We start from the raw sequence: 53,723 nt of genomic DNA, 5'->3' as shown, positions 1-53,723 counted from the left end.
GTCAGACTCTGAATAATTTCCTCTTACCAAAAAAGGGCATTGATGTGAATTTGGGGGGAGGGACATACGTCCATCTGGGTGACGGTTGCAGAATTAGCCACATTAGCTCACATTATGTGTTCCTAAACCATCTGTTGGTACAGTTGATCGAAGAGCAAACACCACCACACGAATGACCACAGTCCAGCTCCAGATGACGGAGTTAGCATGCTAATAATGCTAATCCTGACTAATACCCTCTGAGGAGAAGTAAGGGCCAGAGGATAGCTGTCACTCAAGAGACCACGCCCCTAATTATTCAAAAGCTTTAACCTCCAATTTAATAAAAACTAGCCTGGTACAAAAGAATTCATCCCCCTCGGTGTTGTCATGGAGATATGACCTAAACATATAGACTAGAATGTTTTTTTGTCCGACCTCTCCGACCTCTCTCACCCCATTTCCTGTCTGTCCTATCGAATAAAAAATTCTTGAAAACTGCCAAAAAAATAATCTTAAAACAAACAATAATCCACTGGTTTATCAGAGCACTGTCATCGAACCGCAATGGCAGCCTATGAAAAGGTTCTGGGTTGTAATCTTTCATTTTTGTTTCACAGCCAGGAAAGATACAAACACGAACCATTCTGTCTCTCTGCACTTCAAGATGCAGGCGAGTCGTCTTTACCCGTGCCTGCACTCACTGTGTGTCTTCGGGCAAAATCTACGTTAATCGTTCATACACGAAACAAATTGGAATGGAATTTTTGGGTTAAATGTGCGAAGTGAGTTGTAGGCCTATGTTGGTTTGTGCAGGGGCCTCATGCTTGGACTCTGCAGGGGGCCCTGGATAACTGAGTAACGCCACTGCTCATGACAGTTGACAGCTACATGTGTTCCTTTGGCAAGCACACCACATCCAGGGGTTTATGTCTTCAATGAAGTCTACTCTTGAAGTGTTTTGTGTCTGTTTTTAAAGCTGCATGAGCCAAAAGGCAGCCCGCTCACAGAACCCCCCACATAACGCCACTGGAGCTCGGAGAAGAGCGTGTGTATCAAAGGTTAGTCACAGTTGGGAGTGGTCCGCCTCCTGTCGAAGCTGAGTGAAGTCTTGAACTTTCCCCCGGCTGCGGGGGAGTCTCTTTGTGCACGGGTTTGATTAGAAAGCCCCTTGTTTGGTAACTCCGGTGATCTCACGCGTGAGGAGGGGGCTGAGCCTGCTCCAGAAAAGACAGAAAGTGAAAGTAAATGTGTCAGAAGGAGTATGGGTGCAGCCCTGGGTCAGCGCAGACGATCAACGGCAGCACCGCAGCACGGTAGGCCCGAGAACACTCTCTCTTCTGACTCAAGTGTCTTTATTCCGCGGGGACAGATAGCGCGTGTGTGAGTGTTGGACCCCGGGTCTGGAGAGGTGCAAGTCACTGTTAGAACGGGGACCACCAGCTGCGCGAGGAGTTTTGCACGCGTGTGTGCAGTAGCTTATAGACGTTCACCAAAACCGTGAGATGTGCGTGCGGTGAGATCAGAGCGCGTGGTGAGATCTACACCGGGCGGCCACTTTTTTAGGCACGCCTGGTGCTTAATAAAGAGTCAGTGTGGTCTTGTGCTGCTGTTCCCTCTCTGTAGAAAGTAGGTGGTGTTGTGTGTTCACAGATGCTCTCCTGCATTCCTCTGTTGGAACCAGTGGATATTTGAGTTCCTGTTGCCTTTCTATCAGCTCCAACCAGTCTGGCAATTCTCCTCTGACCTCTGGCTAAAACAAGGCATTTGTGCCCACACAACTGCCGCTCACACACAACGAGCATCGTTTTGGGAAAAGACGCTCCTGCCAACTCTTACAGGTCTACGTGCCTAAATACAGACATGTGATTGGCTGATTAGAAATTTGCGTTAAGGAGCAGTTGGACAGGTGTACCTAATAAAGTGTCCGGTGAGTAGTTTCGTATACACACACACACACACACACACATATATGTATATATATATATTGTTAAATAAAATTATGATTTACTAAAACAACAGTTCAGTAAAATGATGATTTACTAATATAACAGTTAAAATGATGATTTACTAATATAACAGTTCAAATGATGATTTACTAATATAACAGTTAAAATGATGATTTACTAATATAACAGTTAAAATGATGATTTACTAATATAACAGTTCAGTAAAATGATGATTTACTAATATAACAGTTCAAATGATGATTTACTAATATAACAGTTCAGTAAAATGATGATTTACTAATATAACAGTTAAAATGATGGTTTACTAATATAACAGTTAAAATGATGATTTACTAATATAACAGTTAAAATGATGATTTACTAATATAACAGTTCAAATGATGATTTACTAATATAACAGTTAAAATGATGATTTACTAATATAACAGTTCAGTAAAATGATGATTTACTAATATAACAGTTCAGTAAAATGATGATTGTATTATTCATTTATTTCAGACTTGTAATCCAAAGATGAGAAAAAAAAACAAAAAAAACAACACATTGAGAAGAGAAAAAAGAAGAATTAACAATTTACACATACAGTCTGAAAAGGGGATGGAAGGAAGCAACGCTTATAAATTTCCAACCCCTCACCCAGCACCACCCAACCCAAAATAACATATTATAACCATACAATATATCTTAGTGACACAAAGATATACATGACAAACAAAACAGACATATAGACAGACAAACAGACAGACAGGCCCAAACTTTTCCTGCTTCTACACCCCCTCTTCCCTCCAGAACATATAGGCAACAGAGCAAGTGCCAGACAGGCAATTAGCAGATAGACAGGCATTCAGACAGACAGGTGTTTAGACAAACAGACAGACCCTCAGACTGAGAGACAGGCAGGCATCTATACAGACGGCCGCGTGTGTGTGCGTGTGCGTGCCTGCGTGGCTGTGGAGCCCCAGCTTGAGGAGTGCGCAAAAAAATAAAAAATAAATAAAAACTGCTTCAGTCCAGCAACTCCTTCTGGTACTCACACATTATATTTCTTTTGAATATTATTTTAAACTGAATGAGATTTCCACAACTTTTCGCTTCCTCTGCCAGTTTGTTCCACACAATGACTCCCCTCACCGAGACACACATAGATTTAAGGGCTGTCCTTACATGTGGTTGGTACAACTGATTACATCCTCTCAAATTATATGTGTGATGAGCATCTCTATCTCTAAATAGGTTTTGAATGTTACCCGGCAGCATATGATTGACTAATATAACAGTTAAAATGATGATTTACTAATATAACAGTTAAATGATGATTTACTAATATAACAGTTAAAATGATGATTTACTAATATAACAGTTCAGTTAAATGATGATTTACTAATATAACAGTTAAAATGATGATTTACTAATATAACAGTTAAATGATGATTTACTAATATAACAGTTAAAATTATGATTTATTAATATAACAGTTAAAATGATGATTTACTAATATAACAGTTAAAATGATGATTTACTAATATAACAGTTAAAATGATGATTTACTAATATAACAGTTAAATGATGATTTACTAAAATAACAGTTCAGTAAAATGATGATTTACTAATATAACAGTTAAATGATGATTTACTAATATAACAGTTCAGTAAATGATGATTTACTAATATAACAGTTAAAATGATGATTTACTAATATAACAGTTAAAATGATGATTTACTAATATAACAGTTCAGTAAAATGATGATTTACTAATATAACAGTTAAAATGATGATTTACTAATATAACAGTTCAGTAAATGATGATTTATTAATATAACAGTTAAAATGATGATTTACTAATAAAACAGTTCAGTAAAATGATGATTTACTAATATAACAGTTCAGTAAAATGATGATTTACTAATATAACAGTTAAAATGACGATTTACTAATATAACAGTTCAAATGATGATTTACTAATATAACAGTTAAAATGATGATTTACTAATATAACAGTTAAAATGATGATTTACTAATATAACAGTTAAATGATGATTCACTAATATAACAGTTAAATGATGATTTACTAATATAACAGTTCAGTAAATGATGATTTACTAATATAACAGTTCAGTAAAATGATGATTTACTAATATAACAGTTAAAATGATGATTTACTAATATAACAGTTAAAATGATGATTTACTAATATAACAGTTCAGTAAATGATGATTTACTAATATAACAGTTAAAATGATGATTTACTAATATAACAGTTCAGTAAAATGATGATTTACTAATATAACAGTTAAAATGATGATTTACTAATATAACAGTTCAGTAAATGATGATTTACTAATATAACAGTTAAAATGATGATTTACTAATATAACAGTTCAGTAAAATGATGATTTACTAATATAACAGTTCAGTAAAATGATGATTTACTAATATAACAGTTAAAATGATGATTTACTAATATAACAGTTCAGTAAAATGATGATTTACTAATATAACAGTTAAAATTATGATTTACTAATATAACAGTTAAAATGATGATTTACTAATATAACAGTTCAGTTAAATGATGATTTACTAATATAACAGTTAAAATGATGATTTATTAATAGAACAGTTAAAATGATGATTTACTAATAGAACAGTTAAAATGATGATTTACTAATATAACAGTTAAAATTATGATTTACTAATATAACTGTTAAAATGATGATTTACTAATATAACAGTTCAGTAAAATGTTGATTCACTAATATAACAGTTAAAATGACGATTTACTAATATAACAGTTCAAATGATGATTTACTAATATAACAGTTAAAATGATGATTTACTAATATAACAGTTAAAATGATGATTTACTAATAAAACAGTTAAAATTATGATTTACTAATATAACAGTTAAAATAATGATTTACTAATATAACAGTTAAAATGATGATTTACTAATATAACAGTTCAGTAAAATGATGATTTACTAATATAACAGTTCAGTAAAATGATGATTTACTGATATAACAGTTCAGTAAAATGATGATTTACTGATATAACAGTTAAAATGATGATTTACTAATATAACAGTTAAAATGATGATTTACTAATATAACAGTTAAAATGATGATTTACTAATAAAACAGTTAAAATGATGATTCACTAATATAACAGTTAAAATGATGATTTACTAATATAACAGTTAAAATGATGATTTACTAATATAACAGTTAAAATGACGATTCACTAATATAACAGTTCAAATGATGATTTACTAATATAACAGTTAAAATGATGATTTACTAATATAACAGTTCAGTAAAATGATGATTTACTAATATAACAGTTAAATGATGATTTACTAATATAACAGTTCAGTAAATGATGATTTACTAATATAACAGTTCAGTAAAATGATGATTTACTAATATAACAGTTAAAATGATGATTTACTAATATAACAGTTAAAATGATGATTTACTAATATAACAGTTCAGTAAATGATGATTTACTAATATAACAGTTAAAATGATGATTTACTAATATAACAGTTCAGTAAAATGATGATTTACTAATATAACAGTTAAAATGATGATTTACTAATATAACAGTTCAGTAAATGATGATTTACTAATATAACAGTTAAAATGATGATTTACTAATATAACAGTTCAGTAAAATGATGATTTACTAATATAACAGTTCAGTAAAATGATGATTTACTAATATAACAGTTAAAATGATGATTTACTAATATAACAGTTCAGTAAAATGATGATTTACTAATATAACAGTTAAAATTATGATTTACTAATATAACAGTTAAAATGATGATTTACTAATATAACAGTTCAGTTAAATGATGATTTACTAATATAACAGTTAAAATGATGATTTATTAATAGAACAGTTAAAATGATGATTTACTAATAGAACAGTTAAAATGATGATTTACTAATATAACAGTTAAAATTATGATTTACTAATATAACTGTTAAAATGATGATTTACTAATATAACAGTTCAGTAAAATGTTGATTCACTAATATAACAGTTAAAATGACGATTTACTAATATAACAGTTCAAATGATGATTTACTAATATAACAGTTAAAATGATGATTTACTAATATAACAGTTAAAATGATGATTTACTAATAAAACAGTTAAAATTATGATTTACTAATATAACAGTTAAAATAATGATTTACTAATATAACAGTTAAAATGATGATTTACTAATATAACAGTTCAGTAAAATGATGATTTACTAATATAACAGTTCAGTAAAATGATGATTTACTGATATAACAGTTCAGTAAAATGATGATTTACTGATATAACAGTTAAAATGATGATTTACTAATATAACAGTTAAAATGATGATTTACTAATATAACAGTTAAAATGATGATTTACTAATATAACAGTTCAGTAAAATGATGATTTACTAATATAACAGTTCAGTAAATGATGATTTACTAATATAACAGTATAGTAAAATGATGATTTACTAATATAACAGTTAAAATGATGATTTACTAATATAACAGTTAAAATGATGATTTACTAATAAAACAGTTAAAATGATGATTCACTAATATAACAGTTAAAATTTTGATTTACTAATATAACAGTTAAAATGATGATTTACTAATATAACAGCTCAGTCAAATCATGATATACTAATATAACAGTTCAGTAAACATTGATACTCCGTTGGCTGACTCTTTGAAGTTGTGATTCATGGTGGCACAATCAGTGCCAAATTCCCCACCAAATAGGCCTGTGTAGACCCTGATACTACCCCCTAACCCTGACCCTAACCATAACCTCTTACGGTTAACCCTAACCCAACCCCCTAAACCTAAACCCCTAACTCCTCCCTGAGCGGGAAACAAAGGACCCGGGGAACATAGGGATGACCCCTTGATATTAAAACAAGGTGCTGCTGTCTGTATGTGTATCTTCACTCACTAGCTAACTAACTAACAGGAAGCCAGGGAAGTCCATTAACTTTGTATAATAATGGAAGATATGACAAGATAGATGATAAGTAGATCTAAGTCAGAGAATAAGGTCAACATGATGTGACTTCATTGCCTACGGTAGGCTGACAGATGTCCTGAAAACTCCAGGACAGGAGGAATTAAATGATCCATTCATCCATCGTCTCTAACCATTTGTCCCTATTGGGGTCGTGGGGGGCTGTAGCTGATCCCAGCTGACATTGGCCCTGAGGCGGGGTACACCCTGGACAGGCACTAGTCCATCACAGGGAAGGAATTAAAAGATAGTTGAATGAAATTAAAGCTCAAGTAAATGATCCTGGTCTGGTCTCAGTCTGCAGTCTGAGGGTTTACAACCACTGATTTACGTGTATTTAAAATGAAAATATATATGACTAACTATAAGCTATAACCTACAGGTTTCAGCACCAGGAGCTGTCCATAGTATGCCCTACAGCATTTAACAGCCTGGTGCATTTTGTACAGTTATATAACTTATAGAAGGCCAGTTATGGTCAGTGGGTCACTAGGTGCAGACCACTACGGTAAAAAGACAGACCAGTAGGAACTTTCTCCCTGAGCAACATTAAAACTACAAATGACCCACACTTCACTGTGATAAGGGGTTTGTGTGTGTTATGTTGTGAGCTGGGTTGAGACGTGGCTTGGCTTGCCAGGTGCTCCCATGTGGCAGCATCACTGCACAACACAGAGACAGCAGCTTCCATCAAGTAGAAACTCATAATGTAATAACTGAATTAGGCCGGTTTTAAATGTACTACTGAATCAGATACATATCAGATTTTTTTAAATGCAACGGCAATCTGAACAGTCAAGTCGACATTTAAAGTGACTTTGACGTCATTCTGACCCATGCTGCACAGGTCAGAATGATTTGGAATTTGGAAATTTGGAAATTAATGACAAGAAAAGGTGATTGAAAAAAAAAGTGGGCCACAGGCGGGAACCAGGAACAGAATCAAATAGTGCCATCATTAAAATATGAATTTTATCTCTCCTCTTCTTCCTTCCTCGTAACACCCACTCACACATTTGTCAGCTGCCACCACACAGTGTTTTTAGCATTAAGCCATAAAGTCCTACAATACCAGCTGCCGTTGCCACTTCTTCACAGCAATATCTGTAGACAGGCCACATTTAAAGACGTGATGTGAACGGACAGACCAAAAAATCAGATTTGAGCAATAAATCAAAATTGTGCATTGAGACTTGCAGTGTGAACGGAGCCTTTGTCTTGGTAAAGTATAGGAACCCTTGTAGTTTTACATGACACCAGTGGGGTCCTTAATTCTAATCAACTGGACTTTCCAAACTGAGGTGTAAAATTCAGGAGAACAAAATATGGAGTGACCTGGACAAATGATAAGTTTTATATATCATGCTGAATTTATTACGCTCAGTTACTCTTAGCATGTGAGATCATTTTTACATATTTAACTTGGGGAATTGTTGGGTCTATGTTTATCATAAATAAGTCATAGAGTGTGGTCTTTACCTAGTTTGTAAAGTGTCCTGAGATAACTTTTGTTATGACTTGGCACTATAAATAAAATTGAATTGAATTGAATTGAATTGAACTTAACTTCTTAAGTTAAATCGTTCATACTTTTTCTGTTGTGATAAGTATTCAGTGTTCCTAAACCATTAACTTTCCTTTTATAATGCATTACCTTAAGTAATGTAACATTGATCTGATCTTTTTTCTTAGACACCGTATGCAAGCTCTTTTCAGAAATAGCATCTACTGGTAAGTCACATCTTTTTTTTTTTAGCCCAGTTCAGATCAAAGATTTGCGACGAGACGAGTTGAAACTTGCAACTACTACAATGTGCAGGTGTGCAACGTTTAGAAACCTTCCCGTTCACACCAGTAGCAACTTAATTTCTAACCTCCAACTTTTCAGGGTTTTTTTGTAGCTGGATATAATTTGTCGCATTCTAAAAAATAAATGAGGACAGAGACAGTGAGATACTTCCTACAGCTGTTTTTCTAGTAGAGATGAAACGGTGAAAAGGAGGTTTTGTTTCCCTGATTAACTGCTTTGTTCTTGATTGCTCGCTTGACCCTCTCTCTCTCTCGGTCTCTGTCTCTCTCTCCATCCGTAAAGGCCATTTCAACCTATGAAAAGTTCATATATATAAACATATCTATGATTTCAACCAGCGACTTGACCAGCGGACTTTGCCAAGACTTAATTGGCTGTTGCAACAGGTGACGTGTCTGAAAAGTAAAGCGGAAGTGGAAGTGGAAGTGGCTTGAACCTGCATTCTCTTTTTTCATTTCAGAAATCCCTTCTAATATGAAAACAGACTGCTCATCAGTTGTGGAAGCACAAGAACATATTTCTATTATTTAATTTGCTTTTTGGAAGTGTTCGACAGCATGGAGCATTGTAGCAAGCAGTTTCAGTTTTAAAGTTGTAAGTTAGGCTGAGATGTGAGAGTTTATCAGTTCTCAAAGGTATTTTAGCAATCAGGGCCAATATTCACTAAACATATTAAGGCTTAAAGTAACTCCTAAGTCGCTGATGAAGAAGTAATGTTGTGTTCAGACCAGCCATGCTTTTTGTGAATTGAGCGGCGTGATACATTCTAAGTCAATCCAAAGACAAACATAGATGTTACATTATGTCTTGATTATTACAGTCATGCAAAGCTTTTACATTATAAGTTGCCACATACGTCCAAACAGTACATGAAATCAGGGAGCTGTAAAGGGCTCCAAATAAATTGACACAGTGATAAAGAGGTGGAATGTGAGTTTCACTTCCTGGTGTGTGCAGTTGTTTTTGGCAACGAAATTAAAGGGGAAGTGCAGTTCATTAGTGATAAAGACGATGCTGTTTGTTCATTATTGATAAATTAAGACATTGTTTGTTTAAGCTACTATGTTTAGTCTTTATTGTCTCAAAGAATGCGTGATTATGAAACCAATCGCTGTGTTTTGTGTCCTCTCTCTCTCTGTGTTTTATTCTGTCTACACTGTCCAGGTATAGAGAGAATAAGTTTATAATTCTAAGAACCAAAAGCTCAAAGAGTCTCTGTATATTTGGCTGTTCGTGTGGAGGGGCCTGATGTTGTGTCTTATATTTAAAATACATTTCAGTTGAATTATATTCATAGGGTCAAATCATAACATGAATCTCAATATCTTTTCTCTGCTCTTTACTTCTTCTTCTCTAGTGTGAGTGTAGTCTGGATGGTCACGGTGGCAGCATGACATGGAGATACGTGGCCCACCTGGTGGTAAGTGTCCCCTACGCAGCATTCCCTGTGAACTCAGCTGCTCCTAGCTCTGAGTAAAACGTTTCTTATTATTATGTTTATTTGACATGCTTTCTCTTTATTATTAAAAAATGGTAACATTTTTATCTGCTAGGTGTTCCTGAGCACGATCAACCTATCAAAGGAGGGCTGTTACGACTATTTCAAGATACAGACCATGGTATATGTTCATCCTTTTTTATTCACTGCTTTTGTTTTTGCAAGAAACCAGCAAAATTAAAAAGTCAAGGCAGTGGAAAATATCTTCGTCTGAGCTTTTGTTTTCAGAGGTTTGTTGGTATTGTATGTTGCTGCAAACCGCAGGAAGTTTGACATTTAAAGTATAGTATAGTATAGAGTTGATGTCTAAACCATGTAGTTTAGTTGTCTAAACCTAACCATGTAGTTTTGTTGTTTCTAAACCTAACCATGTAGTTTAGTTGTCTAAACCTAACCATGTAGTTTTGTTGTCTAAACCTAACCATGTAGTTTAGTTGTTTCTAAACCTAACCAAGAATTTTTGTTGTCTAAACCTAACCATGTAGTTTTGTTGTTTCTAAACCTGACCAAGAAGTTTTGTTGTCTAAACCTAACCATGTAGTTTTGTTTTCTAAACCTAACCATGTAGTTTAGTTGTTTCTAAACCTAACCATGTAGTTGTTGTCTAAACCTAACCATGTAGTTTAGTTGTCTAAACCTAACCATGTAGTTTAGTTGTTTCTAAATCTAACCATGTAGTTTTGTTGTTTCTAAACCTAACCATGTAGTTTAGTTGTCTAAACCTAACCATGTAGTTTAGTTGTTTCTAAACCTAACCATGTAGTTTAGTTGTCTAAACCTAACCATGTAGTTTAGTTGTTTCTAAATCTAACCATGTAGTTTTGTTGTCTAAACCTAATCATGTAGTTAAGTTGTCTAAACCTAACCATGTAGTTTAGTTGTCTAAACCTAACCATGTAGTTTAGTTGTCTAAACCTAACCATGTAGTTTAGTCGTCTAAACCTAACCATGTAGTTTAGTTGTCTAAACCTAACCATGTAGTTCAGTTGTCTAAACCTAACCATGTAGTTCAGTTGTCTAAACCTAACCATGTAGTTTAGTTGTCTAAACCTAACCATGTAGTTCAGTTGTCTAAACCTAACCATGTAGTTTAGTCGTCTAAACCTAACCAAACATTACCCAAAGAAGAGTATTTGGTGTATTTCTTTGGGGACTAACTTCAGCCAGATATTTGGCGCTTCAGTGAATATTTAGCTGCAGGGTATGTGGGATCAGCTCATAATCAACTATGTTAGCGATGGTAATTGTGATTTTGTGAAATGGTTCTGGTCCTCAGTCTGGGTAGGATTCTCATCATCAGACTCTTACACAGCTGGACTGACAGAACATCTCCCCAGAGTCACAACAGCTTATTACACAAGTGATCAAGAATATTATTTTCAGATTAATGGTGATTAAAATAGAATTAGTGGAATAAAGGCCAGCATCTAGAAATATCCATGATATCATATATGCTGTTTAAAAGATGTATGTGGTATGTGGGATCAGCTCCAAATCAACTATGTAAGCGATGGTAATTGTGACCATTACACTATGTGTCTCATTGATGTGTTTTTAATAGTTTAATAGCTCTACAGCACAGATGCATGAGAGCTGGCTTTGGGTACACAGACAATACTTGTATTTATTCATTGTTGGTTTTGGTGGTTTCATGGGATTAGTCACAAATCAGTACAGTAATAAGTTCAAATCAGAACTTGGAAACCCTTTATGGAAACCTGGCAGAGGGTGTTTTGTTAATGTTTCTACAGCATTTTAATATGATTGAAAACATAACAATTCTAAAAATGATTATCATTAACTAATCATAAACAATTGATGATGTCTTTGTGTCCATCTGCTATTCTTATTTCATATTTAATTGAAGTGTAGTGTGCAAATTATTGTTGGAGGGAGCCTGAGACCAAGATGTTCATTGACCACTGCTTCTGTAGTTGCTGTGTTTTTATAATAAGTAACTTCAAACTTCTCTGTTCCACTTTCAAGCCAGAATTTCTGACAGACAATGTTCCCCTCGTAAGAACTAAGGATCCCAAGGTAACTTACTGAAACTGGGAAAATAATTAGTTGAGATTCTATGTTAATGCATATTGTTTAATAGGGACTGGGTTGGATTGTATTAGATGAAGTGAACATCTGTGCTCTACCCCAATGCAGCACATAATGGAATGTACTATAGAGAGAGAGTGCCTACAGAACAAAGGAGGTATTTGTGACTGGTTACAGTGCTTTGACAGAGTGAGTAATAATCAATACCATTTTTTTCTTATTTTTTCAAGTTGGTGTTATGTTTGTTGCATAGACTGTATGAAAAATGGACGGGGACAGGGGATTGTTGTTGTTTCATTGAGACTTTTGGGAAGGATGGTGAAGTTCCATGCATTCCAAACTAATAATTGATGGTATCTGATAAACCTGTTGTTTCTTTTGCACCACAGGAAGAGAAAGTAAATGCGACAAGTGAAAAATGTGAAGGGGAAATTTTTGAGGAGGTCTCTTTCTATCACTTCATGTGCATGGCGGCCAAAGCTTTGAACCACACTCCTAAAGGTAGCCCACACAGCGGTACTACTCTAACAATCCGTGCTGGCTGCTCTGCCTGCCATTGAGCCCTTTTTGTGGTAACCCTCTCAAACTTACACAAAATGAATGGCCAATTCTGAATTCTAATTAATAATTATGATTGCAGTAAAATACCAGAATACTAAGATAGTTTTTAAGCTTTTGAAAGTCATAATCTGCTTTTCTTTCTTTCTTGCATCACAGGCTGTGAATATGGTGAGTATACCTGCATGATGAGTGGTGGTGTGGGTGGCTGGTGGTATGTGTATGTCTCTGCCTGCTGTTGCCTGTGTGGACATGCAAGTGCTGACACCAGAGTGCACGTCCATACTTTTTCTGTTGTGATAAGTATTCAGTGTTCCTAAACCATTAACTTTCCTTTTATAATGCATTACCTTAAGTAATGTAACATTGATCTGATCTTTTTTCTTAGACACCGTATGCAAGCTCTTTTCAGAAATAGCATCTACTGGTAAGTCACATCTTTTTTTTTTTTTTAGCCCAGTTCAGATCAAAGATTTGCGACGAGACGAGTTGAAACTTGCAACTACTACAATGTGCAGGTGTGCAACGTTCACACCAGTGAGACGAGGGGAGACGGTGTATCATCTCCATAGCAACTTAATTTCTAACCTCCAACTTTTCAGGCTTTTTTTTGTAGCTGGATATAATTTGTAGCATTCTAAAAAATAAATGAGGACAGAGAAAGTGAGATACTTCCTACAGCTTTCTGTCTCTGTCTCTCTCTCCATCCATAAAGGCCATTTCAACCTATGAACAGTTCATATATATAAACATATCTATGATTTCAACCAGCGACTTGACCAGCAGACTTTGTTAAGACTTAATTGGCTGTTGCAACAGGTGACGTGTGTTACTTTCTTAAAGCAGCTGCTGGAGACATGACGAGTCTCAAGAGACGACATCAGCCATTTTGAGTCCAGAGGGTCATTCACGCCGCTGCACCTTTCACCTGCAACGTTCTAAAGCGGTTTCGTCGTGGTACGACTCTTTGGTCTGAACTGGGCTTTAGAGAGATTAAGAAGAAGTAAATGTTGATACATACATTATTCTCTGAATAATAAAGGACTGATACTGATGTTAGAGGGGAAAGTTCACAGATTACCTAAATTGCGGCCATGAACGTTTTTGAGCTGGAATGAAAATAGACCTTTTCTATATGTATTTTGCACCAACATGACACTTTCTTAAACAGATAAGTATTAAAGAATATTTTACATTACAATACATACAATGGATTACATTGTCAACAATGAAAAAGAATGAATAAATAAATAAACTTTATATATTTAATACTAGTCAATTGCTGAGCATTTAAATAAAAAAGAAATTCGAACAAAATAAGAGCTATATAAACATTATAGTCAGTATCAGTCAATTACTGACAATTTAAATATATATATATATATATATATATATATATATATATACAGTATATATAATAGGTTGACTGATATCAAGATATTGGTCTGACTCTAATGTTGATGCTGTGCTTTTGAAATGGCAGTAATCATTTGTACTGTTGGATAACTGCAGTTCTCCATCTCCCCATACAGTTAATCATTCCAAATATACAGAGAGTGTATTCACTCAGAGAACCATGGTTCCACGTTACCTTTGGTTATTATAGCTTCTGCCGTTTTGGAGTGCTCCTGACCACCTTTTTTTTCATGTTCAACTTCATGTTTTTTTTCAAATATTTTTACCCCATATTCTTTGTTTTTAAGTGTTTAAGTCAATATTTATTCATTTAATGTGAAACTTTCTCTAATTAAATTTAAAACTGTATGTGAATAATAAGAGAATCTTAAACCCCTTTCAGACACCTTTTATTTCTCTAAGTGAAGTTGGGTGATTTTTGTATCGCATGTGTTGAACTGCACTCAGATATTTACCAGCTCATGTTTTGGTCTCCAGCTCTGACTAAAATTAGCGCTGCAAAAATGTGATGATTCGATTTTAAGTAAAATCAATATGAAATGTCCAAGAACTGATGGCCTGACCTCCAACAAAGGTAAAGCATGCAGTATATAGAAACAGATTCACCATATTTCAGATCCCTCTACCTTTAAATACTAAGGCTGCCACTACAGCTATGAGTTGGGATGCTGTGTTAAATAGAAATAAAATGTGATAATTTATTTAACATTGAAAATAGCACAAAGACCACATATCAAATGCTGAAACTGAGAAATGTCATTGTTTTTTGAAAACTGTATGTTGAATTCAATGCCAGCAACATGTTTGAAAAAAGTGTCAACAGAAGAGTGAAAGTTGAGAAACGCTGAGAGAAAACAGCTGCTGGAACATCTCTGAATGAATGAGGTGAACTGGCAGCAGGTTAGTGACATGATTGGGTCTAAAAAGAGTCTGTCTAAAGTAAACATGTGGAGGGCTTCACCACTCACTGGAAAATAGTGACACAATTTAACAATAATGTTTATCAACGTAAAATGTCAAAGAATTTGGGCTTTTCATCATCTACAGTTCATAAAATCATAAAAGATTCACAGAATCTTAAGAAATGTCTGTATGAAAACCAATGTTGGATGTTGTGATGTTGATTAAAACAGACAGACTGTGTAGTGGACATCAGTGCATGGGCTCAGGAACACTTCCACAAAGCAGTTTATCACTGCATCCACACATGACAGTTGAGACTCGACCATGCAAAGAGGAAACCGTATAGAACAAGATCCAGAAACGCTGCTGCCTTCTCTGGGCCTGAGCTCATTTAAGATGGACTGAGGCCAAGTGGAAAACTCTCCTGTTGGCTGACCACCCACAATGTGAAAGTCTTTTTGGAAACAGGGTTGTACAAATATCACACATTCCATTCTGCTTCTTCTTATTGATATGCCAAACCTATATTGATTTTAGTGCCTACAGATCCCATATTGAAAGATTTGATTACTGACCTTTCTGTAGTTTTTGATCAGACAACAGCATTGCCACCAACAACACTGCCAGAAACAACAACGGGAACAACAACAACAACAGCTTTGCCACCACCACCAACAACAACAACAGCAGCATTGCCAACAACAACAACAACAACAGCAGCATTGCCGCCATCAGCAACAGCACTGACATCAACACCAACAGTCACACAGAGTGCAGGTAGTGGAAGCATTGGTAAGCTACATCAATAGCACTTTATATGATTGACCTGTGCTACTTATCACAGTGAAGTAGCTGTGTGCACACCCTGCCTGTTGTAGGCCAGGGCCCTGTTTCAGAAAGTTTCAGTGGAGCTCTGATACTACGATTCACCATGGCAACATGGAAATAAAAGGCAGCGCCTCCATAATCCTGTGGATGTAGAGATATGAATGCATGTATATGCAGACTGTCTACATTTATCTTTAAAGAATAAAAGCCTAGGTCAGAGTGGCGAAAGTGTCAATAAGTTAACACAATAAAGTTTGATTCTCTGTTCTCTATGAAATCAGAATTTAAAAATATAGTTGAAGATGTAAAAAATATATAGATCAAAGAAAGAGATATGATTGTAAGATGACAATCTGATCCACTAATACAAATGTTTGTGATCTACATTTGAATTGATTTGAATCTTAGTTCAATAGCACATAGTGGCTTTAGTTTAGCTTCTTCAACAAATATACTTAATTAAAAACAGTTCAGACTGTATCAGACTATTTAAAAAACTCACTTTCAAACTTCATTCTGCAGCTGCACCACCATCAATCCCCATCACACATATGAACATAGAGCTGCGCTGATGTTAAAGGGATGAAGTTGCATTGTTGAGACCGATCACGCCACGACTGATAGAGAGAATTATTCATTGATCCTAGTGTCTAAAGGTTCATACTGATTTTTATTATTAAAAATGAGATAATCACACATAATGTCCCATAAACATTTTAGTGGAACTGCTGTAACTGACAACTGTCTGCACAGAGTCACAGTGTTAGTTCAAAAAGATGCAGGTTGAGGTTTTATTGAATAGTTGAGTGTGAGGGCAAAAACTGCTGTTCAAATAAATGACTGACAATGTAAAAAAAGTAACATTACATAGTCCTGAGAAACAACCTTATATCCAACCAGGATTTTGATTCTGACACTCAGTCATCTCTGCTATTTAAGTGCTGCAATGTGCGCTTTGATCCGGACTGAATGAATGAGCAAATGAAACAGCAGGACTGTCTGTGTAAGACGGAGGAGACGCAGAGAATCTCAGGCTTCTTTGGAGAAAACCTGCCAACGAGCAGGTTAGGTTGACAAAGTCAGTTACCACGGTAACTGACCCAAATGTTTAGTTTTTAGTTTGATTTTCCCTCATCTCAGGCTTATCATACTAATCCTAATTTCTGAAATAGGGCCCTGGTGCAGAACTGAAAAACAACATGAATACTGTTGGTGAGAGTGATGTCCATAAACTCTATTACAGCTCCCAATACTATTACTATTACTATTATTATTGCATTGATTTAAAAGCTGAAGCAACCAATAGGCTCCTAACCAGGCAAATGACTCACATACTGTACCTGATAGAATAATATATTCAATTCAATTCAATTCAATTTTATTTATAGTGCCAAATCATAACAAAAGTTATCTCAGGACACTTTACAAACTAGGTAAAGACAACACTCTATGACTTATTTATGATACACATAGACCCAACAATTCCCCCGTAGAGTACGGTGGCAACGAAAACCTTCCCAAAAACAGACAGGAACGTGGGACAGACCCAGCTCTGGGGAGGAAGAAAAGGAGAGAGAAAGAGAGAAAAGACGGACAGATGGACAGAGAGAGACAAAGACAGACACAAAGACAGAGACAGACACACTTCCAGTAACTATAATAATATCTATAGTAATGTGAATATGACTTATACGTTATGGCAGTTAATAGAGCATAATAGCAGAAACAAGCACAGCTAAGGTTATAAATTATAATAGTAGCAGGAAGCGTCATGCAGGACCACGGCAGCAGGCACCACCATGATCAGCAGAGACCTGCGAGACGACAAAGCACAAACAACTCCGGGGAAGAAGTTGAATTAGTAACATGCATTGATGAGACATGAACAATACAGACAGAGAGGAGAGAAGCTCAGAGTATCTGGAGAAGAATTATCCCCCGGCAGACTAGGCCTATAGCAGCATAATTAAGCAGAACAAAATCAGCTTAAAAATAACAACATTGCTAAGGGCTCGTAAGCCCTAGCTGTAAGCTTTATCAAAAAGGAAAGTTTTACTCTTAAATATGGGGACAGTGGCCCTCATTTATCAATCTTGCGTGAAAACGGGCGCAGATCTGAGCGCAGAATTGGTTGTACGACAGGACCCTCGTGTGATTTATGAAACATTCGTATCTGACCAATCTCAGCGTACGAATGAGCGGGCCTTGATAAATGCGGCGGCTGAATTTGATCGTCATTAACATGTTACGCCCTTAAATATTCCTGGTTCGGAGGCCTCGCCCACTAAGGTCAAACATGGAGAGGAGAAACACTGGGAAGAAAAGAAACTTTTCCGACACACAGATCGGCATCCTGACATCCGAGATGGAGCAAAATAAAGACGTGCTTTTGGGCAGTCTTAAGAGTGGAATAAAAGGGGCCCATAAAAACGCTGTATGGAAAAGAATAACGGAGGCAGTCAACCCGAAGCAGCGCTCCACTGTGACCCGTGTGCGTGTGTGCGCACTGCTGAACCTGTGCTCCTGCTCTGTAGCAGGGTTATTTGGTATCCCGTTAGAGGATAACCTTTGTCACCTAGAAGTACCATACCAAAATGTTAATCATACCTTGTTTGATTTAATGCAATTTATCGAGGGTAGCCACTAGCCAAGGAGATGACTTTGGCTCTGCAGTGCGCATACCTGCAGCCGCGCGCCAACACATTCATTCATTCGTTCATTTATCTTCAACCACTTGTCCCTGTCGGGGTCGCGGGGGGCTGGAGCCGAGCTGTTTTGAAATATAAAAGAATCGTGTGTGTGTCCCTGGCCACCTGGCCACCACGTTTAAAAGCGATAGCTTGGCATCACAAATCACCTGTACATTTATCGAGTGGTAGTTTTTGCGATTGATGAATGCGTTATCATTCATGGATGGTGTCTTCAGACGCACATGAGTACAATCAATTGCTCCAACCACAATTTTTATTTTTTGTATTTGTTTTAAGAATCAGTTTTGATCGGTTCTTAATATGTGACTGCTTATGCTTAATGACAGCTGAGGTTTGTTCATTATTTTCAGCCAGATTTTGCTGTGCTGCACCGCAAATACACAGGCTCAAATGTGCGTACACGATCTCAGACCTGACGTGAGATTTGATCGTAGCTCCCACTCACGTCCAAATTGATAAATGCCGAAGTTTGCCAGGAAATGGTCGTACGCACGTTTTTCTGCTGTACGTTCGTTTGATAAATGAGGGCCAGTGTCTGTATTTTGAATGACACCTAGGAGTTGGTTTCACAGGAGAGGAGCTTGGTAGCTGAAGGCTCTACCTCCCATTGTACTTTTGGAGACTCTAGGAACGACGAGTAATCCTGCATTCTCAGAGCGAAGCTATCTAGTCGGGTAATACGGTACTATGAGCTCTTTAAGATACGACGGAGCCTGACCAATAAGAGCTTTGTAGGTAAGGAGAAGGATTTTACAGGTAGCCAGTGCAAAGAAGCTAATACAGGAGAAATATGTTCTCTTCGATTTGTTTTAGTTAGTACACGAGCTGCAGAATTTTGGACCAACTGGAGACTCTTAACAGACTTATTGGAACAGCCTGATAATAAGGAGTTGCAGTAGTCCAGCCTAGAAGTAACAAATGCATGGACTTGTTTTTCTGCATCTTTCTGAGAAACAATGTTCCTAATTTTCGCAATATTACGCAGGTGAAAATGTGCATTCCTTGTCGTAAGTTTTATGTGAGAATCGAAGGACATATCCTGATTAAAAATAACACCCAGGTTCCTTACTGTGGTGCTGGAGGACAACACAACATCATCCAGAGTAACAATGTCTTTAGCTATTGAGTTTTGGAGGCCTTTGGGGCCAAGTGCAATGACTTCAGTTTTATCTGAGTTTAACATCAGAAAATTGCAGGTCATCCAGCTTTTTATTTCCTTAATGCACATTTGAAGTTTATCTAACTGATCAGTTTCATCTGGTTTGATCGACAAATATAATTGTGTATCATCAGCATAACAATGAAAGTTTATGGAGTGCTTCCTTATAATATTTCCTAAGGGAAGCATAAATAAGGTGTATAGAATCGGTTCAAGGACGGAACCCTGTGGGACTCCGTGACTAACTTTAGTGTGAATGGAGGATTTGTCATTAACATGTACAAACTGAGATCTATCTGATAAATAAGACTTAAACCAGCTCAGTGCGGTTCCTTTAATGCCAATTAGATGCTCCAGTCTCTGTAGCAGGATGTGATGGTCAATAGTGTCGAAGGCAGCACTAAGATCTAGTGAAACGAGTACAGAGACAAGTCCTTTGTCTGAAGCTATTAGAAGGTCGTTAGTAATTTTTACCAGTGCTGTCTCAGTGCTATGAATCATTCTAAATCCTGACTGGAAGTCCTCAAATAACCTATTATTTAAAAAGTCACACAGCTGAATGGTTACTAATTTCTCGAGGATCTTTGAGAGAAAAGGAAGGTTAGATATGGGTCTATAGTTGGCTAGTACCTCAGGATCAAGACTGGGCTTTTTAAGAAGAGGTTTAATTACAGCTTCTTTAAAAGACTGTGGTACATAACCTGCCGATAAAGACATGTTAATCATATCTAATACAGGAGTGCTAACTATAGGTAACACTTCTTTAAGTAACCTAGTTGGAATAGAGTCTAGGAGACAAGTAGAAGGCTTTGATGCTGAAATAGTACATGTTAATTTGTTAAGGTTGACTGTAGAAAAGCAGTATATAAAGGCACTGAGCCCATGACATCATCAATATCAGCCAATTAAGTAGGATAAAGCACATTGGCCATGTAATAATATATTAAATGTATTGATGTCAGCTTACTGTACTCCCCTGACACCCCACTACGAAAAAAAGACATTTAGGGCCTCTCCACTCGGAGCCACGACTGCGTGAGAGGAGAGACGGACCCATAGACCGTTTACTGAACTGGACTCTGAGCCACATGCATGGGAATGAATTAGGCCGACCACAGATTTCTCCCTTTTCCCTGATGCTCTAAATAAGGCGCTAAATTAGTCGCTAGTCTCTTTTTCTAAATCCAGTTCTAAGAAGGTGTGAAAAGTCTCGAAATGTAGTGAGAAAGTGGCGTTTGTGAGTGCTTTGGGACGGGGTTGGGCTCCCAGCAGAACCCTCTGCTCAGTGAGGACACTAACTACACAGTGATTGGTGCATCAAAGTCTAAAACATCACAAAAGTCTCCACTAACACCAGAAACAGGGACAGATTTCTCTCTAGGATGGAGGAGGATTTGGGAAGTCTCCAGATTTGGAGAGAAACTCTCCGGTGTTTGGATTCTCCACTGCGTCTCCCCGTCTCTTCTTCTCTGTTGTTGGTGTATTTCTTCGGCAGTTACAGCGCCACATCCAGGCCTGGCATGTTTACTACAGCGTTTTGAGTTGGTTTACCTGGTTTCGTGTGGACGCAGATATTTCTTGAGTCGAGGCCGTGTGGAAGGAAAACTTTTTAAGAACGACGGAGAAAAAAAAAGTCTCATTCCCTACTCGTCACATGTCAACACTTTGTCAGGACCCCTTGACGTCGCTTTTGACACACTAGTGACCCTCCAAGGTGTTGTTTTCGATCGTGTGGACTCAAGAACAAATCAGAATTAGAAAAGTGCACTCAGTAGAGTACAGATCCCTGTCTCCCTCTCCCTCCCAAGCAAAGAAGCATTGAATCTCACTCAGTTGTCTCTCCCAGCAGAGCCTGGCACTGGACTGTTTTCTTAATCCTACACCCAAACATTCCAATGCATACACATCTGGTCCCACAACACATTTCATCAGCACGCTCTGTCTCCCATTGGTTTGAATGATATTAGGGTTTTGGAAAAACCCTGCAGGCCACAGGACGCATTCAAACCTGAATGACTGTGGTAGAGTATAGGTAAGCTGAAGCTAACTGGGCGCCCCACTCTTTAATGTGATTGAAGCAGCTGACTACCAGCCAGTTAAAAGGGGTGAGTCTGCAGTTAATGACCGTATGAAACAGTCAACAAAACAGGATTTTCAAAATGCAAATCACTGCAACCATGAGAGGTCCATGAGCATACAGTTATACATGTGCACAAGAACTATAAGGCTGATGGGTCCAGTATTATAAGAGATAGCTGTGTACAGAGACAACCACGCATGACCAAAAGCCTGATCTCCTTCCAGGCTTACACCTGGCTGAGATAACCTGTCCGACAGGCTTTTCAATAGCAGATCCAAATCCTCTGCAAACCAAAAGCTGTTGTTCATGTGGTTCCTAAAAACATGAGAAAAACAGGAACTAGTCAGAGGGCTGGAGCGAAGAGTGTACACTGATGTGGCAGCTGTTGATAGTTTATGTGGAGATCATTGACCTCTTCTAATATGTCGTCATTCCTTCGCATACTCTTATATTACTCCTTTGGGAGGTGATTCATTTTAATATGTTGCCTTGAGATAACAAGTCAGTCACAAAACCATTTGTATTGATTAAGAAGAAGAAGAAGAAGAAGAAGAATTACTTTATTAATCCCACACGGGGAAATTGGATTTTTTCACTCTTATTATTATACGTGTTACACACACAGACCCGAAATACACACATGCACAAACAGGGCCTATACATGCAAGTAAGGAGAGATGTTAGAGCGAGGGGGCTGCCAGTGACCAGCGCCCCGAGCAGTTGGGGGTTCGGTGCCTTGCTCAACAGCACCTCGGAAGTGCCCAGGAGATGAACTGGCACCTCTCCAGCCACCAGTCCACACTCCATACATGGTCCACACGGGGACTTGAACCAGCGACCCTACGGTTCCCAGCCAAGTCACCTATGGACTGAGCTATTAACTGTGTGTGCATGCCGTGCATCTTAAGCTCTGAGCATATATGAATCCACGGTTTTCCAGTGGGTGAAATAAGATTTGTCACCAACAATCAATCACTTGCATCTACCTTAACAGTATAGTAGTAGGTGCTGCATGCAGCAAATGTACTTTTAGGTGAGGATGCCTAGCCATTCAGTAAATGAGAACAATTGTTTCCATGTTTAACAATGTAAGTTTGCAATTGTAGTGATGTACTTTTTTCATCTTTCCATAGGCCAACATTCAGAAATTAAAGATGAAACAGGTAAGCTTTTCCCCTTGATTCAAATATATGATACAAATACGTATGTATATACATACAAATACATATGTATATACAGTATGTAAATACAGTGGGCGATCCAAATTAGAGTACAAAGTATTCTTGATTTTTACTGCCCAGAATTTAATAGAATATCCTCTGTGTCTATCCCACTGCTGTATTAGCATGTTTTCTTTTTTTTTTTTTAAATCACCAAGGCACTTCAACAAAAACTTTTATTTTGTGGAAAAAAACGTGATCAGAATTAAAGAACAGTAACCACTGTGTCAGAAGAGAAGAACTCAACAATGTTTTCTTCTATAGGATTCAAAAATGATCAGGAAGTGTAGAGGCCACAGCTTTGAATGACTTCAGCACATCTGCTCCCACAGGACATCACTAGTTTCTCACACTGCTCTGGTTTGATCTGGGTCCATTCTGACTCAGTCTCTTCCACAGTTCACTAACTGGAGTGGGTTTCTTAGACATTACTTTGTCACCAAGGATTTTCCAGAGATTATCTGTGGGGTTTAGATCTGGACTCTGGTCATTTCATTGTTTCAGTATTCTGAGCTTTAAGGAACTGCTTCACCTGTTTTGCAGTGTGACAGGGGGCATTGTCTTGCATGAAAATTGCAGCTGATTGGGAGACAGTTGCAGTGAAGGTTGCTGACGGAGGTTCACATAAACATTTTCATTCACCCTGCCATATAGCTGCACAAGAGGCCCAACTCCTGCTGCAGAAAACATCCCCAAACCATGACACTTCCTCCTCCAAATGGAACTGACTTCTTTACACACTTTGGGTTCAGTCTTTCCCCAGTCCTACACCCAACATAATGTTTCCATCAGACCCAAATAAACTGAACATCCTCTCATCACTGAAGTCACTCTGGACCAGTTCTCCTCTGTCCACACAACATACTCCTCAGCAAAGGCAAGTCTAGCCTTTTTATTCTTTCTGCTGATGAGAGGTTTGGTCACTGCAGAGTGGGCTTTCAGTCCAAATTGTCTTAAAGATGAGACATGAGATGAGTGTGCAGAGAAAGATCCTTGTCCTGTTCAGCACTGGACTGGAGACCAACTCCAGCTGCAGTGTTGAACTGATTCCCCATTGAGAGTCTTCTCATAATCCTGTCCTCTCGTGCACTTATTTTACGTGGACGACCGGCCTTTTTGAGGGACTTAAATTAATCTGTGTCCTTGTAAAGTTTCAATCTTCTTGAAATCACAGACTGTGAACGCCAAACCTCTCTCTGATGGCTGAGAGGGTCATCCCTTTGGCCTTCATCTGGACAACCTGCTGTCTCAGGGTTTCAGTCTCCTTAGAGCAGCTTCCATCTTACAAAGTAGTCAGGAGAGCTGCAGATAAATAGGAATGAAGTCAACTGTCACCAGGTGCAGATTAACACCAAAAACTGGGAGGAATCTGAAAGTGTTCTCTAATTTTGATCACTGTTTTTTTCACAAAATAAAGTTTTTTGTTGAAGTGCCTTGGTTATTTAAAATAACTAGTACAGCAAATGATATTCTATCAAATTCTGAACAATAAAAAAAAAGTATTTCAGACTAAATCAACTATGTATCAGTTGTTCTTTGTTAGTTATTCTCCACTATACACCATAGTTTAGTCTAGGGGTCGGCAACCTTTTTGATATGAAGTGCCATTTTTTAAATGTTTTTGTTAATCACTGTGCCATGTGAACATTAAGCCTACCATTGTCTACCAAGCTAGCACAGACTACTAGTACTGTCAGTCAGTACAGGCAGAGTTGAGTGTTTCTTTGCGGAATATGAATGGGGTAAAGTCAGTAAAATGACTGTAAATAACAGGCTGTGCACAATCCAATGGCTGTGATGTCCTACTCATTTCTTAAAATGCTAGTTTGCCATTGGTTAATCTACAGCATGCCCATGTTTGCACCTGAGCCTAAACCTCTGTTAATTTGCTAAGCATGGAATCCAAGGAGTGACACTAAATAAATCAAATTTTCAAGGTTTTTGATTTTCATCGTCCTAATATCATTGAAGACCATGTGTATAGTTTACATGATATTTATTTGTTCTCTAGTCAATACAACCATTAGCATTTGTTAAGTTTGTATCAAAGATATGAAAGGAGATTCAAAGTTATGCTGTGATGTTAAAACTCTCTGATTTTATTGGAAGCAATATTTATTGGAAGCAATATTGACTTTAATATTTACTGTGTTTCAAAACTGTACAACATCCAGATTTGATACTAGTATCTAAAGTACTGAAGCTATAAAAAAGCAGATCTATATATTTTCAAAGCTGCACAGATGAAACAGCAGAAGAAAACCAGGTGTGTATGGTGTAGGAGAGTGAGCCTACACGTATTATGGCTAGAATATATTAGTCACTGAATAAATTATGAATTAACTCGACTCGTTAAAATTTAGGATTTATTTTACCTCAAAGTAGGGCACCACACCAAAATAAGACAGGATGTTTATTAAACTTTGGTGAAGGTTTAATACATGTTAGTAATTTAAAGTAATTGATTATTTAAATTTCATCAGTCTCCTCTCGAACGCGTTAATTCGTACCACAGCCTTATCAGGGACCATCCGTTTCTGCACAGAAGGGAAGACTCTCACAACGACGTAAAGTTATAAACATTTATTTAGTGAACTAGCAAGGATAATACAGAATAGTGCAACACTGAATAGATAAGACCAGACCAGAGTGATTCAGACCTACGGGGCTGGTTTATAATATTACTGGCGGACTTAAACTGGCTCTAATTAGCCTGTCAACAGAACTCGGATCAGAACTTAATTATCACCAACGTTTTCAACCAGGAGTTGTATTAAAAGGTCAGAGACCCGGTGTTTGGCGAGTTCTGGTCTGTAGACTGGGTCAGCTGCGTAGTTGTTTCAGCAGGGCTTGTTTGCTCCCGTCGTGGCTTGGACTCAGCTCTTCAGGTGGCTGCAGCTCTGCACGTGGCTTGTCTCTGGCTGTTGTTTGTTGGTTGACAAAAAAAAGTTTTGACCGGTTCCGTTGGCTGGATTCACGAGTTCGATGCAATTTTCCGGCCGGACAGAAGACAGCACGAGGGGTTTTACTATACTTGTAAAAGATAAAAATGTGTCGTAGAAAACTTATAAAGTCGCACGATAAAAATAGATTAATAAAAAAAAATACTTTAGTAAGAAAACAAAATATAAAGTAACGTCTCTTGCAAACTTTTGGACAACAAAGTTGAACAAAAGAAACAAAAGAAAAAACAAAAATGCAAGAAGAGGGGGAGAAGAGAAGCAGAGAAGAGAGAGTGAGTTGAAGAGAAGATGAAGTAAAGATGAAGAAGAGGGGAAGAGAGTGAGACACCTCTGTTTGTCTTCCTTTATCTCCCTGGAGGAGCGAGAAGGGGGGGTCTTGGCCTAACCCAACCCCTCTGGTTCTGAGCAAATTAACTGCTTTATATTCCAGAATTCTAACAGGGAAGATTAAACTATTTCTGGATGATTTTCCGTTATTAATCTTTCTGATATCCAATTTAACCAAAATCTTTAGGCAGTCAGTTTTAACAGATAACCTTACTGAGTGAAGGGAAGTCTTATTAAAACATAGAATATTTCAGGAATTAGACAGAGACTTTGCACTTCTGAAAGCACATAAACATAATCACAACAAGATACAAATAATGCATAAACTGTTACACATTTGCAAGAATGAACAGCCAGTTGCGATGAAAACATCGAACTTTAACTGTTATTCAAACTTTCCTAAGCCCTGTTCCTTGTCCTTATCACTGAATGTCCCTCTGTCTCCAGAACAGAGACCGACCCTCCAGTTCAAATTGCGGTCAGATTTGACGTTGATTTAGGATAAAAGTTCCTGAAGTTCTGGGTTTTAATTACCCTAGGAGGGTTTGAGGTTGTAAAACACACCTTATCTCATATTGAAACAAGTATAAAAACGTCTTATCTCCCACTCCCTTCCTGTGACGCTGAGCAGAAAAACAGACACAAAGGACTCAAAAAAGAGCACTTCCTATTGGGGTTCCTACAATGGGTTTGTGTTCAGTGACTTCTTCTGAAACAGCACTGTGTGCAGGATGTTAATAAATAATAAATACAAATAAATATAAAATAGTTTGATTTAAAAAATAGTAAAATATATCATATTTGATGTGTCTAGGACTTTGTTTTCTGTTTTCTGTGGTATCGAAAGAGGAATTGAGTATCATTTTTTTCTACTACTTTTGTATTGAAAATACTTGTATTTTGACAGCCTTAGCTGTACAAGAGCCACTCATTTGTTTTTGTTTTTGGTAAATGTCAAATATTGAAAGCATACAAACAAAGCAGATTTTTTTTGGTAACGTTAATGAAAGCTGTTTCTGATCTCTCCTTCACCAGACACCTTAACCCTGAGGATGTTATTAATGACGTCAGTGTTCTTCCATTTCATTGTGCCACTGGCTGTGTACCTGTACATGCGCTACCAGTGGAAGCAGGACAGGAGACAGTGGGTAAGTGGGAGCCGAATTAAGCAATATCACACGAGAGAGGGTGAGGGAGTGGCTGTGATTATCTTCTATGACCAAATCCCAGCCATTATGATATTCAGTAGTCTTCAGTAGTTGTTCAGGACCTTGAGTGTAGTATTGCTTTTATAAAACAGTTCTACAAAGTGCCATTTATTAGATAGCAACGGTGACAACCGATTGTGATTTGTTTTGGAACCACCAACACAAATAGTTCCACAGCTAGACTGGAACTGGACTGTTGCCAAGCAACAGCTAAGTCTACCATTACCGCAGGCCAGTTATATCATGTACATTTATCTTATGTTTGCATTTACTGTGCAACCAGTGAAATAACAGTCTGTTGTTGCTTCGGTGGCATGTGTGATTCTGACAGTTAACAGCTCATCAGGCAGTAATGTTAAGTTGCTCCATCATTTCCTGCCCTCCATGCTGTAAGTTATTCAGCTCGCTCTTCTTAATTGACCAAATGTCCATGTTTATATATCTGAGACTTAGCCAATGAAGCAGTTCACAACCAGTGTTGTTTGTCTTACAGTGTTAGCATTAGTGTTGTCTAACAAGCCTATAGGTTGACTGATGTGGTGCTTTACCGCAGTGAGTCATATGAGCACACCTGGATGTTTGCCCTGAAGTATCCAGGCTTCTTTCTGTCCCTTCATCCTCTTTTGATGACCATTTATAATTTCACTCAAATGTAATTAGTGTAAAGTTATTCATCTTGACCATGCAAAGTTTGTTATGATCAAAGATACATAGGCTCACTGCCATTAATGTCATAAACGGTTAGAAGTCTTGTAAGACGGAGTGATTTATATAGTCCCAGTGATGTTGTACTATTGTTGGACTTGTTCTGTATCAACACTCATGGAATGCCTCTTGTCAAATCACTCTTCTTGCTCGCAACTAACTGTTGTATAACCCTGTTTGTTGTTTGATTGTAATGGTCCATATAGGCTGCAACCAGCAAATGTCTTTTATTTTCCAGATTGTAACCCATTTGTCAAATGGAAACTCACCCGGAGCAGCAGAGCTCAAGGTACTGTTGTAGATATTTTTTCAGTTAGGGGAAAATTTTCCAACCTGACACACACAGAAAATAAAGTTGCATTATGAGTTTAAAAAGTAGCAAGTCTACGGGAAAAAAGTCGCAGATTTATGAGATTCAAAGTCGGAAAAATAAAGTTTTGATTTACACCTTCAGTGTTCCCTGGTGAACCACATCGCTTCAGGATCAACACAGACCCTGCTGCATGCCGTGCAGGCTACTATGTCTGCAGCAAACTCTGAAACACTGTGTTCTGGAGTGTAGAAAGAATGAAGAACGCTACAAGGTCCGTACAATGTACAATGAAACTTTAATGGCACTATTGTTTTTGATGCATGATTAATGCTGATAGTTAAGTGAGCCACAGCACACACTGCATGTAGACAGAGCAGAATAAAATATCGCTTTCCTAAACGTGTATGCCTGCTGAAAAGAGTAGTAGCCTAATAAAGTTTTGGCTTTTTACTCACAAAGGTTATATTTCACTTACATCCGCACCAGGGACCGTTGCTAAGCATGCGTTGCTAAGCATGCATTGCTAAGCATACGTTGCTAAGCATGTGTTGCTAAGCATGCGTTGCTAGCATGCGTTTCTAGGCATGCGTTTCTAGGCATGCGTTGCTAAGCATTTAATACTTCATCAAAACACCTGTTCAACAGGCATACGTTAAACATGTCACGTTATAACCTGGTGTGGGCTGCGGCCCACTTCACTATCAGAATTAATCGCCAACAAATATAAATAATAGTGGCGTTAAACATTTATTGTACTTATATATACATGGTGCATGGTGGTATAAATGCCACCATGCAGTCTCCCCTCCACTGCTGCTGTTTTGCACACACCGTACGCTACTCTTCAAATAGTGAAATGTTGAAACAAGTTAAGATGAAAGCTGTTTTTCTTTGGTGCCACAAATCTGTGGCCAAGTGCTAGAAAGGAGCTGCTGGCTGAAATAAACCAGCACCTGTCTCTACCAAAGGTGGCTAAAATAAAATAGTGTCGTTAAAGTTCCATACATAGAACGTCAGAAGCGCCATAATACAGTCTCATCCACTGCTGTATTATACATGATGTCGTCGGACCTTGTAGCGTTCTTCATTCTTTCTATTCAATTTAATTTTTATTTTATTTTATTTATAGTGCCAAATCATCTCAGGACACTTTACAGAGTAGGTAAAGACCACACTCTATGACTTATTTATGATTTACATAGACCCAACAGTTCCTCCTTAGTACACAAGTGGCAACGAGAACCTTCCCTATAACAGGCAGGAACGTGGAACAGACCCAAATCTATGGAGGACGGACATCTGTCTGCACCGGTCTGGGAGGAAAAGAAAAGGAGAGAGAAAGAGAGACAAAGACAGACAGAGTCTACTGCAGACATAGTAGCTTGCACGGCATGCAGCAGCGTCTGTGTTGATCCTGAAGCGATGTGGTTCAACAGGGAACACTGAAGGTGTAAATCTAAACTTTATTTTTCCGATTTTGAATCTTTTAAATCTGCGACTTTTTTCTCGTAGATCCATAATTATTTTCTTCATACTTGGCCCTTAAATGCCGTCATACATTTATGATGTTATTATATACAAGACTAGATTTTGATTGATTTTATTCAATCATGCTATTTTAGCCATGTTATCCTAAGTGATGATTTACGGAGCTGCTTTTCATCTGATCACCATTCTTATAGACCTTTTTAATGGAATTCCCTTGCTAGGCAACAGCCTTGGTCCTTGTTAAATTCCTGTGAGCTGATGTCGTTCACATTCACTGCAACAGGAATCAAACTTGGACACATTTAGAATGTTTATGTTACGCCTTTAAAAGGGTCTGCATGTTTGATCTGAAACATGTTGGTTTCAGATAATGAATCTATGCAGTGAGTAGAGATAAACTATGTGGGGGTGTTGCTTAACCTCCTCTGTCACTGGGCCAGGTTACTAACTCACACCAACTGCAATTCATTATGAACCAAGAGAAGAGGAAGTGCTCCACATTAAAATCACCTCATCATTTTGGCCAAGGTGATCAAACGTCATCGTAGCAAAGGAAAAGGAAACATTTATCATTTATCGTTGTATAAATCTATATTTTCATTTTGTATCAGTATGTAATGTTTTTAACTTGTGTAAAAGCCTTTATTAGGAATAACTGAGACTGACCGAGTGATCGCTCGAGCCAGACCGATATATTGCTTGGCCCATATTATTGGCTGATATTGGTTTATATGTTTTGTGATATGCAACGATATGAAAACCTTTTTACATAACATATAATGCAGAAAACGACATTTGGGGTAATTCAGAAATGATGTCACACAGCTATTATTTCGTTTTTATTCTTTTTTTTTTGGTTTATTAGTTTGTTTTTCTTAAATGGTCAATAATTGATAGATGATACATATTATGTTTACAATATAGTCACTATTACCCTGGTTTACAATGCAGTGTATACTATATAACAATGTTGAACATTTTTTAATAAAGTAATTTGTTTAAGAACGCAGGCCTCTTGGTACCTTCGCAGAGTCAAATCTGCAAAATTGGTGTGCCCACCAATTCCCTATTGGTAATCTGTGAATATTTCCCCTCTAAAATCAGTATCAGTCTCAAAATTCCCATATCGGTCAGGCCCTAGAGATCATATTTAACTGATAAGGACACAGAAATCAAACCTTTAGAGGATTATATTCCTAAAAAAGTAAGACAAGTCAGTGATGTATTCCAAACCTGGTTTACCTTCAGGGATTTGAACCCACATTCCCCGTCCCCACTAGGCTGCTGCTGCCCACCTTTGGTGAAACACATTCATCAGAATTGAAATCATGTGTTTGTTCAACACTTGTGTCTCTTTTAGTCAGAAACATTGCTGGCATCTGCAACTGGGGAAGTAGAGTCCACACATTAAATGCAGGTAATTGTGAGTATGAACACATAAAATCTGCAATATGAGCATCCCTTTGGAGGTTGGTAGTGGATCTTTTGCGTTGAGTGTTAATAATCTCGAAAATATTTCCTAATGTAGGTTGAACTATTGAATCTTTGCCTTTTCTTGAGTGTGTTTTAGAATCTTTAGTTTAAACTGATCACAGCACGTAGAAATACACGTGCTGTAGTCACTATTGTTTGGCTGTTAAGTTAATTTACTCCTTAAATTTGTTGAGTCTTTACTGTGCATGTTAATTTTGACCCATCAGTTTAAACTAAAGATTCTAACCAACTAAACAGTTATCCATTAACCAGTAAGAGCTGCTCTTGGGAATGCTGCATTACTGTATGCTTCTTCTGCACTTTAAAATAGCTCACAGATATAATTGCCAACCTGATTCCCAGATGATGTATCCAAGTGTGTTTTATGATTCCATGTAAGGTAGCGCCACCAGCAAGTTTTTGTGTGACATGTCAGTGAAATGTCTTGACAACTGTTGGATGGATTGCCACAAAATGTTTAGTACAAAATAGCAGATGTTAGCATGCCAACACACGACCCCAAGATGATGGTGAAAACGTTACTTGCTACCAGACATGACTCAAATTTCAAGTAAGTCTTAAGTCATATTTGTGGCAAGTCACAGCTTATGTCAAGCCAAGTCATAGGTTATGTCGGTTAAGTCCAGTCACTATTTCCCACCAAGATACTCGTTTTAGCTCCGGATGAAGCTGCATTAGCCGCCGCCATCGCTTTAAAGCAGAGTTGATGTTGACTTGTGTCTTGCCTCTTGACAGATCAGTTTTTGGCCATTCTGCTCTATCTCTCACAGACCACTCTGTTGCTCTGCAAAGAGGTGCGCAACTCGCAAGCGCTGACAGGGGTAAGCAACTGTAAGGGACGCTGCGACGATGACAGGCAGGAAGCTCGACATATAATTTTAGTGTAGTGGTGGTACTGAGAGCTACTGGTATGCACAGGGGGAGGGAGGGGGATGCCCAATTGTTGAAAAACACGTGCTAAAGTGCCCCCTGGGAAACAAAATGCACATTAAAGTGTCCTTTTAGGGAGCCGAAATGCATGCTAATGTGTCAAGTCAAGTTGCAAGTCATCAAAACAATTACTTGAGTCACCAGGTCTCAAGTCCACATCTGCCTGCTACACAAAACACTCTGCAGGCTCGCATAACTGCTAGCATGACTGTAGGTTCTTGTTAATGGATAGACACTTATTTCTCTCTCTCTCTTTCTCTCTATCTCTCTTGCTCTCTCACTCTCTTTATCATACAGGTTCCTGAGTGTTACTCTGACCTCACATATTGAGATGATACAATTAGGAACTGTGATGCTGTTGAAGAGGGAACACAACTTTAGCCCTGCTTACAACATCGCCTCTGCATATTCATATTGCTGTGGAATATACCAAAACATCTGGACGCCATCAGCCCCACAGCCCTGGTAATGGGCCAAAAGAATCAAGGAAGTGGTGTGTAAATTTGATAGGGCCCAGAGTGACAGTTTTTGAGCTGCAGCATGTCCGTTCTCTCAGCCGCCCTGCTGTCTAAGGCTGATTCAAAGAAAAAGGAAGTGCAGTGGGACTCTATAGAGTCAGGATGACTGAGCTACTTGTCTGGACCAACTTTTAAAGAATCTCTTTCTCCTGTGAAAGTAGTCCAGTGATGTTGGTTGAGGGACTATTAATGATGGAGTTTGTTTGACCACAGACAACAGAGAGGGCAATTGGATAAAACACCTGGATGAAATACTAGATTTCAGAGCCGAATGGTCAATTAGTATTGTAATCGCAACAAAGAAACTGATAGTAGGACCAACTTTAGCTTTAGTTTGATTGACAGGTCATTAGAAAATATCAGAACTGCAGAAAAGGTTGTCAAAGTTCTCACAGGTGTGTATGGCTGTTTGCAGCAACACTTACTTGTTGCTTAGGTTGTATTTCGTTTTTGATGCCTGAAAATAATGATTTGACCCAGGCAACACTGACTGAGTCTGCAAGTGTGCATGTAGCTTATATAACTTGACTATACCGTTCAATATATCATGTATGAATCAAAATAAACTCAATATGTTTAATGTCTCCATTAATAGTCTGTTTACTCCCTGTAATCAGACTAACAAAAATAGTGTAACTGTTCAAGTCATAATACAAAGTATTCGTGTAAAGTAAACTGTATACTTTGAAAGAAAAGAAGAAGAAAAAAATGCTAATAGTAAGCCATTTCAGCTTTTTGTGAATAACATTGACGTTGCCAAGTTTTCTTTCTGTAACAGTCAGAGCTGCAGATGAAGTTCTCTGGGTATTAAACCTCAAAAAATGACTGCAGTTGTAGTAAGTAGACTGTGGTGAAAATGAAGTTGAAATGCTAGTCGCGTGCCAAATAATTAACATATGAAATGCATCTTTGATTGAGCTGCCCAGACATTGTATATTTTTCACTGTGAGCCTCGGAGAGTTAGCTAGCTTGCTACGCTACATTGGATAATCCAATCCAATCCACAGCATTTCAAACAATTTTTCACAAACTGTGAAACGATTCAGTGTTGATGTGAAAAGGTATTCAAGACATATGTATGTAGGATTGGTTTCCCCCCAGACAATCCTCATAAATACAAGTCTTAATTGTAAAATACTGTATATAGAGGATCCAATAATAATCCACATAATTTTACAGCATGTCGTTCTGTTTTATACTCTGTAATCTAGAGTCCTACCCTGCTTGACTGGTGCTTTTTACAATGTTTGCATTTAAATGTATTCATGGTTCCTTAGCTTGTGATGCTTTGTTTGTGTATACATATATATAGATATATATTTTTAAGCCATCCACTTTATTTATGGTGCATTTAGCAGGCAGAAGAGGATTGTCTCAGAATGTCTGTGGGTGTGTGTGAGGTGCGGTGTTCTGCACAGCCAGGATTCATGTACTTGTACATACTGCTTAGTGTCAAATAATAATGGACAGACTGAAGTATGTGGAGGGTGAGGAGGCAGAAATGATGTCTTTGGTCAAGATGAATCCCAGTGGGGGGAGCCCATAGGTAAAAAAGTGAGGTTGCAAATGACTAAAATAATTCCTAAATTACAAAAAAGTCACTTAAAATTGGCCAGTTTGCAAGCTTCCACTCTCAGCCTCCATCCACTGAGGTTCAACTCTTCCCTTGAACAGTTCCACGAGAACAACCCTGCACAAAAGTTGACATGCTTTTCCACTGATAGGGTTCAAAGTTAACTTTGGGAAAGAAAGATTGTTGAATATTTTTCAGTTGCAGTGTATTTTGTCAATGTGTGTACTCTGGATAATGGTTGTATGTGTTGCAGTATATGTACAAAACAAATGAGATTTACTTAAGGTAAATGTCTGTGTAGCTTAGTGCTCTGATTCCAAGTGAACGCAGCATAACTGTTAGTGATGATCTAGGCCGACAGACCAACTGCTGCCAGCAGAGTCATTAACATGGAGGCTTATTTCCATCTAGAGACACAGATATTGGATTACTCAGCAAAAAGGCAGCAAGGTCTTTCATTAGTGGGTCATATGATCAATCACCATTGTTTTAGCTCACTGTGATAGATATAAATTTAAAAGACAATTAACTAGATGAAAATCTTACGGAGTACATCTTAAATATGTGTATAAAGCATGACATTTCATAACAAATAAAGTCATTCTAATCGGATGTTGTTTGTTTCCCCCTAAAATTACAAGCAGTATTCATACAGTAAGTACAGTACAATAAATTTCTTAATTATGATAATATGACATTTGTTGTGTTCCTTAATATCACAAAGAAGCATTTGATAAAAAATCTTATCAGCTTAGGCAGCACACTTCTAAGAGCGACTTAACAGGTCTAACAGCGACATACTGTATGTTGAATGGATTATGCCAATACAGTGTAATGATTGCATATCCATATTTCACAAACTGTTAGTCCCGGTATTCAAAATTATCTTTACTCATGTAAAACCTACATGACTGATTTTTTTGGCCACGTAAGGGCATTCGAAACAAGCAGCAAACACAATATTAACATATATTACTTCTGGGCTGGTCTGCTGAGGGAAATATGTTCCACTACATTCCCCAGCTAGTCACTGACTTTGTCTGTTGTGATAGAAATTTGCAATATTCATAAGCCTTGCTTTCTTGTTATTGTGAACCTGTTACTCTCCTTTGCTCTTTAAACATGTTTGTCTCAATTGAACTGAGAAAACCCAAGTGGACTGGCTAAGTTAAACAGGACCTCAGACAGCCTTGAACAAGGTTCGCCCCTGCGCAAACAACTAGACGGTGCCCGTGTGTCATTCCACGTCTACTGCACATGGAAGCTGAGTATTAAAAGGCCTGCTAAACTTCAAGGAATTGTCAATTGTACTGAATGGTATTGCATGACTTTGTCTGTTTGATACATATATATATATATATATATATATATATATGCAAACAGTATATCCGAGTGTGTGTGTGTATATATATATATATACACACACACTCGGAGCGCTCAGTTAGTAGGAGATAGGACTGCCACATGGGGGGACCAGGTTTCGATTCCCACTCAGAGCGTAACTAACAACATCCAGTGTGGTTTTATGGGCAAGACCCTTAATGCTATACTGCCCACCTCATACCATGAAGAGAGATGACAAACGCAATAAGATGCCGGCTCAGACGTCGCCCGGCCAAACAAGGTCTGTGTCAGGTGCCGAGGAACATGGGCAACTTGATGAGAAATGGGCTACTGGAACAAGGCGAAAATGGGCGAGATGCGAGAACAAGGCTCTGTTGGAATGCTACTACTCAAGTAACCCTGGGCAGAGAGGGTACATGAAGAGAATGTTGGCTGAATGGTTACTTCTTAACCCACAGTCACGGTTGACCACGAAACACCTAGTAGCTCAGTGTTCCAACATCCACAAACGGCAACTGCTATCACAACTTGAGATTGACGAGATACAACACAAATGCTACAGCAAGGGGGAACCAGGATGCAAGGTCAGAGGGGATGAAACACACATTCCCCGAACAGAGATTGCGTACAGAGCCCCAATGGAACCAATAATGCTGAGCGAGGCAGCGACTGACCTGAAAGACAGGATCATGGCGAGAATGAGCACAAGGCAACCCCGACACTTATTACAATGGCTGAGTGAAGTACCACCTGAAAGTCTCACGGAAAGTGTGAATGCAGCGGTGAGAGCAATCCCTACCACAACGATGACAGAGACCAATGAACTGGTTTACGCTTCAGCAGCAGTGATCCTAGAGATGCTGGGCTAAAAGAGCAACCATGGGAGCCATGAGAAACAATACCCACCATGGAATAGACTGATGGAGGCTAAGATAAAGGGAACTCGGAGAGAAGTGAATCAATTGACAGCGGCCCAGAGGGGTGCAATGGTGGTGGATAAAGGACAGAGGAAAGCCGTGGTGGTGTATTTGGGGATACCAAGCGATGGGAACATCCGCAAGAAGGAACACGAGAAACTTGAAAAATACCAAGAGCTCAGAGAGGAGCTGGAGAGAGCCTGGAAGGTAAAGGTGACAGTAGTGCCCGTAGTGATAGGAGCACTAGGGGCAGTGACCTCCAAGCTGGAGTGGCTACAGCAGATCCCCGGAACAACCTTGGACAAAAGGGCAGTGCTCTGAACATCAAAGATACTGCGCAGAACCCTCAAGCTCCCTGGCCTCTGGTAGAGGACCCGAGCTTAGAGAGAGGGTCACCCACCGGCGCAACCACGGAGGGTGAGGGGAAGATTTTTTTATTTTATATATACACACTTCAACCGCGACCCCGACCCCGGGATAAGCGGTTGAAGATGAATGAATGAATATACCGCATATGTATATAAACATATATATATGTGTATATATATATGTTTATATAGCATATACAGTATATATATAGTGGAAATCAAAATAAGAGAAAAACTAATAAATACTTGATTTATTCTGAAATATTGTTTTTTTATAATGTCCATAATTTAATAGAATATCCTCTGTGTCTATACCACTGCTGGACTAGCATGTTTTTTTTTTTAATAACTAAGGCACTTCAATAAAAACTTTTATTTTGCAAAAAAAACAGTGATCGAAATGAGAGAAAAGTAACCACTGTGTCACAAAAGAAGATTTCAACAATGTTTTCTTCTCTAGGATTCAAAAATGAACAGGAAGTGTAGAGGCCACAGCTTTGAACGAGTTCAGCACATCTGCGCCCGCAGGACATTACTAGTTTCTCACACTGCTCTGGTTTTATCTTGGTCCATTCTTCTTCAGTTTCTTCCAATTCAATTCAATTCAATTCAATTCAATTTTATTTATAGTGTCGAATCATAACAAAAGTCAGTTACAGAGTAGGTAAAGACCACACTTAATGACTTATTTATGATTTACATAGACCCAACAATTCCTCTGTAGAGTACGGTGGCAACGAAAACCTTCCCTATAACAGGCAGGAACGTCAGACAGACCCAGCTCTGTGGAGGACGGCCATCTGTCTTGACCGGTTGGGGAGGAAGAAAAGGAGAGAGAAAGAGAGAAAAGACACACAGATGGACAGAGAGAGACAGACACACTTCCAGAGATTCAAGCAAAGCCTAACAATAACTATAATAGTATTTATAGTAATGTGAATATAACGTATATGTTAAGACAGTTAATACAACAAAATAGTAGAAACAAGCACAGCTAAGGTGACAGAATATGAAAATGATAATAATTATGGTGGCAAACATGATCAATGATAAGTAGTGGCAATAGCAGCTACGATACAGCTACAAATTTTATAGTTTATTAACCTAGTGATAGTATATATGAGTAACAGTGATAATAGCAGCAGGAAGCGTCATGTAGGACCACGGCAGCAGGCACCACCACGATCAGCAGAGACCTGCGAGACGACAAAGCACAAACAGCTCCGGGGAAGAAGCTGAATTTGTAACATGCATTGATGAGACATGAATGATACAGACAGAGAGGAGAGAAGCTCAGAGTATCAGGAAAAGTATTATCCCCCGGCAGACTAGGCCTATAGCAGCATAATTAAACAGAATAAAGTCTTATCGTAAGCCCTAGCTGTAAGCTTTATCAAAAAGGAAAGTTTTAAGTTTACTTTTAAATAAGGGGACAGTGTCTGCCTCCCGAATAACATTTGGGAGTTTGTTCCACAGGAGAGGAGCTTGGTAGCTGAAGGCTCTGCCTCCACTTCTACTTTTGGAGACTCTAGGAACGACGAGTAGCCCTGCATTCTCAGAGCGCAGAGATCTAGTTGGGTGATGCGGTACTATGAGCTCTTTAAGATACGACGGAGCCTGACCAATAAGAGCTTTGTACGTAAGGAGAAGGATTTTAAATTCTATTCTAGATTTTACAGGTAGCCAGTGCAGAGAAGCTAATACAGGAGAAATATGTTCTCTTCGATTTGTTTTAGTTAGTACACGAGCTGCAGCATTTTGGACCAACTGGAGACTCTTAACAGACTTATTGGAGCAGCCTGATAATAAGGAGTTGCAATAGTCCAGCCTAGAAGTAACAAATGCATGGACAAGTTTCTCTGCATCTTTCTGAGACACAATGTTCCTAATTTTTGCAATATTACGCAGGTGAAAATATGCAGTCCTTGTTGTTAGTTTTATGTGAGAATCGAAGGACATATCCTGATCAAAAATAACACCCATATTCCTTACTGTGGTGCTGGAGGACAACACAACATCATCCAGAGTAACAATGTCTTTAGCTATTGAGTTTCGGAGGCCTTTGGGGCCAAGTACAATAACTTCAGTTTTGTCTGAGTTTAACATCAGAAAATTGCAGGTCATCCAGCTTTTTATTTCCTTAATGCACATTTGAAGTTTATCTAACTGATGGGTTTCTTCTGGTTTGATCGACAAATATAATTGTGTATCATCAGCATAACAATGAAAATTTATGGAGTGCTTCCTTATAATATTTCCTAAGGGAAGCATATATAAGGTGAAAAGAATCGGCCCAAGGACAGAACCCTGTGGGACTCCGTGACTAACTTTAGTGTGCATGGAGGATTTGTCATTAACATGTACAAACTGAGATCTATCTGATAAATATGACTTAAACCAGCTCAGTGCGGTTCCTTTAATGCCAATTAGATGCTCCAGTCTCTGTAGCAGGATGTGATGGTCAATAGTGTCGAAGGCAGCACTAAGATCTAGTAAAACAAGTCCTTTGTCTGAAGCTATTAGAAGTTAGTAATTTTCACCAGTGCTGTCTCAGTGCTATAATTTGCTCTAAATCCTGACTGGAAATCCTCAAATATCTCATTATTATGTAAAAAGTCACACAACTGATTGGCAACTAATTTCTCGAGGATCTTAGAGAAAAAGGAAGGTTAGATATAGGTCTATAGTTGGCTAGTACCTCAGGATCAAGACTGGGCTTTTTAAGAAGAGGTTTAATTACAGCTACTTTAAAAGACTGTGGTACATAACCTGCTGATAAAGACATGTTAATCATATCTAATACAGGAGTGCTAATTAAAGGTAAATCTTCTTTAAGTAACCTAGTTGGAATAGAGTCTAGGAGACAAGTAGAAGGTTTTGATGCTGAAATAGTAGAGGTTAATTTGTCAAGGTCGACTGTAGAAAAGCAGTCCAAGAATATATCAGGTCGTACAGTTTGTAAGGTTCCTGGGTTTGATGAAAAATTGGTGCCAAGTGAGTTGATTTTGTCTCGAATAGTTATAATTTTGTCATTAAAGAAGGTCATGAAGTCGTTACTACTGAGGGTTATAGGAATACATGGCTCAATAGAGCTGTGGCTCTCTGTCAGCCTGGCTACAGTGCTGAAAAGAAATCTAGGATTGTTCTTATTCTCCTCTATTAAAGATGAGTAATATGCTGCTCTGGCATTACGGAGGGCCTTCCTATAGGTTGTAAGACTTTCTTGCCAAACTAATTGAGATTCCTCCAGTTTAGTGGAGCGCCATTTACTTTCCAACTTTCGCAATATTTGTTTTAATTCACAGGTTTGTGAGTTATACCACGGAGCTAACTTCCTCTGTTTTATTATCTTCTTTTTTAAAGGAGCAACAGAGTCGAGTGTTGTTCTTAGAGAGCCTGCAACACTGTCAACAATGTGATCAATTTCAGAGAAACTAATGTTAGTGCAGGAGTCTTGAATATTAGGATAAGGCATTAAAGTAAATGCAGATGGAATCGCTTCCTTAAATTTAGTTATAGCACTATCAGATAAACATCTAGTGTAGACACTTTTACCCAGAGGTGAGTAGTCCTGTAATATGAATTCAAAAGTTATTAAATAATGGTCTGATAAAATAGGATTCTGTGGAAAGACTATTAAGTCATTAATTTCCACACCATAAACCAAAACAAGGTAGAGGGTGTGATTAAAACAGTGAGTAGGTTTATGTACACTCTGACTAAAACCAATCGAATCTAATAGAGAGATAAACGCGATACTATGACTATTATTACCGCTGTCCACATGAATATTAAAATCACCTACAATGATTACTTTGTCAGATTTAAGGACTAAATTTGACAGAAACTCTGAGAATTCAGACAGAAATTCAGAGTACGGACCAGGAGCACGGTAATATATATAATAATATATAATTGGCTGCACAGTTTTCCAGGTTGAATGTGAAAGACTAAGAACAAGACTTTCAAATGAATTATAATTTAGTTTAGGTTTAGGGTTTATTAATAGGCCTGAGTCATAAATAGCTGCAACGCCTCCTCCTCGACCACTGCCTCGAGGAATATGAGTATTAATATGACTGGGAGGAGTGGATTCATTTAGGCTAACATATTCTTCGGGACGCAGCCAGGTTTCGGTCAGACAGAGTAAATCAATATGGTTATCTGATATCAGATCGTTTACTAATACAGCTTTAGATGACAGAGATCTGATGTTTAAAAGTCCACATTTTATTTTCTGATATTGTTGCATAGTCTCAGATTTTGCGTTGATTTGTATCAAGTTTTTCTTTATAGCTCCTCTTCTGTTCATTTTTGATCTGTTTAATTTAAATGATCGTGGGGCAGACAGTGTTTGTATACTAAACTGAGCTGGAAAATGCTCCACAGGGAGCGCAGAGAGGTGTGTAAGACTGCCACTCTGCTTCCTGGGCACCTGCGATAAGGGCAGCGCAGAGAGGTGTATTAAACTGCGACTCTGCTTCCTGATCCCAACACTGGGTTGTCATGGTTTTAGACCGCTAACAACTGCGTCCAGGTTCTTAGATATGAGAGCGGCACCCTCCAAAGTAGGATGAATACCATCTCTCCTAATAAGACCAGGTTTTCCCCAGAAAGACTGCCAATTATCTACGAAGCCCACATTATTTACTGGGCACCATCCAGACAGCCAGCGACGGAATGATGACATGCGGCTATACATGTCATCGCAAGTCAAGTTGGGCAGGGGACCAGAGAAAGACATAGTTTTTGCATAAGCACACACCGACTCCACATTAATTTTAGTGACCTCCGATTGACGTAATCGGGTGTCATTACCGCAGACGTGAATAACAATCCTACCATATTTACGTTTATACTTAGCCAGAAGTTTCAAATGGGATTCAATGTCGCCCGCTCTGGCCCCTGGGATGCATTTTACTATGGTCCCTGGTGTCACTAAGTTCACGTTTCTCAAAATGGAGCTGCCAATAACCAGTGTTGTCAGCAGGTCACTGAGTGGAGAAAACTTGTTTGAAACGTGAACGGGCGGATGGTTAACCATGGGCTTCGATTTAGAACTATGCTTTCCTCTCACAGTCACCCAGGAGGACCCTGGCTGCTCAGGGATTGCCGGGGGAGGGCTACCAGGAGCTAACGCTAAGCTAACGCTACACTATGTGGCTTCGCACCGGCTTAAGTTATAGGTGGCTGGCTAGCTACTGTAGCGTAAGACTGAGCTTCCATGGTGCGGAGCCGTGCCTCTAACTCACTGAGCCTCGCCTCCAGCACTACAAATACACTACACTTATTACACTTAACATTATCACTAAAGGAGGCAGAGGAGTAGCTAAACATACGACACTCCGAGCAAGAGAGAGCAGGAGAGAGAGCGGGGGAAGCCATCACCAGCCGTGAAGCTAACTGCTAAGCTAAAGTGGCTAACAGCGTGTAACATTTAATTAGCAAGAAAGCGGCTGAAAGAAGGAGAGCTGTGAGTGCTTGAGTAGAACTAGTTGATGATTAAATGTTAAGCGGTAGTTAGCCGCTGTGGTGAATATTATAGCAAAAACAGTTGAATTTAGTGAGAGCAGCTAACAGTGAAACAACAACGAGTGACCAACACACAAGCACCGGAAATAACGTAATACGTCACTGTAACACGTCAGCCTCACAGTTCACTAACTGTAGTGGGTTTCCCAGACATGACTTTGTTGCCAGAGATTCTCTATGGGGTTTAAATCTGGACTCTGGGCTGGAAATTTCATTGTTTCAATATTCTTAGCTTCAAGGAACTGCTTCACCTGTTTTGCAGTGTAAAAGGGGGCATTGTCTTGCATGAAAATTGCAGCTTATTGGGAGACAGTTGAAGTGGAGGTATTGCATGTGGCTGAAGGAGGTTCACATAAACATTTGCATTCACCCTGCCATGTAGCTATACAAGAGGCCCAACTCCTGCTGCAGAAAACATCCCCAAACCATGATACTTCCTCCTCCAAATGGAACTGACTTCTTTGCACACTTTGGGTTCAGTCTTTCCCCAACATAATGTTTCCATCAGACCCAAATAAACTGAACGTCCTCTCATCACTGAAGTCACTCTGGACCAGTTCTCCTCTGTCCACACAACATGCTCCTCAGCAAAGGCAAGTCTAGCCTTTTTATTCTTTCTGCTGATGAGAGGTTTGGTCACTGCACAATGAGACACTGTGTGCAGAAACAGATCCTTGTCCTGTTCAGCTCTGAACTGGAGACCAACTCCAGCTGCAGTGTTGAACTGATTCCCCATTGGGAGTCTTCTCATAATCCTGTCCATTTTACGTGGACAACCGGCCTTTTTGAGGGACTTAAATGAATCTGTTTGCTTGTAAAGTTTCAGTATTCTTGAAATCACAGAGTGTGAATGCCCTCCTCTCTCTGATGGCTGAGAGGGTCATCCCTTAGGCCTTCATCTGGACAACCTGCTGTCTCAGGGTTTCAGTCACATTAGAGCAGCTTGAGTAACCAGGAGAGCTACAGATAAACAGGGTGTGTCCAACAATTAAGTCGATTATCACCAGGTGCAGATTAACACCAATAACTGTGAGGGATCTGAAAGTGTTCTCTAATTTTGCTCACTGCTTTTTTCAGAAAATAAAGGTTTTCTGAAGTGCCTTGGTTATCTATAAAACATGCTAGTACAGCAGTGGGATAGCCATAGTGGATATTCTATAAAATTCTGAACAATAAACAAATACAGTAATATAGAACAATAATATCTGGATCGGTTCGCAGCTGAGTGTGAAAGAGCTGAGATGAAGATCAGCACCTCTAATTCTGAGGCCATGGCTCTCAGCAGGAAACTGGTGGATTGCTTACTCCTGGTAGGGAATGAGTGAAGGAGTTCAAGTACCTCTGGATCTCTGGAGTAGTAACTCACACAAGAAACGATACAGCAATGAACGATACAACAATGAATGGATAGCAAAACACACAACAAAACAAGAGGCGTCTGAGTCACAGAAACACAGCGCACCGATCGTCACACAGGGAAGCCATTTATAGGTGAGCCGTGACGCTGAAGTGGCTGGAGCCGCTGCTTGATTAGTTGGGAATGCTGCAGGCCGACGTACCAATCGGGATCCGCAGGAACCAGGAAGTGGGATGGGCCAAACCGAACCAATCCCCGACAGGAGGCCACATATCCTACTTTGCATACACACAAATACTTAAAACACATGAGTGGGGAATAACGACAGCGGTAACAACTGGAAAGAGACATTGGTTGACTAGAGCAGAGAATATGGAACTACTAGAATTCAATTCAGCTTATTTAAGAAGGCGGACAAATTAGTAAAACACATGATCCTACATGGGTTAAAAAATCCAGAATTATTAGTTAATTTTCATTTGCAGTCCCCTGGTATAGATATAAAAAAATGCATATAAACAAGATTAAGAAAAACAACTCAAGCAGGAAAGAACTCCACAGAACAGGTAATAAGGTAAAATAAGAGAGCGCAGAATACAAAAAAACAAAAAAACAAAACAAATACATAGTATGTTGACCCTGCTAGCCAAAAGACCCCATTAACAGCTGATTATTTTGGTGCTGACATGTATATGTATTGATCATCCATTGTCTTATCTGCTTGGTAAAAGATGTGTATGTGTTCAGTTCTCTGATATGTTGTGGGATTGAATTCCATTCTCTTGCACTTTTGACGAACAAAGCTGACTGACTAAAAGTGCTTTTCCTCAACGTAATAACGCAATCCCCCTTAGACGATACTTTATCTGTGTTGTGTGTTTATTGCTTGTTTGTATTGTGATTCAAGTGGTTTTAATGTGCTCAAGTTGACCTGCGACCAGCTTGTCAAGCAATAATTCAGATGACTAAAAATCAGTGGTATAAAAACATTTTAGCAGCCTCTGTAGACATGTATTTTTTTTGGAATGAAAATTTCACAATTTTACAATTATGTGATGGTCACTATTGGGTTTATTGGTTTAACAAAAGAACATACTGACTGTTTCTGAGACATTTAGTTGCAGGCTACATTCTCTCAGCCATGCTGTAACCTGAGCCATGGATCTAGTAAGCTTATCTACAACAACTGCCTTGGACCAGCCATGTACAAATAAAACAGTATCATCTGCATACATTATAGTTTCAACCTCAAAACACACAGATCGGGGGTAATTAATATAAATGAAAAAAAGAGTGGACCAAGAATGGATCCTTGAGGCACACCAGTGGGCAACTGCAGTGACTGATCTGTGATTATTTATGGAAACTGACTGAGACCTGTTCGTTAAATATGATTCCACCAGTAGATTTAAGTCACCTAAATGAAGGTCAGAAACATGTAGTCGCACAGATGCTTAGGGAAGAATGTCATTCTTTCTCAAGATCAGACAATGATATTGGCCGCATTGAAAGGTTGAAAATTACCATCTCTCTCAACAACCCTGAACCAGTCAAACGTACATATACATCAGTGCCTAAGCCTCTGTATCAGGAGATGAAGGGCTACCTCCATGATCTAATAACACAGGGCTGGGTTAGGAAGTCAAGCTCTTCATACTCTTCACCTGTTGTGTGCGTTAGAAAAAAAGATGGCACCCTCCGGTTATGTATAGATTACAGAGACCTAAACAGAAAGAACCATGCAGACCGCCAGCCTATCCCTCGTGCCAAGACATACTGGACAACTTAGGTGGTAATTCCCGGTCCTCCCTCTTAGATCAGGGAAAAGCTTACCACCAGGGATTTATCTCTGAAGAAAGCAGACCACTGACTGCTTTTGTTACCCCTTGGGGACTTTATGAGTGTATATGATTACCATTTGGCCCCATGAATGCCCCTGCATCCTTTTAGCGTTGTATGAAAGAATGTTTGGAAGGACTCCGGGATGACATTTGCATTCCTTATTTGGACAACACACTGGTTTTCAGTAAAAACTTTGAAGGTCATGTGAACTATGTGAGAAGAGTGAATGCCTGAGAGAGTATGGCATCAAACTCAAGCCAAGTAAATGTGATCTCTTTAAACCTGAGGTCCGTTATTTGGGGAGAATAGTCTTTGCAGAGGGCAGCAGAGTAGATCCAGCTGATTTTGAAGCAGTCAGGGTATTGAAAGACATCAGACATGTGGGTCAGCTCAGAAAAATGCTTGGTCTACTTTCCTACTACAGGCAGTACATCAAAGACTTCTCCAGGGAGGTCAGCTGTCTCTATGACCTCCTGAAAGCAGACCCAAAAGAAATCCATGACAACCAAAAAAAGACAAAGACAAGGAAAGTGAACCATGTCGTCCCCTCAAACAAACCCATCATGTGGACTGAAAAGCACCAACAGACACTTGTCTTAGGTTTCCCTGATTTTACCCAGCCATTCATTGTACACACTCATGCGTCCCATCAAGGCTTAGGAGCAGTACTTTATCAAAAACAAGATGGTAAGCTTAGAGTCATTGCCCATGGCTCTCATACAGCACAGCAGCTGAGAAGAATTATCACTACCATGCAGGCAAGCTAGAATTTCTAGCTCTAAAGTGGGCAATCACTGATAAGTTCCACGATTATTTGTACTATGCTCCTACCTTTACTGTGTTGGGTGACAAAATCCCCTCACCTAAATCCTGTCCACTGCAAAACTGAATGCAACCACTTCCAGGTGGGTTGTGGAGTTGACCGATTTCCACTTTACAATGAAGTACAGGCCAGGGAAGGCAAACGGTGATGCAGATTCAATTCAATTTCAATTCAATTTTATTTATAGTGTCAAATCATAACAAAAGTTATCTCAGGACACTTTACAGAGTAGGTAAAGACCACACTCAATGACTTATTTATGATTTACATAGACCCAACAATTCCTCTGTAGAGTACAGTGGCAACGAAAACCTTCCCTATAACAGGCAGGAACGTCAGACAGACCCAGCTCTGTGGAGGACGGCCATCTGTCTTGACCGGTTGGGGAGGAAGAAAAGGAGAGAGAAAGAGAGAAAAGACACACAGATGGACAGGGAGAGACAGACAGACACACTTCCAGAGATGCAAGCAAAGCCTAACAGTAACTATAATATTTATAGTAATGTGAATATGACGTATATGTTAAGACAGTTAATACAACAGAATAGTAGAAACAAGCACAGCTAAGGTGACAGAATATGAAAAGATGCTTTGTCAAGAATGCCGCTTTATGCAGAGTCACTGATGAGGGAATGTTCTAATGAGCTGGCGCCTGACACCATCGCTGCCGTGATTCAAGCAGTTGAGTTACATAATTAGTTTTTTTCAACCATGCCACTTGCAGCTGTGTCCATGTCAGTCTCAGCTGAGGATGAGGCAGCCACTGCCTCAATCAGATCCATTCCAAAAGATCAGTTAAGAAATGCATAAAATCAGATCCAGTCATCTGTCCCGTTTGTCTGGAAACTGTCTGGTTATAAACTGCCAGCTAAGGAGCTAAAAATTGCCACCCCAAAAACAAAATGCCTTTTCAGAGAATGGGACAAACTGACAATAGACAGTGACGGCATTCTGTACAGAACCACCACACCCCCAAGCAGTTAGTCCTACCAGAGCAATACAAAGAAAAAGTGCTGGAAGAGCTACACAATAACATGGGGCATCAAGGTGTTGAACGCACAGTTCTCTAGTATGCGATCGCTTCTTCTGGCCATATAGGCAGTCCGACATTGAACACTATGTGACTAAAGTTAGTACCTGTCTCAAACAGAATAAGCCATGCCATGAAACGAGAGCTCCCCTGACAAATATCTTAACAACATAGCCCTTTGAACTGGTATGCATTGATTTTTTCTCCATCTCAACAGATGTACAGGGGGATATGAGTACATTCTTGTCATTGTTGATCATTTCACGCACTTTGCCCATGCATATGCCACCACACTAAAGTCAGAGGAAACTGCTGTCAACCTCATCTTTAATGACTTTGCCTAGAATTTTGGATTCCACCATGACCAAGGAGGAGAATTCGAAAACCAGTTGTTCTCTCAGTTAAAGAAACTCAGTGGCATGGCCGGGTCCAGAACTACGCCCTGTCATCCAATGGAGAATGGCAAAGTGGAGCGGATGAACAGGACATTGTTGCAAATGCTCAAGACACTGACTGACACTCAAAAATCAAACTGGAAGGAGTCTCTGAACAAAATGTTGTTTGCCTATAACTGACTCAGGTTCAGTTCCAGCAATCAGCGAGAATATGTGGAGAAATGGAAGTGTCTCTTCTTGTATTTTTCTCTGCAGGATAGACCTGAAGAGTGGAACAAAGGATAAGATCTCATCACGAGTCAGACGAGGAGCAGTGAGGTGAACTATGTCCACAGTCCCAGACCTCCTACTGAGATGGACCTGTTTAAAGGGAAGAAGGTGGATGTCTGAACAACAATTCTATAAATGTCAGCCTCCCTGTATGCTGGCCTGACTCTTTATCCATGAATGAATGCTTTTTTTCAATAGTCCAACTCATTTCGATTCAATTTTAATTAATAGTGCCAAATCATGACAAAAGTTATCTCACTTTACATAGAGTAGGTCTAGACCACACTCTATGAATTATTTATGATTTACAGAGATCCAACAATTCCTCAATTCAAGTTCAAGTTCTTTTAGTTATTTTATTAACATAACAACAAATACAGATAAGCAGTTGTTGCTAAACAATGGTACTTAAAGTGAAATTCCGACGTAAAAAAAAATCATGGTCTTTTTCGACACTTGCAAACATTAAACATTGAGAGTTTTTTTCTGTTTATAAACTATTAACAGAGAAATCCAGTAGAGTCGCTAACAGCCAGATGTGGATAACACTGATAAGCCCAGGGCAGTACGGTGAAGGCATTAAAACAGCTTTTGGATTGACTTTGGTAATTGACTTGAATGGACTTTACTATGAGAGGAGCTGGTACAGGGGCCCGTAGGTAAGTCTTTAAAACTCTGGGTTGACTAACTACGTTGTTGGTGCTTTGTTTTCTGTGTAGGGACTCTTCTCATGCTGCTGCAGAGGTTTGGTGTTATTTTGAGCAGTATCAGTGGTTTAAAAAAGACGTTTTAATGCCTTCACCGTACTGCCCCAAGCTAATTAGTGTTAGCCACGTCCGGCTGTTAGCGACTCTTCCAGATTTCTCCCTTAATAGTTTATATTTGATGTGTGCAAGTGTCGTAAAAAAGGCCCTGGGATGATTTTACACCGGAATTTCACTTTAATATGTATTAAAAGAAAGAAAGCTCACGCTAGTAAATAACAAAACAAATAGAGAATCTAACAAAAATAAATAATTTGTGAGGCGCACAAAATGTTCATGAACCAAATCCAAGGAAATGTTGTTTCCAGCCCCACCCAAGCTTTTAGGTCCTGCTCCATGAGCTCATGTTCAACACTAGAACTTTAAAGCGCATATGTAAAGCTGCAGTTTTCATATTCGTTTCTGTTTGCAGCAAAGCAATTTAAATCTGTAGAGGCAGACAGTCCTCTTTCCATCACCTATAGTTAAAGTTCCTATCTGTGATTTGACTGACATGGCTCTCCGCTGGCCTGGTCTTCAGCAGCAGGTCTTCTCATTCACAACTCTTCAAATATCGACACTTGGTCAATAGCCCTCTGATACAGAGGCACCCTTTAGCATCTGTATGAGATGCACTGGATTGCATTTTCAACAGCAATGTAAATCCATCCACATCATTTTTAGAAGCTCTGAGCATAAAGAGCCAGGTGACTGCTGTTGGTGTCCCACATGAAACCAAAAATTAAGGTTGAGTTTGGTAGGCTACATAACTGTCTTACGCAACATTAGTTACATAAGACTCTTCAACTAACGCCACTAATACAAGTTACATTAGTGACGTAGTTATTTTAACACAAACCATAATCTTCTCATAAGCCTGTCCAAGCAGTTTTATGGCTTAAACATAGCAAGGTAAACATAAAAACGAAGTAAACCTATGTTGAGATGACAGTGTGCACATAACAAGCAGAACCTGTAGGCTTCTCTGTGAACATGGAAGTTTAGTTTGAAAAGACACTATAGACGTAATGAGCGGAAAGTGACATGCCGTACCTGACACATCCAAAACTGATGCTAAAGGGGTACCTACAGTGTCCTAAGGTGTGTTTCCACTATGATCGAATACCCAGAATGAGGCGGGTCTATCTCACCTAAATGCCCCTAATTTGCATGTGAGTTGCTCAGGTTTTACCCTGTGGGAGAGCAGGGTCGTTTTCTCCCCTGAGAGAAGCTCGGTAGCTGACCGGATGTTACTCTCAGCGGGATGTGATGTGTGGTCGTACAGATGCCACAACAACACTGTGAAGTAGAGTAGACACTTTTATCCAGTGGTGTAGAAGAACGCAGCACAGAAAATGATCTGTGCACGAGCAATCTTTGTACGAGCGTATGAGTGCTGCAGCGGCCGGGTTGGATTCTGACCTGTGGTCCTTTGCTGCATGCTCCCTCTCTCTCGATTCCATTTACACATAAACTCATACACACAAACCATACTGCAAGCGGGCTGACAGCCTGTCTGTCAACATACACTTTTACAGCGACCAGGATTTTTAAGGTGGAGTGTTTTCTTTCATGTTACTTGTACATTGACGTTGAGAATCATACAGCCCACCTTAAACTAAACAATTCTGTATTTCTCACTTTCAAAAAGAACGGCGCACCGCTGTAACACTGATCAGATATCTGTGATACGTCACCTCCGGAGTCTCGTAAATCCCTCTGGCGCCTTTTTTTTGTAATGGAAACACGGCGAGTGAACGGCCATTTGAGAGAGCGGCCACATTTGACCCTAATGGAAACACACCTGTAGTTTAAAGCGTAGGGCCAGAGTTGGGAGTGAGAATGTGTCATCTTCAGCTGCCCATGGTAAGCCATGAATGTCATGACTTCCATCGACTTGGTTCATTTACTTTGTTTGAAAGCTATACCTTTTCAGTGCTAAAAAGGGCCTGCGTGTCTTCTTCATCTCCCAACACTCTGTCTTGCATTACCATCTTATCATTCATTACACACACGTCAACTATAGTGTATTAAGGAGCTTTGTGTTGATCCAAGCTTCTCTGAGTCAGACTGGAAGGTTGCAGGTGGAGAATGTGCCTGTTATGTGTGGTACATCCGGTGTGTCCTCGGATGGGTCGGTGTCCCTTTGTCCATGCTGGCTTTGCTCTGGTGACATCCTTGTTTTATTGTTGTCCTGTGCTGAACACACATTTAACAGAGGTTATTACACAGTCCCTGACAATGTTTTCAGTTGGTGTATCAAAATAACTTGTTTATTTTGTCATTTGACTCGCCTGGGATTCATCTGAATCTGTGTCTACTGGCGGTATAGTGAATTCACTGTCTTCTCCTCCAGAGCCAGGGTTTGATGCTGTGTATTCTGGACAAACATTCTCTGTCCATTCAAAGAAGTCATTGTCCCATGTTGGTCCTATTTCTTTCAGCTTTGCAAGTGCCCTAACATCAGATATGCAGACACCCAATCGATTTAACCTTTGAAATCGTTTCTTTGCCCCACCATGGCACATTACCATAGCATTACTGTACATATGTGCTGACATTGACTCACAGCGTGCATTGAGGAGTATTGCCCCAGCCATTGGTAATTTGTATTTAGTGGTCTTGCTGTGAGGGATAGGTCGTATTCTTGAAGAAGGAGCCTCCATGGAGACAGAGCTTGCAGACTCTAAAAACTTAAGATAGGTTGGTGCGTTTACCTTCCACTCTTCAACAACATCCATCCAGTTAAAGTTCTTTAAGTCTTCGATGCTGGTCTGTCGAAGAATAGATGTAAACTTCCGACTTGTGAGCTTCTTGCACTCCTTTTTGACAACATTAACCACTTCTTGGACCACAACATCAAACAGTCCAGGGACAGACATAATTATGTGTGGAATTCTTTTGACACGCCCTCGAACAATTGACTCGAGTATTCCCTCCAGGGGTCCACGAACGATCCGACTTCTAACGGAGTTTGCCGTTCTAATGATGATCTTTGAAAACAAGGATTAAAATGTGTCAATGATTAGGCTGTACAACCACCCTATTCTTTTTCAATACCAACAAAAAATGGACAAATGATTTTCATCATTACAGAGCAGTACTTGACAACATTGGATGTTCAGTTGTAGCTTAGCTCCGTTCACACTGCAGGTCTTAATGCAGAGTTCTGATTTATTGCTCAAATCTGATTTTTTGTTTGTCTGTTCGCGTCACGTTGTCCCTAGGCCCTGAACATGGCCTGTATGGAGTAGGATCACCAGCCAGGTTAACAAACCAGTTACCAACTCAACTGAGCAGAACAAAGAGCGATCTGAGTCCTCTTTTGTCTAAGAGCAACAACCAAGACATCTCCCATCTCATGGACTGGTAACTAATCACCAACTGGGCTTTACTACATGTTATAGGACTGTATGAACGGCTAAGCATAGAACTATAACTCTGGTTTAACCTGAATAAGAACTCCTGAGGTCTTCAGCCTAATGGCTTTTGTGTGACTTTAATTTTCACACCTGTTCTGCAGGGGTCCAAGCCCCACACCTCTCCTCTTTGTTACACATGCACGCACGCACGCACGCACGCACGCACGCACGCACACACACTTTTAGCTTTAGTTAGTTTATTGTGTGCATTGTTTGTTGCATTTATTAATTTGTTAATAAATGTTTGTGTTTACCATATGTCTGTTTAGTTGTGCCCCGAGGAAACGATAAGTTCATTGAGAATACTCAATCTCTTAATCTGAACGTGAGTCAAGGCCCTACATTTATTTAGTTCTCTGTGTGAATTTTTAATAAATTAAAGTTATTAATTTTAAATAATTTTTCTTTATTAATTTTCTCTATGAAATATTTTATTTGATAGTCACACTTTTGATCCAATTAATCCTAAAGTACCTACACCTGTCTACAGATTTCTGTGTGAACAGCTCATGCTCCTGAAGTGACCCGTATGCTCAGTATATCATTGATGACATCACCCCACAACGGTGTTTACGTTAGCGAACATGGTAACGGCAACTGGTATTGTAGGACTTTATGGCTTAATGCTAAAAACAGTGTGTGATGGCAGATGACAAATGTGTGAGTGGGTGAAATCAGGAAGGAGGAAGAGGAGACCCAATTACTTATGAGGTCTAAAACTTCACTCTCCCTCCACTGGCCGCCTGCTTCACTGCTGTCCTCCATGTTTGTTTGGATTTTGGCTGTGGCAAACTTTTTTGTCTTTCATTTTCAAAACAGTGCAGCACAGGTCAGAATGACGCCAAAGTCACTTTAAATCGCGGTCACATTAAAAAAAAAAATCTGATACATATCTGATTCAGCAGCACATTTAAAAGGGGCCTGATTCTGATTTAAAAATGT

General features: G+C 38.9%; 1 protein-coding gene across 1 annotated transcript; it reads left to right on the top strand.

The window, feature by feature from the left end:
- The first annotated feature begins 1,107 nt into the window (after positions 1–1,107).
- On the top strand, positions 1,108–35,356 carry LOC310960176 (uncharacterized protein). The gene is made up of 13 exons (XM_083931799.1): positions 1,108–1,295; positions 10,155–10,217; positions 10,351–10,416; positions 12,282–12,332; positions 12,453–12,533; positions 12,734–12,860; positions 13,062–13,073; positions 13,291–13,329; positions 15,807–16,013; positions 23,133–23,162; positions 27,545–27,657; positions 28,661–28,711; positions 32,945–35,356. Exons 2-13 carry the CDS (start codon positions 10,188–10,190, stop codon positions 32,975–32,977), a joined length of 840 nt encoding a protein of 279 aa, XP_083787925.1. The 5' UTR covers positions 1,108–1,295; positions 10,155–10,187; the 3' UTR covers positions 32,978–35,356.
- The last annotated feature ends 18,367 nt before the right edge of the window (positions 35,357–53,723 follow it).

The sequence above is a fragment of the Echiichthys vipera genome (genome assembly GCF_963691815.1).
Source record: "Echiichthys vipera genome assembly, chromosome: 17".
Taxonomy (NCBI): Eukaryota; Metazoa; Chordata; class Actinopteri; order Perciformes; family Trachinidae; genus Echiichthys; species Echiichthys vipera.
Note: the sequence above shows the minus strand (reverse complement) of the source record. Positions and strands in the feature narration are given on the sequence as shown.

Bases quoted from the DNA above. Each gene is read 5' to 3' on its own strand.
- LOC310960176 (XM_083931799.1), top strand. From the start codon at position 10,188: ATGACATGGAGATACGTGGCCCACCTGGTG. The intron at 13,330-15,806 runs GTAAGTCACATC...ACCTTTCTGTAG, and splicing joins TTCAGAAATAGCATCTACTG to TTTTTGATCAGACAACAGCA. The intron at 28,712-32,944 runs GTACTGTTGTAG...TTTATCATACAG, and splicing joins CCGGAGCAGCAGAGCTCAAG to GTTCCTGAGTGTTACTCTGA.